At 26.3% G+C, this 72,089-nt stretch overlaps 2 protein-coding genes and 2 long non-coding RNA genes across 6 annotated transcripts in view; 2 read left to right on the top strand and 2 right to left on the bottom strand.

Moving 5' to 3' along the window:
- Window positions 1–24,457: 24,457 nt before the first annotated feature.
- Window positions 24,458–25,176, top strand: LOC135926617 (uncharacterized). Its single transcript, XR_010571932.1, has 3 exons — window positions 24,458–24,760; window positions 24,810–24,892; window positions 24,936–25,176. It is a non-coding gene; the product is annotated as an uncharacterized LOC135926617 (long non-coding RNA).
- A 6,067-nt stretch (window positions 25,177–31,243) lies between these two features.
- LOC135926924 (craniofacial development protein 2-like) lies at window positions 31,244–32,014 on the top strand. The gene has a single exon (XM_065462856.1). It carries the CDS (start codon window positions 31,244–31,246, stop codon window positions 32,012–32,014), a length of 771 nt encoding a protein of 256 aa, XP_065318928.1.
- Window positions 32,015–45,090: 13,076 nt separating this feature from the next.
- Window positions 45,091–48,686, bottom strand: LOC135925669 (THO complex subunit 4-like). Its single transcript, XM_065461103.1, has 6 exons — window positions 48,490–48,686; window positions 48,250–48,444; window positions 48,060–48,207; window positions 47,949–48,015; window positions 47,553–47,763; window positions 45,091–45,675 (listed from the first exon to the last, which is right to left on the bottom strand). The coding sequence occupies exons 1-6, from the start codon at window positions 48,643–48,645 to the stop codon at window positions 45,661–45,663; spliced, it is 792 nt and encodes a 263-aa protein (XP_065317175.1). The 5' UTR covers window positions 48,646–48,686; the 3' UTR covers window positions 45,091–45,660.
- Window positions 48,687–69,821: 21,135 nt separating this feature from the next.
- LOC135926539 (uncharacterized) overlaps window positions 69,822–72,089 on the bottom strand; it is a 2,758-nt gene continuing 490 nt past the window's right edge. Inside the window, exons 4-9 of one of the 3 annotated variants that reach the window (XR_010571908.1) lie at window positions 72,045–72,089; window positions 71,885–71,997; window positions 70,106–70,188; window positions 69,995–70,066; window positions 69,890–69,946; window positions 69,822–69,852 (exon numbers count right to left, since the gene is read on the bottom strand). The exon at window positions 72,045–72,089 is cut by the window's right edge and continues 60 nt beyond it. This is a non-coding gene — a long non-coding RNA (uncharacterized LOC135926539). Of the gene's footprint in view, window positions 69,853–69,889; window positions 69,947–69,994; window positions 70,189–71,884; window positions 71,998–72,044 lie in introns of all 3 variants that reach the window. The other 2 variants (XR_010571907.1, XR_010571909.1) reach the window with 2 other exon arrangements.

Below are 72,089 nucleotides of genomic sequence, written 5' to 3'. Positions count from 1 at the left end.
TTTATATTAATATATTATACTTTATTAAAATTTGCTAACTCTGAACAATTTTTCTGAATTTCATATTTTTTCATTTATTATTATGCATACAAAATAAACTGTAATATAAATAATTAAAACTATACAAGACATTTCTAAAAATAATATTTTTTAATACAAAATCTATTAATTACAGTATAAAATGGGTAATTAATTTTTTTATATGCCTCAATTGATATAATATAATTCTTAGCAACTTACATTGATAAAAGGTCATGAAACTATTATAAGACAATGTTTTATAGAATAGACTAATAAGGAAGATATAGGCCTAACCAAATCAACAATTCTTGAAAGAGATTGTAAACGACCAATATCATAAAACTACATGTCGGTTAGAGCTTCCTCTTAGATGACATGATGGAAGCTAGATGTAATCGAGAAAATTATTGTAAGATATTAAATTTCTAAAAGATTATCTTTCATTTTTAATGATATATAAATGACTACAAGTTGAGCATTATTGCGTATCTAAAATATGCAATCTTATGCTCTCAGTAGTTGTAGTAATAATATTAAATTACATCACACAAATAACAGATGCTTTTTAATTTGCAGTCATAGCCATGACACTCACGAAGTTAACTCATATCAAAATTTATTATGTTAGATAAATTGATAAAACAAGAACACTAAAAATAATTAGAAGAAATTATGCAAATATATTGAAGCCTTGAGTTATTTATACGACAAGGATGCCATGTTAGAAATGCAACATTTTATAACTATAAAATAAGAATCAGAGTGATATGATGAAAACAACTAAGATTTTATATATTATTTTCGCACCACCTTTAGTTAGTATATTATATCTTAAAATAATAGTAGTTTGTAATAATATCAAAAATATACTCGTTAAAAATTTAACTCAAAACTGTTTTCAAAGAAGAAAAAAATAGCTTTCCTAAAAACACGTAAAAAAGAGACGAAAAGATTAGTATTGTTAAAGTAACTAATTACTTTTAAAAATATATATTGCATAAATCTAAATAATATATTCCAGTAATTATTTTATTTTTAAGGTTTTTTTAAAAAAAATGATATAACTATTTATTAAAATTATATAATCAATATTCTAGGTAAAATAATGTATTTAGGTTTGGTCGGCGGGGCTTAATGACCCATGTATATACATTTGGGTCGACAAATTTTGATTTATATTTTTTGTCGTAGGTAGAAGTCTTTTTTGGATCACCTGTGATTAAATGTAACCTTTGCCCTATTGTTTTGAATAATTTTAGGACTTGGGGTCCAAATGATCCACAGGTTTCTGAGACTACCGGAACAAGCAAAAGATTATTAAGGTGGCTTAGTGTTGTTAAAACGCCGCGAGTCGCGACCCCGACCCAAAGCTCGGGTCGTTTTATTCGACTCCGACTCAAAGTTTGGGTCGTTTTTTTCGACTTCGACCCGAGTTCAAGCCGAAAAAAACGACCTCGACCCAAAATATGGGTCGTTTTTTACGACTCCGACTCAAAATTTGGGTCGTATTTTTCGACTCAAATTTGAAATTTGGGTCGTATTTTTCGACTTAAACTTGAAGTTTGGGTCATATTTTTCGACTCAAACTTGAAGTTTGGGTCGTATTTTTCGACTAAAACTTGAAGTTTGGGTCGTATTTTTCGACTAAAACTTGAAGTTTGGGTCGTATTTTTCGACTCAAACTTGAAGTTTGGGTCGTATTTTTCGACTCCAACTCAAGGTTTGGGTCGTTTTTCTGACTCAGACTCAAACATCGGGTCGTTTTATTCAATCCGACTCAAAATATGGATCTTTCTTTTTAAAGACGACTTAAAGTTAGGGTTGCTTTTTTTCACCCTTAACCCAATATCTAGATTATTTTTTTTGACCAAAAGTCAAATAACATTTAGTATATATTAATATTATAGGCGGGAAAGTTACTTAAAGCTTCTTTAAATTATAATGCTCTGGATTAACTATTCATCATAGTTATTTTTTAAAATTTTTAAGTGAAGATGCACCATAGAAAAGAGCCATTTGTTATGATGCTTATTTTTGAACTTTTTTAAATGAAATAGATGAAAATATATATTCTAAACATGTTAAATTTAAAATTTGTGAGGATGTATCATAGATAGGTGACAATTGTCATAATCGTTATTTTTGAACTTTTTTCAAATTTTTAAAGCAAATAGCTAAAAATATATATTCTAAACATGTTAAATTTAAAATTTGTGAGGATGTATCATAGATAGGTGACAATAGTCATAATCGCTATTTTTGAACTTTTTCAAATTTTTTTAAAGGAAATAGCTAAAAATATATATTCTAAACATGTTAAATTAAAAATTCAGTGAGGATGTATCATAGATAGGTGACAATTGTCATAATCGTTATTTTTGAACTTTTTTCAATTTTTTTAAAGGAAATAGCTAAAAATATATATTCTAAACATGTTAAATTAAAAATTCAGTGAGGATGTATCATATATAGGTGACAAGAATTTTTAATTTAACATGTTTAGAATATATATTTTTAGATATTTCCTTTAAAAAAATTTGAAAAAGTTCAAAAATAGCGATTATGACAATTGTCACCTATATATGATGATACATCCTCACTGAATTTTTAATTTAACATGTTTAGAATATATATTTTTAGATATTTCCTTTAAAAAAATTTGAAAAAGTTCAAAAATAGCGATTATGACAATTGTCACCTATATATGATACATCCTCACTGAATTTTTAATTTAACATGTTTAGAATATATATTTTTAGCTATTTCCTTTAAAAAAATTGAAAAAAGTTCAAAAATAACGATTATGACAATTGTCACCTATCTATGATACATCCTCACTGAATTTTTAATTTAACATGTTTAGAATATATATTTTTAGCTATTTCCTTTAAAAAAATTTGAAAAAGTTCAAAAATAGCGATTATGACTATTGTCACCTATCTATGATACATCCTCACAAATTTTAAATTTAACATGTTTAGAATATATATTTTTAGCTATTTGCTTTAAAAATTTGAAAAAAGTTCAAAAATAACGATTATGACAATTGTCACCTATCTATGATACATCCTCACAAATTTTAAATTTAACATGTTTAGAATATATATTTTCATCTATTTCATTTAAAAAAGTTCAAAAATAAGCATCATAACAAATGGCTCTTTTCTATGGTGCATCTTCACTTAAAAATTTTAAAAAATAACTATGATGAATAGTTAATCCAGAGCATTATAATTTAAAGAAGCTTTAAGTAACTTTCCCGCCTATAATATTAATATATACTAAATGTTATTTGACTTTTGGTCAAAAAAAATGATCTAGATATTGGGTTAAGGGTGAAAAAAAGCAACCCTAACTTTAAGTCGTCTTTAAAAAGAAAGATCCATATTTTGAGTCGGATTGAATAAAACGACCCGATGTTTGAGTCTGAGTCAGAAAAACGACCCAAACCTTGAGTTGGAGTCGAAAAATACGACCCAAACTTCAAGTTTGAGTCGAAAAATACGACCCAAACTTCAAGTTTTAGTCGAAAAATACGACCCAAACTTCAAGTTTTAGTCGAAAAATACGACCCAAACTTCAAGTTTGAGTCGAAAAATATGACCCAAACTTCAAGTTTAAGTCGAAAAATACGACCCAAATTTCAAATTTGAGTCGAAAAATACGACCCAAATTTTGAGTCGGAGTCGTAAAAAACGACCCATATTTTGGGTCGAGGTCGTTTTTTTCGGCTTGAACTCGGGTCGAAGTCGAAAAAAACGACCCAAACTTTGAGTCGGAGTCGAATAAAACGACCCGAGCTTTGGGTCGGGGTCGCGACTCGCGGCGTTTTAACAACACTATATATATAGATATAAAAATTATGTATAAAATTTATTATTCATGATATTGATATCCCATGAATTTAAACATAAACACTGTTTAAGTGTTTCGGAGGCCATGCGATTTCTTTTCTTTGTTACGGTGTCCACCCCTCTTGAGAAGACACGCTCGCTCTCAACGGATGTATTGCTGCGACAAAAAATCTTTAGCCATCATGCAAAGGTACGGAAAACGCTCAGAATTACAGTACGACTTAAAAAAACTCGACTTAACACTACATTTATGAAAAATATAGCTCGCCTAAATTATTAAATTATATTTAAAAAAATTCATATTTTAATTGAAAAATGCATCCGGAATCGCAAATACTTATTTAAAAAATTTATTGTTTTATTAGTTTAAAAATTCCATATGGAAGTGAAGTGACTATTTAAATTCTAAAATTATAAAAGATATTTTATTTTACTTTTAGTGGTGCCAGCTAGACGGCAAATTTGTTGAGATTTTTTCTTTTCTTCATTGTTAGGGATAGGGATATGATTAATAATCATTTTTTTTAACTTTCCAAATTTTTTTTTATTATTTTTAGGGGTATAAATCTAAATTTTTTTATTTTATTCATTTTTTGTTTTTAAAATTATAATTTAATATTATTAACATAAATTTTATTAATAAAAGTTGTCCAATTTAAAACATTTCTTAAATATTATTTTTATATAAAACTTTTCTTAGTGTGATGTCACAAAGTTCAAGTTCTACGCCATCAAGGTCAACTCAAGATGATAGAGAAAATCAAGTAAATCAATAACCATAAACCTTTATGATATTATTTCGATTTTATGCAATTATAACCTTTATTTTAATATATTTATAATTTTAGTTGGAGCCTTTTTCGGATTCACTAATAGAACAGGATTTAAATTCTTCTGCGATTAATAGTAGTTTCAATATTAAATCAAATTATAATTATAGTCCAAATAAATCACACAAAAAATGCAATCATTGCGAAAAAATATATCGTTCCACTACCGCTACAAGTTTAATAAATTTTTGTTTTTATATAGTTACATTAAATTAAATTTTCAAATTTAAAAAGAAATTATTCCTTATGATGGCAGTAATGTTTTTTAATATTTAAAAAAACATAAAATATTTCGGGGTTTTTAGGATTTTAATGTTGGTCTAGAATTGTTTTGTTTTCCTCCAGTTTTTAAATATTTTTAAGCTAAAAGTGGATAATAACTTATTTATTTTCAATATATAAAAAAATAAAAACTAAATTAAAAAAATTTTAATTTTTATGACGGTACAGCTCTGTCAATTTTGCGATATTTGCTTATAAAGATTTAATTATTACTTCATAATGGCCTATTTTATCTTATTTAAGTGCTAAATTTACCTATCTTTTTATTTTTTACTCTAATTTTTTATTATTTTAAACCTAATTAAAATATAGAAAATATATTCAATATATAAACCTGGCTATATTTTTCAAAAAAGGTAATAATTTATACTTAATATTAATTATTTAGAATATTAAGTTAGGTTACTATTTTTTTGGAGGGGCTCATTATTATGTTGTTCAAACGTCGCGACCCCGACCCAGAGTTTGGGTCGTTTTTTTGACTCGGACTTCTTTTTATATTGAATTTTTTTGTTATTTTTTTAAATGTTTTTTATGTTATTTTTTTTTGATATATTATTGTTCTTTTGTGATTGGTTAATTTATTTTATTTTTAAAATAATATACATATATTTTTTTATTTAGGATATTTTTAAATAATATTTTTATAAATTTTATATCAATATAAATACAGTTCTATTTATAATAGATTTTTATAGCTAATAATAGGTATTACAAATATTTAATTTACAATATACGGCTAGCCCGGCCCGGATTTTTTTAAAATATATTATATTTATAATAGATTTTTAGCTAATAAAAGCGATTTTAAATATTTAATTTGATATATATGGCCGGTCCTGTTCGGATATTTTTTTATAAATAATTTTAGGCCCAGCCCGGTGGTATATATAAAAAAATTAAAATACGATCTAGCCCTCTGATATATTTTATTTATTAATTTCTGATTGTAACTTAGCTTATTAACAACAAAATAGGTATTAATTCTTAGTATTATTTAATACTTCTTTGTAGGGTCATTGTCAAATCAATCACTTTTCGGCCGACCCCTTTCGATTTCTTAAAAATGGCCAAATTAGGATTTTAGCAAAATAATAAGTAAGCCTCGAGATTTGGTAAAATAAAAACCTATCTGTCATCTATAAAATCTCCATGATTACATAATATTATTCAGGTCTTTTTAAAAATCGATCAAATCGGGCTTAACATTAATGATAGGCAATATATCAGTATTAAAATTTTTATTAGTTAGTGCATTATGCATCAACATTCAAATGTTTGAATAATCGAAAGGAGGCAGGGTTTAGAATATAGTTTCTTTTGATTTATTTAATAATATATATGTCGTATTGGGGAATCATGTGGGATTCGGAATCCCAACGTGGGGATTCAAGATCTTGAATCCCCACGTTTTATTCGGGATCTTTTTTTTTAAATATTTTTAAAAAAAATATTTTAAAAATATTCCGAATCCCCATGCTCTTTTTTGCGGCTGGCACCATATAATTAAAAAACCAAAATAAGGGATTTAATAAGAGAATTTAAAAAAAAAGTAAATAGTATAAAATTAAGAAATATAATGAATGAAAAGGGATGAGGTTAAGGCTTTTTTGTTTTAAAAAATATATTTACAAAAAATCCGAATTATTGCAACATTTAAGCAGGGACCCGAACCGTTATTTATAACGGTTCAGTTTGGTTACGGTTCAGTATATAAAAAATTATAATAGTTACGTTTTGGTTACGGTGCTTGAGAAGGAATTTATATAAAGGTTCCGTTCGGTTCAGCTAATTATAAAGGTTCATTACGGTTAGAAATTTTTTTTTATTGAAGCAACACCATCTTTTAATTTATTTTTATTATAAGCATTTATGAATTATATATAAAAAAATATATAAGATTCAAAATAACTCATTTTTAAATATTTATTTGAACATATAAGCTATATATTTTCAAGTATAAATAGATTCCTTTTTGTTCGTAGTGACGATAACACAAAAAGCCCTTTCTACAGAAATTTGTGTTGCTGGAACCTCCTGGTTCAGATATTTATAACAAAAATAAATTTTTTTTAAAAAAATATTTAAGGGGATTCGGAATCTTTTTTAAAAAAAAACAATTAAATTATATTTTCACCAGAAAATTTTATTTTTTAGAGATAATTAATATTGTATTACTTTTATGCTTTAAATCATTAAATACTCAAAGGCAATATTTTGTTTCACGCCCGAAAATTCACGGTGTTTTTAAATATTTCAAAACTTTAATGCTATAATTTTTTCACTTTATTGAATTTATTTTATTTATTTCTTTAATTCCATAATCCATAATAACAAAAAATAAATACATATTATAAATCCAAATTTTTACTTAGAAAAAGAAGAATGTCTATTTTTTTTATTTCAATTGTGTACGCCTTTCCTCTAATAGGCGATTGGCTACAGAAAAATAGCCTTTCACTAGAAACAGAATTTGCCTGGGCTGACAAAATTTTACTCTCTAATTTTCTCAAAAAAGAAAATAAATTTTCCTGCTTCCAAAACTTCTAAATATTGCCATTGTTATTTGTTTTATTTTTTAAAATTTTATTTTGATAATATTGATATTGTTATAATTTAAAAAAATATGATAAAACACTAAAATATTAAAACTATATAAAAATATGTAAAAAAAAAATATAAAAACTAAATAAAAATATATATTGGTCCTTAGCTTTTTTTAAAAAAAAACATTTTGATAATCTCAACTTAAAATTTGTTCGTTGTTATAAATAATTAAGTTTTAACAATCTCTAAATGAGTCTGACCTTATTTGTCTCAACCTAAAGATACATAGTATTTTTCCTTATTCATATTTGATATTTTAGAACGGCTAACTCAATATTACATCCAGAAAAATAAACCATTATAATTTTTTATATACTGAACCGTTATAAATGTTTGGATCCCTGCTTAAATGTTCAATGAAATGCCATATTGCATTGAATAATTGTTGCAATAATTCGGATTTTTTATAAATATATTTTTTAATATTTTCTAAAACAAAAATGTCTTAACCTCATCCCTTTTCATTCATTATATGCCTTAATTTTATACTATTTACTTTTTTTTAAATTCCCTTTTTAAATCCCTTATTTTGGCCTTTTAATTATGTGGTGCCAGCCGTAAAAAAGAGAAGAAAAAGTAATTATATTATTTTATTTTTTATTCATGGGGATTCGGAATATTTTTTAAATATTTTAATAAAAATATTTAAACAAAAAGATCCCGAATAAAACGTGGGGATTCAAGATCTTGAATCCCAACGTTGGGATTCCGAATCTCACATGATTCCATATCCCAAATACGACATATATAATATATATAATTTATTTAATAATATATATAATTTATTTTAGCCAATTTGCGCAAACATCTTCTAACCAAACATCCTGAAGTAATCAATGATTCGCCACCTTTGCCTGATTCTATTATAGGGGCAAGAAAACTTACAACAGACGATAATTTTCATTTAAATAAATTAATACTCAAATATATCATCAATGAAAATATTTCATTTAGAACGTATGATAGTAAAAATTTTAAAGACATCTTTACATATTTAAACAACACCTCCAAAGTTTGGTGCAGGCAAACTGCTATGAAATATTTAAACAATATATATAACGAGGCTAAAACAAATATTATGAATTCCTTCCATAATTATAAAAATAAGATGGCAATAACAACAGACATATGGACCAGCAATAATTTAATAAGTTATTGCGCCATAACGGTCCATTATATAAATGATAAATGGAATATAACTAATGCCTTATTATCAATTACGGAATTTGCCCACCCTCACACGGGTGAAGATATTAAAGAATTATTATTATCAATAATGACAGAGTACAAAATAATAGATAAAATATCATCCATTACCCATGATAATGGATCGAACATGCTTTCGGCGGGAAAGCTCATAATTCCTTTAATTCGTGAGACATATAACCAAAATTTTAACACAATTAGATGTCTTGCCCACATTATTAATTTGATTGTACAAGAAGGACTGCCAACAATCTCAACAGATTTAGAAAAAGTTGAGATGTTGGTGAAAAAAATTCATAAAAGTCCTTCCTTGATGCAGGATTTTGTTGATATTTGTAATTGCAAAATTCCATTAGATGTGTCAACTAGGTGGAATTCAAAGTATCTCATGCTTAGTAAAATTAATAAGGTATTAATATTAATATTTAATTTTTTTACTGTTTGATTTATAGAATTTAGAAACTATTGTTAAAATGGGGAAAAGATGTATCAATGAAAATTTTTACATTAATACAGATGAGAGTAGAATGTTAAAAGATATAGAGGATTTTTTATATCCTTTTTATAAAATAACGTTCGAGATAAGCACGAATACATCTACAATAGGGATGTATGCACTATATTTAGATACGATTCAAATATTACTGGTAACAAGTATTGAAACCAGTAATAATAATGTTATAGGAGAATCGTCTAGATCTATGTTGGCTAAATGCCAAAAATATATCAATATTATGGACAATTTCGAAATATATGTGTGTAGTTTTCTTGATCCACGTATCAAGAAAACATTCATACCTTTATGGATGAACAAAGAATGTTATTATGAAAAATTGATTGCTTTATATGGTAAATACCGGTGTAATATATCCCCAGAAATATCAGAAAAAGACGATAATTGTGAAATGATGTCAATAACTATCTTAAATAGTCTGAGAAGGTATATATTTAATATTCTATAACTATTTTAAATTTTCTCAAAGTTGATATATTTAATTTTAATAATTTATTTTATATTTTTAGGAAAGCCTCGTTAGTTCCAATGGTGAACGAGATCGCCGAATACCTAGCTGATCCAGTAGTCTCAGCAACGACTACAGTGTTGGATTGGTGGAGCTGTAATTCTGAGCGTTTTCCGTACCTTTGCATGATGGCTAAAGATTTTTTGTCGCAGCAAAGTACATCCGTTGAGAGCGAGCGTGTCTTCTCAAGAGGGGTGGACACCGTAACAAAGAAAAGAAATCGCATGGCCTCCGAAACACTTAAACAGTGTTTATGTTTAAATTCATGGGATATCAATATCATGAATAATAAATTTTATACATAATTTTTATATCTATATATATTGTTAAATTAAATTTTTTGTACATTAATAAATATATATAATTTAAATAAAAATATTTAAACTATAAATGTATCAAATATTTAAGATGTTTTGAGCTTACTATTCTTGTTTCAGGCTGTTGTTTTTTATGAATACTGTAGAATATTAGTGTTTTAATATTATTTGACTTTAAATTGATAACTAAAATAGTTTTTGATATTAAGATTTAGAATTTTAAACACTTGAGAAAAATTACACATTAAAATTGATACTGGGATTAACTTTGAACCATGTTATAAAGCGCTATACTTTTTTTCAGGCGTTAATTATTCACTATTTTATTAAGAAGAATATTATGAGAGCAATTTTTCTCATAGATTATATAAAGGTATAGATATCTATTATCGTAATTTCAGGATTAGTCAATATTTTTCTTGCTAAATAGGCTTAAAACGAGAGATTTTAAATATTAAATGCATATAAAAATTATTAAGATATATTTATAATTAATTCTAAAATCTTAATCCTTTAAATTAATATTTAGAAATCTACACAATCTAGTTTCCAATATAATTTAAAATGTCATCGATAGAGATTGATATAAAAGATATTGGTGCAGATAATTTATACAAAGTTATTTCTCTGTACAATGATATGTAATTTCCTTCATGAGATATCGCATAAAATTTATTCTCGAAAAAAAAACATGGTATAAATATCATTGTAAGATGTGCCAAGTAAATTTTATCCTAACTAGAAACTTCAAAGAGGAAATATTTTAATATCCTTAAACTTAAAAATATAATATGAATAAAACATAGATGAGTTTATGTGATAGTTGATTTTCTGACCCAGTCTATGACAATAACATATTTAAGAATTTTTTTATAAATTAAAATTACAAGAAATATATTAGCATCTCATTTTATCACTCAAAAATTATTATGTACCTTACTACTCGTATATATAATAACATTTTTTGTCCCTTATCTATGATACATCCTCACTGATATTTTAATTTAACATGTTTAGGATATATATCTTTAGTTATTTGCTTTAAAAAAATTGGAAAAAGTTTAAAAATAACGATTATGACAATTGTCACGTATCTATGATACATCCTCACTTAATTTTTAATTTAACATGTTTAGAATATATATTTTTAGCTATTTTCTTTAAAAAATGTTAAAAATAGCGATTATGAAAATTGTCACCTATCTATGATACATCCTAACTTAATTTTTAATTTAACATGTTTAGAATATATATTTTTAGCTATTTTCTTTAAAAAATGTTAAAAATAGCGATTATGAAAATTGTCACCTATCTATGATACATCCTAACTTAATTTTTAATTTAACATGTTTAGAATATATATTTTTAGCTATTTTCTTTAAAAAATGTTAAAAATAGCGATTATGAAAATTGTCACCTATCTATGATACATCCTCTTAAATTTTTAATTTAACATGTTTAGAATATATATTTTTAGCTATTTCCTTTAAAAAAATTTGAAAAAGTTCAAAAATAGCGATTATGACAATTGTCACCTATATGATACATCCTCACTGAATTTTTAATTTAACATGTTTAGAATATATATTTTTAGCTATTTCCTTTAAAAAAATTTGAAAAAATTCAAAAATAGCGATTATGACAATTGTCACCTATCTATGATACATCATCACTGAATTTTTAATTTAACATGTTTAGTATATATATTTTCAGATATTTCCTTTAAAAAAAATTAAAAAAGTTCAAAAATAGCGATTATGACAATTGTCACCTATCTATGATATATCTTCACTGAATTTTTAATTTAACATGTTTAGAATATATATTTTTAGATATTTCCTTTAAAAAAATTTGAAAAAGTTCAAAAATAGCGATTATGACAATTGTCACCTATATATGATACATCCTCACTGAATTTTTAATTTAACATGTTTAGAATATATATTTTTAGCTATTTCCTTTAAAAATATTTGAAAAAATTCAAAAATAGCGATTATGACAATTGTCACCTATCTATGATACATCATCACTGAATTTTTAATTTAACATGTTTAAAATATATAATTTTAGCTATTTCCTTTAAAAAAATTTGAAAAAGTTCAAAAATAGCGATTATGACAATTGTCACATATCTATGATACATCCTCACTGAATTTTTAATTTAACATGTTTAGAATATATATTTTTAGCTATTTCCTTTAAAAAAATTTGAAAAAATTCAAAAATAGCGATTATGACAATTGTCACCTATATATGATACATCATCACTGAATTTTTAATTTAACATGTTTAAAATATATAATTTTAGCTATTTCCTTTAAAAAAATTTGAAAAAGTTCAAAAATAGCGATTATGACAATTGAATTTTTAATTTAACATGTTTAGAATATATATTTTTAGATATTTCCTTTAAAAAAATTTGAAAAATTTCAAAAATAGCGATTATGACAATTGTCACCTATCTATGATACATCATCACTGAATTTTTAATTTAACATGTTTAAAATATATAATTTTAGCTATTTCCTTTAAAAAAATTTGAAAAAGTTCAAAAATAGCGGTTATGACAATTGTCACCTATCTATGATACATCATCACTGGATTTTTAATTTAACATGTTTAGAATATATATTTTTAGATATTTCCTTTAAAAAAATTTGAAAAAGTTCAAAAATAGCGATTATGACAATTGTCACCTATATATGATACATCCTCACTGAATTTTTAATTTAACATGTTTAGAATATATATTTTTAGCTATTTCCTTTAAAAAATTTTGAAAAAGTTCAAAAATAGCGATTATGACAATTGTCACCTATATATGATACATCCTCACTGAATTTTTAATTTAACATGTTTAGAATATATATTTTTAGCTATTTCCTTTAAAAAAATTGAAAAAAGTTCAAAAATAACGATTATGACAATTGTCTATGATACATCCTCACTGAATTTTTAATTCAACATGTTTAGAATATATATTTTTAGCTATTTCCTTTAAAAAAATTTGAAAAAGTTCAAAAATAGCGATATGACAATTGTCACCTATCTATGATACATCCTCACAAATTTTAAATTTAACATGTTTAGAATATATATTTTTAGCTATTTGCTTTAAAAATTTGAAAAAAGTTCAAAAATAACGATTATGACAATTGTCACCTATCTATGATACATCCTCACTGAATTTTTAATTCAACATGTTTAGAATATATATTTTTAGCAATTTGCTTTAAAAAAACTCAAAAAAGTTCAAAAATGGCGATTATGACAATTGTCACTTATCTATGGTACATCTTCACTGAAATTTTGATTTAACATGTCTACAATATATATTTTCATCTATTTCATTTAAAAAAGTTCAAAAATAAGCATCATAACAAATGGCTCTTTTCTATGGTGCATCTTCACTTAAAAATTTTAAAAAATAACTATGATGAATAGTTAATCCAGAGCATTATAATTTAAAGAAGCTTTAAGTAACTTTCCCGCCTATAATATTAATATATACTAAATGTTATTTGACTTTTGGTCAAAAAAAATGATCTAGATATTGGGTTAAGGGTGAAAAAAAGCAACCCTAACTTTAAGTCGTCTTTAAAAAGAAAGATCCATATTTTGAGTCGGATTGAATAAAACGACCCGATGTTTGAGTCTGAGTCAGAAAAACGACCCAAACTTTGAGTTGGAGTCGAAAAATACGACCCAAACTTCAAGTTTGAATCGAAAAATACGACCCAAACTTCAAGTTTGAATCGAAAAATACGACCCAAACTTCAAGTTTTAGTCGAAAAATACGACCCAAACTTCAAGTTTGAGTCGAAAAATATGATCCAAACTTCAAGTTTGAGTCGAAAAATACGACCCAAATTTCAAGTTTGAGTCGAAAAATACAACCCAAATTTTGAGTCGGAGTCGTAAAAAACGACCCATATTTTGGGTCGAGGTCGTTTTTTTCGGCTTGGACTTGGGTCGGAGTAGAAAAAACGACCCATATTTTGGGTCGAAGTCATTTTTTTCGGCTTGAACTCGGGTCGAAGTCGTAAAAAACGACCAAAACTTTGAGTTAGAGTCGAAAAAAACGACCCAAAATTTGGGTGAGCTGCGTTCGAGCTGACTCGGCTAAGCCGATTAACAACACTAAGGTGGCTATATTTATTTGTTTTTGCATTTTTAGCTTTCGTGATAGGTTGAAATAAAAAGATCTGGCAAAACTATCTACACATGTATAATCCCAAGCGAGGGGTATACCTTGGTTCCAAGGGACTAGCGTCATTTCATCAGGGCTGAAGTCAGGGGGTTCCAGTGTAGAAGGAATATTTGCGGATTCCAAGATTCTATTGAAAATCGAATTGATGTCATAGTACCTAAATAATTTGCCTTTTAAAAATATGGGGAAAGGGGGGGGGTCTAAGGCTATCGATATGAGTTTCACAAAGGGCACATGATGTCGTCGTTACGATTTCACAAAACGAAGACCTAGCTCTTCTAAGTTCTTCGTTGCTTAATAAACAAGCCTAAATTAGAACTAGGTATAGTTTCTAACCATTCGTAGCCAAGGTGGCATATGGCTGAACCTGGAATTATTTAATCCAGCAAAAGAGTCGTATTGTTGTCCTTCTGTATACTCGGTGGGTTTAAGGGAAGAAAGAGCGATGGAGATTTTCTTTGAGCAGCTTTGAAGTGTTAGTATTTAACGCAATGCTGTATCATTGGTAAATTCCAGTCTCTTTGTCTTAAATTTGGATATGAGCGGCTTGGAGAATCTTTGCTCCAGAAGTTTAATGCTGCCATATGATGTGGATTCAATAGTATCCAAGTCTCAAGTGTGTATGGAAATTTAGCAACTGAGGAAAGGCTGAAATGCTTAAGGATATGGGGAAATGGATACGTATACCACCTAGCTTTGGTGGAAGGGCAGCTTGCATACTGAAGAGTGAATGGAATTTAATATTTAAAATAGATTCGAGAGTATTTTTATAAAGAACTACAAGGTTATAATATTTCAAGGGACATGAAAATTGTTGATGAACGGAAGGCATGTAAAATTTTAGGAATGAATAAAAAACCTGATGAGCGGGTAAATGTTTTAATATATTTTTTTTCTATTGAATTTGTCAAGAAATTCATCTCTGAAATGAAATATAGCACTTTCACCTCCAATGGGTGAACCTAGGGGGTTAAAGCTAATTTTGTCCACTACAATAAAATTTTCAGCTCGGCCGTCCGATTCAAGGGTGTGATAAATTAATTTTAAAATAAATTTTTTTAAAAAATTTTGTTTAAATGTCTGATTGTGTTCACAAAGGATATGCAACAATAATATAATTTCCGATCCCAATAGATTTTCTTTTCTTAAATTGTTACATTGCTGGGTTTTATTCAATTAATAAACCTATTTTTTAATATTATATTTCTTTACCTATTTAGCACAATATATTCCATATTTTTTACCATCAAGTTGCTGGTAATATTTATGGAATTTCATATAAATGTATTTTTTTTTAAATTTTACTAAATTAGATAATAGAACTTAGTATAAGGAACGTAAAGACGTAGATTATTTTAGAATTAAATAATTTTTGAATAAACTACTAAATTAGTAATCATTACTTACTTAAGAAAAATTTTCAGGCAGCCCGGATTTTTTAAAAATATATTATATTTATTTTTGATTTTTATAGCTAATAATGGCGATTTCAAATATTTAGCTTTAAAATATACGACCTGGCCTGGATATTTTTTTTAAATTTCAGGCCCTGCCTGAGTATATTTAGAAAAATTAATAAGGGCCGAATTCTATTTTCCATATAAATATATTGTATATTTTTCCAAATAATTTATTATAATTATTATGTCCTAATTTTTTTATATTAAATAATGCGTTCAGTAAATAAATAATACGTTTATGAAAGATGCAAAAAGTAACTTATTATAAAACTAGTTTTTGAAATATAACTGTAAATAGTAACTGTAACTATTTATATTAGAAAGTAACTTTTAACAACACTAGAAAAGATATCTATTTATTACATCCATTGTGGGATAAATAATAAGATGTTTAAATTTTAATAATATTTTTTAATAAATTGATGGCGTTAAAGAATTGATTGCAAATTGTTACTTATATTTATTATCAAAAGCATGTAAAATTTATTAAAATATTAACTGTAATATATTATATAGCTGACAAATACGTCTGTAAAAGTGGCATTTTACCCAAATAAAATGAAAATAATCTAGTCAGCAGATATCTCATTATATTTTTTCGATATTAAATATCTTGATATTTTACCTAAATACTGCATTGATGTATAAGTAGCGTAATATAAAAAAGTTTCTCGTCTATTATATTGTATTTTTTCTTTCTTTTGGTAACCTTTTTCGGATTTGGAGTCACTTTATCACGCGACACTTTATCACGCGACACTTTATCATGCGACACAATTTATCACGACGACACTTTATCACGACGACACTTTATCACGACGACACTTTATCACGACGACACTTTATCACGACGACACTTTATCACGACGACACTTTATCACGACGACACTTTATCACGACGACACTTTATCACGACGACACTTTATCACGGCGACACTTTATCACGACGACACTTTACCACTCAGTCATTTGATAACGCGACACTTTATCACGCGACATTTTATCATGATATACTTAAAACTTAATTTTATATATTTGAAAAAATTAAATTTTCATAATATCTCATTTTTTGACTTTTCCGTCTAAATTCCAATATTTAAAAAATTTTAATTAATTTTTTATGTTAACGCGACACTTTATCATGATATACTTAAAACTTAATTTAATATATTTGAAAAAATAATTAAATTTTGATAATATCTCATTTTTTGACTTTTCCGTCTAAATTCCAATATTTAAAAAATTAAAATTAATTTTTTTTATTGGGAAAAACTCATATTTTAATTTACATATATATAATTTTTTTTAACTTAATTATCATCTTATATAGGGAAACAGGAGACAAGCAATAATTTTCTATTTATACTTTTTATTAATAAGTAACTATAAATCAATATATCACGAGTAAAAAATATAAATTATTTATAATATATTTAATTGCACGAAATATGGGCAATAGCTTTTAAAAATATTAAAGAATCCGACAATCCGTAATTTGAAACACAAATCTGAATTCGTCTTTTTATATCTTCATATTTCTTTGATAAGTACGGTGTTGTTCCCATCACGACTTGAAGATATAGAGCTTTATGTTTCTGCATATCTTTTTGTATCCCATCTAAAAATTTCCATAGTGTTGGATGAGAACATTGGTATAGGTATTGAATTCCATAATGCCACCCTTCAACACAATTTGTTGTTCGGGCGACACCTTCTAACGTGGAATTGTGTTTATTCCATAGTCTTAGGCGCTGCAAAGTTATTTCGTTGCCCTATAAATATATAAATTTATAATAAAAAGAATATTTTTTTACTGGGATTTCTACGTCCTCGGATATAGGTCTTCTCAAAGTAGGAAATTAGCTCAGATGAGCCATTCAATTCACCAAATATTTCTGCCAAAGTATCAAATGAGTTTCCAACATCATCCTCTGGGACATATGCAAGAGCCGATAAACACCTACTATACAATCGAAAGTCGTCATTCGACTCATACATCTCTTTTAATCCCAAATCGTTTATTTTTCTATTAACGCTCTGTTTTAGATGAAAATAACATCCAAGGATATCTGCGAGTGGATACCCAGCTCTAAACGCATTTATCGGTGCCTGTTCGAAATCCACCAATATATTCCTCATAATAAAATTTAAATTACATCTTTTAAAATATATAATATTATTACTTTTATCATCCTTGCATATGTATGCGCCGTTTTATTTGGTAATAAGCAATATATACCAACAGGAGTATATCATGATGAAAGTCAAAAAATGAGATATTATCAAAATTTAACTTTTCAAATATATAAAATTAATTTTTAAGTATATCATGATGAAAGTCAAAAAATGAGATATTATCAAAATTTAACTTTTCAATTATAAAAAATTAAGTTTTAAGTATATCATGATAAAATGTCGCGTGATAAAGTGTCGCGTTATCAAATGACTGAGTGATAAAGTGTCGTCGTGATAAAGTGTCGTCGTGATAAAGTGTCGTCATGATAAAGTGTCGTCGTGATAAAGTGTCGTCGTGATAAAGTGTCGTCGTGATAAAGTGTCGCATGATAAAGTGTCGCATGATAAAGTGTCGCATGATAAAGTGTCGCATGATAAAGTGTCGCATGATAAAGTGTCGCATGATAAAGTGTCGCATGATAAAGTGTCGTGTGATAAAATGTCGCTAGGCGCCTTTTTCGTTATCCATATCTTGTTGTATTTGTTTTAATATATCAATAAAAAGATATAAATTAGGATGAGAATAGGTTACATAGAACGATGAAATCCTTCAACATGGTTATTTGTTCTTACTCCTTGAACATCATACATGTTCCACATCTTATATTTAAATTTAGCATTTGGGTTAATCCAAGTATGTAAAGAGATCTCTTATGGGATCTAAATTAAAGGCCTCTTTCATTATATCCAGACAATACCAATGGTATGTTCAGTCCATTTCGGTTAAGAAGGGAATCGCCATTAGTCTGCGATAAAATCTCTTAAAATTAGTATTAACATTAAGACCACTATACGCTGTATTAGCTGGTAATACGTCTTAAAATACATTGACAATAATGAAAGTAGCATCCCTTGACAGAAATGGTTGGAAAAATTTCTTCGATTGCTGTAAGTACTCCCATTTCAAAATCTATAAATGCTTTAGGAGGAGAAAAGAGAATACTTATAGATCGACAATAGTTATTTTAAGATACGTTCCTTTTTTTTTATTTGGAAATTATAGCATATCATTATATGAATAGTCTATATTTGCTTAAATAATAATAAATACGAAAAAAATGATCGTCCATCAAAATTTGGTCAGCACTACAAAGGTTTTCAAGTAGTTCATGTGTAGATAATATTAATAATTCATTATTTTCATTACAAATTAAAAATGTTTTATTATCTAGTGTTAACTTATAATCGCCGTATAATCCGATATCAGAATTTATAAGAGGCAAAGGAGGTCTCATGATTTAATAACACGAATCATAATAATTTTTACAGATAGAAATGTTGGTAGAGCATTAGGATAGAGTTGAACGGGGATCCATTTTCTAATATGCATAACTTAATTATATGTTTTTCGTTTACTTTGATTGGTGTATACTCTAATTTGTTCTTTAAGTTTATTCATAGTTACTAAAATATAATGCTTTTCCTAAGATTCATTATCATATTTAATATAATGTACCGATTCATAATAGTTTTCACAGATAGAAATGTTGTTAGAGCATTAGGATGGAGCTGAACAAAGGAATCCATTTTTCTAATTCGATTGTTCTTCAAATATTTTTATTAAAAAACGTAAAAAATGTTAAATTATAAAAGTTGAAATTATTATTTTTGAGTAAAAGTAAAATTATATGGCAGATTTGATATTTACATTGTGGGGGTATGTTGTTAAATTTGTGAGGAACATCTTTTCTATCCATTTTATAATTATTACTTTATATATATACTAGTAGAAAGCCCGTCAAAAATGACGGGGAATGAGATTTTTATTCATTTTTTACAATAGATGTCATGCCAGGTTCAAGCTCATGATATTAAGAAGCATCCAAGATCTTATAATTTTAAAAAAGTTTATTAGCCCAGCTCAACCCTTAATAATTTGTAAAAGATATTCCCAATCAGGTGCAAGCTAATATTAATTTTGAGGTTCCGAGCCCAGTCCTACCCATTATAATTTTGAGGTTCCAAGCCCAGTCCTACTCATTATAATTTTGAAAATTTTTTCCCGCCTCAGAGATAGTTAAATTTTTAATATCATCACATGAACGGGAAATATCTGATTTACCAATTAGTCTAATATGGAAAAAAAACATGTAAATTCCGTATTAAGGGAAACTGGGAGGCCTGGGCAACCACTTATTAGAGAATCATGACAAATAAAATAAAAATAACCGACTCTTATAATTTTTTGTAATATGATCAATTAAAATTATATCTAAAAAATAAATTGTTGTTTATTATTTAGGGTTATTGTTGTTTTTCAGATAAATTTAATGTATGTCTTGCATTTCTGAAATTATTTGTTAAAGAATTTGATAAATATATATTTTTATGTTATGTAAAAAAAAAATGCTATCTATTTAAATTACAAAAATGCCATTAAACACTAATGAAACTTATATGCAAATTATTTATTATTTTTTAAGATATTTTTTATTGACATATAAATTTTGGATAATTTTTTTAAAAAATAATGAGGATTAATTATGTATTTGATAAAATTAAGAGAAAATCCTTGTTAACATTTTAATTTTTGATGGAAAAAGCGACAAAATAAATCTGGGCGGTCGTCTGGAGAGGAAATAATTAATGTATAATTTTATATCATTTAGGGTTGTAGATGAAAGTAATGACGGATTAACAAAGCAGTGCACAAAACACATTACGTCCTGATAAAGATGATATGCCTATGCCTTGGTATACTGGTAAAAGAAGAACGCAAAACTATATTTCTGTCAATGTCAGCATTGGTATCCCCCTCTAAAATAGAATCATGAATGACAATGTTAACTCAACCATAAAACAGTTGTAAGTATTGTTTTAAAGGCCACGACAGAACTACTGCATATTTTTCCATTAATAAAGTTGATGAAATAGGCCGTACTGTACATTCAAGTTTGAACATTGCTCTAAATATTCATGAAAGTTTCTCAGAGAATCAAATAAAGTAATATTTATATTAACTCCTAGTGAAGTGAATGATAGTACCGAATTAAATGCTTATATTTTTTAAAAAATAGGCGGAGGTGGCATATAGATTGTGGTAGTGGTGATAGAAATATCATTTGGAGAACTGGGTGAAAATAAAATAAACATATATATGAAACATAAGATAAAAAAAACAAAATAAACCTCAAGGTGAGTTCATTTCAAGCGTAGTTCTTTATTATTTTGTCTACCAGTAACTCTAGAACGGGTAAGGCGTTTGTTTAATCGTCATTATTTTCTTTGCCTATCTTTAATAATAGATTCATCATGTTTCGTAGCGAGGGATTAGGGTTAGCCTAGACAAATAAAGAATAAAATAATGTAAACCAGTAGATGGGTCAATATTAAATGCATATTTCTAGTAGTTGGAGGGCTATCATCAAAAATATTTTTTGGGGGACTTATCAAGCCTATTATATTCTAAAGGTTTATTTTGAATTTGTTCATTATTAATGGCTGATATATCAATATTTGAACAATTATAAAGAGGAAATAAGATGGGGATAGTTTTCTAAAAAAAAAATTCTCAAGTTAATTTTATAAGGTAGGATTAAAATAAAATACCATTCGGAGAGACCAATTGGCAAACTTAAAAAAATAGAATCCTTTTGAATAGGTATAGAATAATTTAAATAATATATAAATACCGTAATATGTATTTGTTTTGGAATAAATATAAAATCCTAAAAATAGAAAACTCTATTTAGTATTTTTTATTGAAAGAATAAAAATGAGTATATTGTTAAAAAAGGTAGGATCCTTAAGAATAAATATATAATTTAATTGAATAAAAATAAATTTTGTAATATATATTGATTTTTTGGAATAGATAAAAAATCCTATATAAAATTATTTATAATAAAAATAATGTACTATGTATATTTTTTTGAGCATTACACAAAATATTCAGAAGGGATAATAGAGCAATGGTGGATCCGACAAAATGGTAAGCTTTTAAAAAAGTAGGATCCTTAAAAATTGTATTAATTTAGTTAAATATTAAAAATGTACTTTGTATATTTTTCAGAATATAAATTTATTTAAATTATAAAAAAATAATCGATTTTTTGGAATAGATATAAAATCATATATCAAATTATTTATACTAAAAATAATGTACTATGTATATTTTTTTGTGCGTTATACAAAATAATCAGCAGGGATAATAGAGCAATGGTGGATCCGACAAAATGGTAAGCTTTTAAAAATGTAGGATCCTTAAAAATTGTTATATTAATTTGGTTAAATATTAAAAATGTACTTTGTATATTTTTCAGTTAGTTAGACAAAATATTCATAAGAGATAAAAGAACATATTGTGCAGCCTGACAAAATGGATAGCCTTAAAAATAGGTAGGATGATTAAAATAATATAAATTTAATTAAAAAGTTAAAAAATTGCCTAAATTATTAAGTCTTATCAGGAGATAAAAAGTGATACTTTTGAATTATTCACTATTCATTTACATTTTCCAGAATTATTTTATGTTTATTTATAGATATATTCTTAAATATTATATTATATTTATTTGTGCGCAAAAGTCATGCGAATGAAACAAAATAAGATAAGGGTGATTTATTTTGTGAACATTTATAGAAATGGCCCCAAAAATAAATTTAAATTGGAGGAAAAGGAAGAATAAAACTATTTACATTCCTACGTTACGTTTAAATTTATCTGTTTTTAGAAATAATATTTAAACCTAGATAAGTATTTCCTTATTAAGTTTAGAATTTTCTATTTTAAGATAAGAGGGCACTCGTTATTCATTTCCTCCAGAGATTATATTGGAAGATAAGGTTGAGCAAAAGCAACATTTATTATTTAAATTACTCAGTAGTATAAAAGTCTATGTAGCCGTTATATTAAGATGAATCCATTGTGTTAATTAAAACCATACAGCATCCTAAATTGTATCATTATTACTCATCAATTTATTAATTTTAGTTACACAACAGTTTGGCTTAATTTTAATAATTCATAATCTAATTTATGAGATAGATGAGACATTCAGTCTAATTTAACACAATTTAATAAACTTATTCAAATATTTAAAATTTTCAAACCAGAAAAATGTGATGAGAAATTCAGTTTAATTTAACACAATTTAATAGACTTATTTAAATATTTAAAATTTTCAAAACAGGGAAATGTGATTGAATAAGGCAAATTATATGAAGTAGTTGCATGAAATTTTGTGATATTAAGTGATACTTAGTGAAAGTAAGTGTTAAAGAGTAACCCAGTTTACATTGGTCATAATGTTTTTGAACCACATAAGAACAACCTGCATTCAAATTTTCTATTTTTTAATTAACACTTTCTTGATTAAATTTACACAATGCTTTAACCTAATTAAAGATTCTTATTCTAAATTTATAAAGTAGGTAAAACATTTAGTATAATTAACTTAATTTAATATTCTTATTTAAATATTTAAACTTTAGAAAACAAACAGATATAAGTGAATAAGGCAATTATAAGGATTAGTTGCCTGAAAGGTTTTATGATATTATAATGAAGAGTATGGAGTGAAAAGTGTAAGTGTTATAAGAGTATATATCTTTTCTTTTTTTAAAAAAGAATTTAGCTTAATTTAATAATCTTACTTCTTTTAAACTTATGAAATCAGTGAAAAGGAAACTTTGGTCTTTTGTTGGGTAATCATTTGTATATTAAATTTTTATCATTATTTTAAAAGATATTCCCATATTAAGATTTACAATATACTTATATGATCCATAGCCTTAGCCTGTTTCACATGAAAATCCTAGAGTGCCCTTATTTAGAGAATTTTTTTAAATTTCAGGAATTTAAGGAAAATGATTAACTTGTTGAACCATCGTCCAAGCAGTATTATTTATAAATATCTATCCATTTTTGCAAAATGTTATTAACAAATATGGTTCCCGTTCCAAATTGCTAAAAGTAATAATGGCTAAAAATAATAAAAACTATTATCTATTTAAAAATAAATTAAGACTGTTGTGGGATCATCTGTTTGTATAAAATAAATAAATAAAATCAACAAATAAAAAAAAATACGTAGCGATGACATGACGTAGCTATGACATGACGTAGCTATGACATGGCGTAGCGATGACATGGCGTAGCGATGACATGGCGTAGCGATGACATGGCGTAGCGATGACATGGCGTAGCGATGACATGGCGTAGCGATGACATGGCGTCAGCGATGCCGTAGTAAGGACATCGGAAAATTATAATATAGATAATTAAATATTATTTCTATATTAGTAGTTAAAAATTACATCAATTATCATTTTAATTTGTTTTTAATTATATTAAAACTATTAACAAATTTAAAAATATATTTAAATAATTTAAATAATTAACTATTAGTAGTAAAATATTGTCTAAATTATTATATAAATATTTTATTAATTTATAAAAAATATATGTTAAAAATGTCTAGTTTGTATTCCTCATTTTTCCTAATTTTGTCGCGAAATCAGCTGTGAAAATATTTAGGGCCCGAACTATCTTTTTCACCTGAAATCGATTTTTTCAAAAACTATATTGATGAATACCTTCTTATTTGGTAATAAATACACTGTTAGAAAGCCTCCTCCAAGAAGATCTAAGATATTGTCCCAACATGCAGATATTTATAACAAGTATTTAAATTCAGAAACTCTCCCAGAAAATGATTTCAAAATTAAATTGGGAAATAAAGAATTCATGTTGAGCAATCATAAATGGAAGATTAGTAACAAAAAATAGTGAAAATTTAATATATTTTATATTAAAATAATTAGATAATTTAGAGAATAATAAAGAGGAAGATGAAAATGTCGAAGCTATGAATTTAAAAATTAAAAACGAAATTTTATTAAATATGGTTAGCTAAAATTTTATTTTATTATATATTTATTTATAAACAGCTAACCCAATTATCTGCAGAATTTCAATTTATTGAACAGGAAATTAAAAAAAACTCCAAAAATATTTAAAATGTCAAATTAACTTGAATGATATTCAAATAGATTTTCCATATATATAAATGTTAAATTTTTGAATGCTAGTAATTTTTTAAAATTAACTATTCTTTTTTTTAAATATTTCTATTAACAATAACCTCTATAAAATTCTGAGAAATCACTTATTCAGTATTATTGAACAAGAATAAATACTATAGAATATATTATGTGTGATTGTATTGCATAATTAAGGAGGAATATTGAACAAGAATAAATACTATAGAATAAATTGTGTGTGATTGTATTGCATAATTAAGGAGGAATATTGAACAAGATGTGGTCTTTTTATTTGATAATATGGTTATACAAAAGAAAACAAGTGGTTTTTTTATTTAATAATATAGTTATACAAAAGAAAATAAGTGGTCTTTTTATTTAATAATATATTTATACAAAAGAAAATAAGTGGTATTCTAAATGAAAATAATATCAATATATATATGTTTTATCGCCTTGAGATGTATTTATATACATCTTAATTTCATTGAATAAAAAGATAATATAAGAAGTATACAATGAATTACAACAATTTAAGAGAACATGCAACAAGTATTATATAATACAAGCTAATAACCCATCAAGAATGATGGCGCTGAGGGGTAATTAGTTAGTTTGTGTATATGGTACTATATAAACTTATTAATCTATTTTATGAAAATATTAAAATTTAGGATAAGAAGAGATAAATTTGTTAATCATACCTCTTAACATATTCTTAATTTCTTTCATATATCAAAGGAAGAATATATTAACTAAAAGTAACAGAGCTCCCATTGGTCAGCATTGCTGTTCGCTCCCCACCTTGTGAAGGTGGGAGATGGGTTTTAGGAGCAAAGAGATGAAAAAAAGAATTAATGAATAAAAGAAGGTAGAAATATCAAAGAAAGAGACAAAGATGTGAGAAAAAAAATTATAAAAATTATCTTGATAGTTATTGTTGTAATATGTGTTTTAATATTCAAATCTACTCAAGAAAAATGGGGTGTGACTAAAATACGTGTCCCCGGTCAAAGAGGTTTAATCTATATAATATTACTTAAAAATCTTATTTAGCTTCATAAAATAAGTAAAAAAATGTTTTTTATGATTTAAAAAAAATGATATCTTAGTAAAATTTTTAAAAATTTATTTTTTTAACGCGTCCCCTATCAAGATACAGTTTTTTTTAGAAAATAAAAGCAGATTCATATTTAGCTCATTAAATGGATACAGAAAATATTTTTTTTTAATTTAAAAAAGAAGTGTTAACTTGGTAAAATTTTGAAAAAACACTCATTTTTTGACTAAACTACGCGTCCCCGGTCAAGATTATTTTTATAAATATAAAATCGTGTATAGTTTTTCAAGGAGATTCCGAAAATGGTATTAAGAAATTTTTTTTTAAAAAAAATATTTTTTTGACTAAACTTCGCGTCCCCGGTCAAGATACAATTTTTTTTAAAAATAAAAGCAGATTCATGTTTAGCTCATTAAATAGATACAGAAAATGTTTTTTTTGATTTAAAAAAGAAGTGTTAACTTAGTAAAATTTTGAAAAAACACTTTTTTTTCATTTTTTGACTAAACTACGCGTCCCCGGTCAAGATAGATTATTTTTATAAAAATGAATATAGAATCGTGTATAGTTTTTCAAGGAGATTCTGAAAATGGTATTAATAAAAATATTTAAAAAAAAATAATATATTAATAAAATTTCCAAGCCAGCTTCATACACATAATAATGGTGGTAAAATTTTCTCAAGCCTGCCAAAGACCATAAAATTTTTTTATTAATACCATTTTCGGAATCTCCATAAAAAACTATACCCGATTCTATATTTGTTTTTATAAAAATAATCTATCTTGACAGGGGATGCGTAGTTTAGTCAAAAAAAAAATTTTTGAAAATTAATTTTTTTTAAAAAAAAATTTCTTAATACCATTTTCGGAATCTCCTTGAAAAACTATACACGATTCTATATTTATTTTTATAAAAATAATCTATCTTGACCGGGGACCCGTAGTTTTTCCATGTAAAAAATTAGTTTTTTCAAAATTTTACTAAGTTACCACTTTTTTTTTAAATCAAAAAAAAACATTTTCTTTATCCATTTAATGAGCTAAATATGAATCTGCTTTTATTTTTTTAAAAAAACTGTATCTTGACCGGGGACGCGTAGTTTTTTTTTTTAAAAAATAAATTTTTAAAAATTTTACTAAGTTAACACATTTTTTTTAAATCATAAAAAACATTTTCTATATTCATTTAATGAGCTAAATATGAATCTGCTACTATTTTTTAAAAAAAATTGTATCTTGACCGGGTACGCGTAGTTTAGTCAAAAAAAAATTTTTTGAAAATTAATTTTTTAAAAAAAAAAATTTTTTAATACCATTTTCGGAATCTCCTTGAAAAACTATACACGATTCTATATATATTTTTATAAAAATAATCTATCTTGACCGGAAAAAAATATTTTTTCGAAAATTAATTTTTTTAAAAAAAAAATTTCTTAATACCATTTTCGGAATCTCCTTGAAAAACTAAACACGATTCTATATTTATTTTTATAAAAATAATCTATCTTGACTGGGGACGCGTAGTTTTTTCAAAATTTTACTAAGTTACCACTTTTTTTTAAAATCAAAAAAAACATTTTCTGTATCCATTTAATGAGCTAAATATGAATCTGCTTTTATTTTTTAAAAAAAACTGTATCTTGACCGGAGACGCGTAGGGATGCATAGTTTTTTTTTTTTTAAATTTTACTAAGTTAAAACATTTTTTTTAAATCATAAAAAACATTTTCTGTATCCATTTAATGAGCTAAACATGAATTTGCTTTTATTTTTTTAAAAAAATTGTATCTTGACCGGGGACGCGTAGTTTAGTCAAAAATAAAATTTTTCGAAAATTAATTTTTTTAAAAATAAATTTCTTAATACGATTTTCGGAATCTCCTTGAAAAACTATACACGATTTTTTATTTATTTTTATAAAAATAATCTATCTTGACCGGGGAATGGTAGTTTAGTCAAAAAATGAGTGTTTTTTCAAAATTTTACCAAGTTAACACTTCTTTTTTAAATCAAAAAAAACATTTTCTCTATCCATTTAATAAGCTAAATATGAATCTGCTTTTATTTTCTAAAAAAAACTGTATCTTGATAGGGGACGCGTAGTTTTTTTTTAAAAAAATAAATTTTTAAAAATTTTACTAAGTTAACACATTTTTTTTAAATCATAAAAAACATTTTCTATATTCATTTAATGAGCTAAATATGAATCTGCTTTTATTTTTTAAAAAAAATTGTATCTTGACCGGGGACGCGTAGTTTTTTTTAAAAAAAATAAATTTTTAAAAATTTTACTGTTAACACATTTTTTTTAAATCATAAAAAACATTTTCTATATTCATTTAATGAGCTAAATATGAATCTGCTTTTATTTTTTATAAAAAATTGTATCTTGACCGGGGTCGCGTAGTTTTTTCATGTAAAAAAATAATTTTTTAAAAATTTTATTAAGATATCATTTTTTTTTAATAAAAAATATTTTTTAACTTATTTTATGAAGCTAAATAAGATTTTATATTAATATTATATAAATTAAACCTCTTTGACCGGGGACGCGTAGTTTTCGGAGACGCGTATTTTAGTCATGCCCGAAAAATGAAATTCAAATCTATGTTTAAATAGAAAAACGAGAAAATTTCAAAATATAACAAAACATTACAACTAATGTAAAATTGTTTGCTGTTAATTTTTAAAGTTTTAACATATATAAATTTACACTGATAAATTTCTGCTTTCAAGGCAGATGATGTACAATGGTAAGAAATCAGTACAGATTAAATTCTTGGAAAACATATTAGCATTATCCAACTATATACTAAAAAAATGGCTAAACCAGATAAAGTTGCAAAAAAAACCTTGCATTCTTTAATTTTGCTGCAAGATTTTGATAATATAAGATTTAACTTATGGGCAAAGCAATGAATATAAAGTGCTAAAGGATTGACGTCTCTGATTTTCGCTTGTAGTCCATGTGAATTGCCTGACATAACAGCTGCGCCATCGTAACTTTAACCTATTAATTTTTTTATCATTTAAGAATTTAATGACAAATTTTGATAAAGAATTAGCATCTCGATGCATAGTAACATCAAAGAATTCAATAAATCTTTCATACAATGTCCCGTTATTTAAAAATATCGAAGAACTACAGCCAGTTGAGATTTATTATTGATATCTGTTGTTTCACCTAATATTATTGATATAAATTCCGTTTCTTCTAATTCATTTAATATTTTTTGATGTAAGCCATATGAAATAGAATTTATTAAATCATTTTGAATATCGCTTGATAGTCCAATAAAAACTATATTATTTTCTAAATGATATTTCAAAAGTAAATTTTCTTTCGCCAGCAAATAAATTAATTCAATATAATTTCCTTTATTTACTGAATTAGAAGATTCATCATCACCATGGAATGCGAGCTCCTGAATTCCAAGAAAACATATAGAGTTGATCAATATTTCTCTATTTGATTTGACTTTCGAATTATGCTGTTCAATTGATATTTTGCGCATCGAATCTATCATCTTTTCAATACGATTTTGACCAAATGTTTTTAATTGAATTATCGACTGCAAATGAACGGTTAATTCTTCATGCCGTTCAACTGCATTTGTAAGATTATTCATATCCGAAAATCCTTTATCATTCCAAACATATTTTTCCTTTGGGAATAATAGGTATGACCAACAATATAGAGAATTAGGAAATTCACATCCAGTGAGCCATTCATATTTTCCTAGTGCTGTAAAGTAACGTCAAAAAAGTAACGACGTTACTAACGTCGTTACCTTTTCCTAGAAGTAACGAGTAACAGTAACGAGTTTCTTTTTTTTTTAAATTTTTTCTTAAAAAAATATTAATAAAAAAACATATTTTATTGTGCTATAAAATTACTTTTATTTATTTTTAATATAAATAATAAACCGAGTTTTTAATTCATATCAAAACCACCATTCCTTTCATTCTTATTTAAATTTTCGCTCGTTATTTTCAATCAAATTTTAATCTAACTAATATTCAATCAAAATTCAAAGTATATATTAATATTATTATTCTATATTATAATTTATTTTAAGAATATGTGCCAAACTCTATAATAGTTGATTCTTCTGATGAAGAAAATTTAACCCTTCCATAGCCTCAATTTGAGACATATTTTATTCCAATAAAGAAATTTAAGGGTACAAAATCGACACTTTGTAAATGTAGATTATGTCCTAACACAAATATATCAACCTCGATATCTAGCAGTTCCAATTTAAAAATACATATGAAGGTAAAAAGATGAAATAATATATTATTATTTTTAGATTTTAATAATGATATTAATATAATATATTATTATTTTAAACATATGTGTATTATAAAATAACCATTAAAATAAGTATACTTTCATAATATTTTGAAAAGCTTAATCATGAAATTTAGATATAAAACTATTGAATTATACTATAGTATATAGGGCTGGGAACCAACATTAAAAACTTAAGATTAACAAAATATCTAATGTATTGGGTTTAAACAATATCTTCTATTTCTTGTTTTAGTCTTGCTATTTGTTTAATATCAAATTGTTAATAAATTTAAAGAATAAGATAGTGATTTTAATATATTATTATTTTAAACATATGTTAATTATAAAATAAACATTAAAGAAATTTTCTCTCATAATATTTGAAAAGCTTAATTATGAAATTAAAATATAAGCAATTAAATTATACTATAGTATATAGTGCTGGGAACCTACATTAAAAACTCAAGATTAATAAAATATTGGTATTGGTTCAATATAGTACCTTCAGACTCATCGTAGCGGGGGAGTGGCAACGTCTTTTGGCGGCTAATGGAGGTCTAAAAGGTTTCCTGTGATCTGGGTCTAGAATAGGATCACCGTCTCCTCGACGGGGTGTAAAAACCACTTAAAGAGGTTGATGTCAGGAAGGGCATCCTATTGTAAAAACCTTGCTACAAAATTTCCCTATGGTTACAACAAAGCATGGGCGGGGTACAGCCCAAAGTACCCCGTTAGCCTCCTCATCCGCCTACGACAAAAAGAACACTATTCATGAAAATGAAACTTATGACGGCCATAAACGACCTGATAAAAAGTGGAGAAACCAGTTTATGGGTGATCGAGTTAGGGTCACGACATGGAATGTTGGGATATGACGGGAAGAGCGGGAAAAGTTGTCGATGTATTGCACAGAAGGCATATAGATGCGTGCTGCATACAGGAGACAAGTTGGAAAGGAAATGGGACCAGAATGATTGGCAAGACTAACGAAAAGTATAAATTCTTTTGGCAAGGAGGTAATGATGGTAATCCTGGAGTTGGGGTATTGGTTGCGGAGAATTTGGTAGACAAAGTAGTCGAAGTAAGAAGGTTAGACAACCAGATAATGGTTATCAAGATGATTTTTGGTAGAAAGCTATATAATATTATCTCGGCATATGTTCCTCAGGTTGGAAGAAGTGAAGAAGAGAAAGATATATTTTGGGACAGTCTATTGGGGGTGACATCGAGACTGGCAAATGAAGAGGGGATTATCCTGGCTAATGATCTGAATGGACATGTGGGAGCGAGTAGTGAGGGTTATGAAGGAGTACATGGAGGGTTCAGTTACGGCATGAGAAATTTGGAAGGAGAGAGGATTTTAGATTTTAGTGATGCTATGGATATGATTGTCTGTAATACAATGTTTAAGAAAGAATCAGAGAAGCTGGTGACTTATAAGTCGGGTAGTACCAAAAGTGCAGTGGATTACTTGTTATTAAGGAGATGTGATCGTTATATAGTAAAAAATGTGAAAGTGATACCGGGAGAGGAATGTATAAATCAGCATCGACTAGTTGTAGGAGATCTCACTCTTAAAGGTGCCAGGGTCACTAAAAGAAAGTTTGTCTCAAGGCTGAAGGTTTAGAAATTGAAGGAGGAGAGTGCTAGACGTCAATTCAATATGGCATTGGCGATTAGGGAGGCGAAGGTGGCACAAGCATCTGGGGTGAATGACAAGTGGGAAGCCATGAAGAAAGCCTGGGTAATGACAACTGAGGAGGTATGTGGATGGACAAAAGGGTCGCCTAGACATAAGGAGACTTGGTGGTGGAACCCGGAGGTAGCGAAAGCCGTGGATGAGAAACGGAGATGTTTCAAAGTTAGTAAAATAGCAAAGAAAATAGTGATAATGAAATTTACAAGATGGCTAAAAGAAATGCTAAGAAATTAATAGCGAAGGCTCAAGAAGAAAAAAGACACGAGTTTGCTAAAGAAATGGGATGCGCTGATGGAATTGGAAATATGGTTCCAATGGCAAAACAGATGTCAAAAAAGAGGCAGGATGTGATAGGTATAAAGTGTTTGAAAAATATGGAAGGAAAAATGGCGATTGATGGTAGTGGTATTAAGAACACCTGTAAGATTTACATGAAAGGACTTTTGAATAAAGAAAATGAATGGGATAATAATATTAGTTGTGCAAAGGTAGAAGGTCCAGGGTGTAAATTTGGCAAGGACGAGATAAAGAGAGCAGTGAAAAAGATGAAGAAAGGGAAGGCATCGGGTTTAACGATGGTGGTATCAGAGATGTTTGATGATTTAGGGATTAAATGGTTAATGAATTTAGCAAATCAAATTGTCACCGAAGGTACTATTCCCGAGGACTGGCGAAGAAGTATAATTATCCCAGTATACAAGGGGAAAAGTGATCCTTTAGATTGCGGGTCTTACAGAGCTATTAAACTCTTGGAACATGCAATGAAAGTATTTGAGAGAGTGTTAGAGAAGCGGTTAAGGGAACAAATTAAAATTGATGAAATGCAGTTTGGTTTAACATCGGGAAAAGGCACGACAGATGCAATTTTTGTGGTGAGACAAATTCAGGAGAAGTATCTTGCGAAGGAAAAGAAACTCTATTATGCGTTTGTTGATTTGGAGAAAGCATTTGATAGGGCCGCGTGAGATTACTAGATGGGCCTTGAGAAAATCAGCTTTGAGGTGAAGGTAGGACTTCATCAAGGATCCGTGCTGAGTCCTTTACCTTATTATTTATCTTATGGATGTGGTGGCTAGAGAAATGCGTGAAGGACTTCCCTGGGAGATATTATATGCAGATGACCTTGTATTAATGGCAAACAGTGAGGGAGAATTGAGGGATAAAGTTAGTAAATGGAAGATGACTATGGAAGCAAAGGGCCTGAAAATGAATGCATCAAAAACAAAGGTGATGATTGGTGGGGAAAATCTAAAGATGGAGAAATCCGGTAAGTGGCCTTGTGGTGTATGTGGGAAAGGAGTTGCTAGAAATTCTATCCAATGCACCTGATGCCAGAAATGAGTACATAAAAGATGTAGCGGGAAAAAGGCAGTTTGATATTAGAAAGAATGACCTTTATTTGTAGAACATGCATAAAAGGGATACATAATAATGATAACCTAAAAAATGGTGGTCTGGATATTGGCAATGGGTTAACCCTAGAAAAAGTGTATAAGTTTTGTTATTTAGGTGATATGCTAAACGCATATAATGGTGTAGATTCTGCCGTTGTTGAAGGATCAGACAAGCTTGGAAGAAGTTCAGAGAGATGTCGTCTATTCTTACAAATAAAAAAGTTTCTCTGAAGTTAAAGAGGAAAGTTTACGTAAGCTGTGTGAGGAGTTGTTTAGTTTATGCCGGTGAAACATGGGCAATGAAAGCGACTCACGAAACCAAATTAGAAAGAACAGAGATGAAGATGGTTAGATGGATGTGTGGGGTATCTCTGAGAGAGAGAAACTAGCAAGGAATTGCGAACAAGATTAGATATAGAAATGATTGGTATGGTAATGCGACGAAATAGACTAAGATGGTTTGGGCATGTGGAACGTATGACAAGAGATGACTGGGTAAAGAGATGCACAGTGATGAAAGTAGGAGGATCAAGACCTTAAGGAAGACCCAAGATGAAGTGGACAAATGTGATAGCGGCGGATATGAGAAGCATGAATCTTACAAGTATTGATGCTCAGGACCGTCAAAAATGGAAAAGAAAAATCAGAGGGAAAACTGGCCTACCCGGGTAAACCTGGAAATCGCCATAAAACGGAGAAGAAGATAGTATTGGGTTTAAACAATATCTTCTATTTCTTGTTTTAGTATTGCTATTGGTATAACTTCAAATAGTTAATATGAATTTAAAAAACTTTATTTTATGTATTTTTAAATATATAATGAAACTGAAGCAATATTGTTTTAGAGAACAGAACCTAGATATTTCTCCTGATTCCTTTTTAAATGATAATTCTGAATTATGAAAAAAATAAGAAATTGAAAAACCTTTGGCCATAATATCAATTTTTAATTTTTTAGTGAGGGATTCAAAATACAGTTAAATTTTTAATCTTCAATTATTAAAAAAGCTTAGTTATTTTTAATAAAAAATTCAGTAATAAATAATTATATTTTGTTTAAAATATAGGCTTTACATTCCTCATGTTTGAAAGAAATAAATGAAAACTTAAATAGTAATAAAAGAAAAAAAATTGAAACCAATCAAACCACAATCATTGATATGCAGAATCCATCTACATCAAAGATCAATATAACTCAATCAACTGTTGATGAATTAGTTTTTAATTTTGTAATTGAAGAATTACAACCATTTTCAATTGTAGAAAGCACTGCATTTATTAATATTAGCAAAAAATTGCAGCCATTCAAAAATGTGATATCAAGGCTACCCTTGTATCAAATATTAACAAAGCTGGTGAAACCATGACAAAAAAATTAGTGGATTTATTGCGTATTCCAGAAATTGTTTGTACAACTGTGGATTCTTGGTCAGCTTATCATCGGTATATAAAATATTCTTGTAGATTGATAATATTGCCTTTTAAAAAGTTCTTATTTAGGGATGACTGTACACTGGCTACACCCAGACACACTTGAGATTGTTTCAGCTTGCCTAGCTTGTAAAAGGCTAAATCAAAAACACACATTTGATTACCTAGCAAAAATAATCTTTGAAATTTTTACCACTTATAAGATACAAAATAAAGTGACCAAATGCATTACAGATAATGCAAAAAATTATATAAAAGCTTTCAAGTAAAAAAAAATTATAATATATTTACTAAAAATTTATTAGAGTATATGAACAAAAAGAAGAACCGGATGATGAAATAGTTCATCTGCCATTATGTGATATATTTGAAAATCATAATGATAGTATTGTATACCTACTCAAGCATCATTCCTGTTCAGCACACACTTTAAATCTGATTGCAAGTGTTGACATTGAAAAAGCAAATAACGATGTCCATTTTAAAGCCATTTCAAAAATTACATTTTCTAAATGTAAGCTATTGTGGAATAAACATGGGCAATCTTCAAATTGTGCAACCATTTTTTAGGAAAACATGGGAAGATATCTTATTAAACCGGTTATAACAAGATGAAACTCTTTTTATAACTCCGTGAAATTAATAGATAGTCTTATTAAGGAGAATTGCCAAAAATTTGATGACTCTTGTGATAAATCTGAATTGCAGAGATTTTCAGATAGCGACAAGTCGTTGATGGATGAATTTTGTATGGTTAGTATAAATTAAGAAATATTATATGTATATATATGTTTTATAGGTTATTGACTCAATTTCTACGGCTCTTTCTATTTTAGAGAGCGAAGGAAAAATGTATTTGGGATATCTCACTCCCACAACAACCATTATAATATTAAAACTTAAAAAAATGGCTTTAAATCATTTCAAGTTTTGTAAGCCACTTATTAACTCAATCCTGGAAGGCATAGATAAGAGGTATACATTTCAAATATTGCTTAATTTTGATTTTATTTCAATAGATTCAAACACATCTACAAAGATGAATATATACTATCAGCAATGATTCAACCACTATTTAAATTAGATTGGCCCTGGATAAAATCAGAGATGAATAAAAAAAGAATGCAAGATCTTATTTCCATTTTGAGAAAAGATCTTGATAGAGAAAGAGCAGACCTGATTCCTTTGTCCAAAACAAATACCAAAATATTTTCTGATAAAGATAAAAAAATTTTTGATGAGGAAATTAATGAAAATCCTTGTGAAGAGGTTTTATTAAATTTTTTTCAAAATAAAGATACTTCTTTAAATTTTTTTAATAAATTCCCCGAGTTAAAATTTTTATTTATTAAATATACCACCCTCCCATCCTCTGCTCCAATTGAACGTGTGTTTAGCACGGCAAAGGCTGTGTTGAGCACTAAGCGCTCTTGTTTGTCTGATGAAAATTTTGAAAATCAATTATTGCTAAAAATAAAAAATTATTACAAAAAAATGTTATCTTTATTTTTATAAGATCTCATCATTTTATGCATTATTTTTTATAGTTTTGTCTATATTATATATTGTTAAGAAAAAATAAATATATTTTTGTACATAATATTTAATTTTTTTAAGTAACGAGTAATACGTTACTTTTTTGAAAAGTCAGTAACGTGCGTTCCTTTTTTAAAAGGGTAAGGAGTAAGGGTAACGCGTTTTTTTCCAATGTAACGAGTAACGGTAACGCGTTTCTTTTTTGAGGTAACCATTACATCACTATATTTTTCATATTTATCGATAGAAAAATTACGTATGCAAGTTTTGCTTTCTTTAAATTGGTTTTGGTGTTCCTTTTAAATAATCAATTTTCGCATCAAACTAAATGATAATTTCCATAAATTTTCAATAATACATTTACAATTATTAAACATTAATTAAGGATTTTAAAAACGAAAAAATTTTTTATTTTAAAAATTTAAGGAAAAAAATATTATATAAAAAAATTTCTTTAGCTTTTATTTATTAAAAAAAATAAGCATTAAAAAATATTTTTCAATTACAAAATTTAACAAATTTATATCCATAAGAGGGCGTTAAATGCATAAATATGAAAATATATTCTTAGGAAACCAGAATAAATATTGGATAGCGCTTTTTTGTATTTGGGTGTAAGTAAATACATGTGAAAAACCTAAAAAAAATTTAAAAAATAAAGGTTTCTTTGAAATTTAATTAATGAGTAGGTTTAGAATCGAAAAATAGTAGAAAGTTTGTAAGGAACATATTGCTGGCGTTATTGATCAAAATCTCTTCATTTTTGGTTTATACGTGTATATTTAGGTGTTAAACATTATCCTAAAAATTATTTTTAAAATATTATGATTTGACCGAATGCTGAGCTCAAAACCTACCACTTACTAAATATTCGATCAACCAAATTTGGTATTAATATTATTTGGAAAATGATCATTTTTGGTTTATTTATCTATATATACGTGTAAATCAATATCCCAAAAAATATTTTAAAAATATCGTGATTTGACAGATAACCGATTTGAAACCGGCCTAATGACTAAATACTGCGTTGCTGGCGCTCTCCGTGGAAAATTCTTCAATTTTGGTTTATAAGTGAACAATAAGGTGTTAAGCATTATCCTAAATAATTTTTTGAAAATATTAAGATTTGACCGAATGGCGAGCTCAAAACCGACCACTTACTAAATATTCGATCTACCAAATTTGGTAGTAATGTTATTTGGAAAATGTTCATTTTTGGTTAATTTATCTATAAATACGTGCAAATCATTATTCCAAAAAATATTTTAAAAATATCGTGATTTGACCGACAACCGATTTGAAACCGAAATACTGGGTTGCTGGCGCTCTCCATGGAAAATTCTTCATTTTTGGTTTATGTAATAGATTATCTTCAAGGTATAATAAAAATATAAAATGATATATTATATTTAATTAAATTAATGTATTAAAAAATAAATAAATAAATGTATTTTATATAAAAGGACTTAAAAAACAAGTAAAGATATTATTGGAATAAAATATATTATTAAATAGAATTACTACAGTTAAGTTAACAATAAGGTGTTAAGCATTATTCTAAATAATTTTTTGAAAATATTAAGATTTGACCGAATGGCGAGCTCAAAACCGACCACTTACTAAATATTAGATCGACCAAATTTGGTATTAATATTATTTGGAAAATGATCATTTTTAGTTTATTTATCTAATATATACGTGTAAATCATTATCCCAAAAAATATTTTAAAAATATCGTGATTTGACTGATAACCGATTTGAAACCGAAATACTGCGTTGCTGGCGCTCTACAAGCAAAATTATTCATTTTTGGTTTATAAGTGAACAATAAGGTGTTAAGCATTATCCTAAATAATTTTTTAAAAATATTAAGATTTGACCGAATGGCAAGCTCAAAACCGACCACTTACTAAATATTCGATCGACCAAATTTGGTAGTAATATTATTTGGAAAATGTTCATTTTTGGTTAATTTATCTATAAATACGCGCAAATCATTATCCCAAAAAATATTTTAAAAATATCGTGATTTGACCGATAAGCGATTTGAAACCGAAATACTATTGCTGGCGTTATCCATTGGAAATTCTTCATTTTTGGTTTATACGTGTACATTGACGTGTTAAGCATTATCCCAAAAAATATTATGATTTGACTGAATTCCGAGCTCAAACCCGACCACTTATTTTTTTGATCGACCAAATTTGGTAGTAATTTTAATTGAAAATGTTTATTTTTTTATATATCTATAAATACGTGTAAAACATTATCCCAAAAAATATTTTAAAAATATCATGATTTGACCTATAACAACATTTTATTACCTCGGCCTGTAAATTTGTATATTTTATAACTATGAAAAATTTTCTTTGTATTTTTTATAAATTTTGAAAATATGATCCGAAAAAAATTTAAACCCTCTTATTATATGATTTTCCAATTATTGAATTTATATTTATTAAATCCATTCTTTTAAATTAGCAAAGTCAATGTTTAATTTAATAAGATCTTAGGACAGGGACATTTAACTCAGGACATGGGTATCTTGCATAATATTATAGAAACGATTAATAAATCAAGTAGTTTGAGAAAATTTAAAAAATAAAATATATATCATCAAGTCTATCAAACAATGAGTGAGAGGGTGTGATCGATTTATAAAATATTAAAATTGGTATAAAAATTCTTGTTTTCATCCATAAAGATAACCTTTTCAACTAAATTTTTATTTAAAAGCCTTATGTTTGCAAGAAACTCATGCTTAAGAGGAATTTAAATAGTTTCTGTTCGAAAACAAAGGATGACTATATAACAAATACAAACAATATTATATATATATAAATTATATTTAGTCTCTCTTTAATAAATACTTTTTAGCTTCTCTTATATTTTGGATATAGCTATGTTATTCCTTTCAAGCAAATATATTTTTTATAAAAACATCGTGTTTAATTAGTTAATAAAATATTAAAATCATAAAATATACAAAGATGCTTTCTACAATTTTTATAAAAATAATAAATATTTATATAAATCACTATTTAATTATTGTCATTAAATTTTATAAAGTTTATGGCTAAAGTTAAATGGATTTCATAATAAAAGGACGCTTTGCAATGCTCTGAATCTATAATTACGTAGAGCATATCTTCGAAAAATATATGATTGAGTCTTACATGGATAATCAAATTATTTGAAGATAGACCTTTTTACTAGAGATTAATTAAAATAAAAACGAGCGAAGAAATTGAATATTTCAAGTATCGGGATTCTAATTTACATTTGTTTTGATCATAAGTAACTCGATACTAAGGCATATTGGCTAGAATCTATACCCTCACGAAAAGTTCATAGTGATGGGCTTAAACTGGCCATGCTTACCATTATCATATTCGGTTGCAGTCTCTAGGTTCTAAAGCTTTCAAACTTCACACATAATGTTCATGTAATAGAAAATCTTTAAATAATGCTATTTTTTATAAATATATTCGCAAATATCTAATATTTTATTTTATTGTTTTATATTTCGAGTGTAATAAATTCCTGGAATCTTCATCTATAAATCATTGATAAACTAAATTATATTATATTTTACATAGATTAAATTAAACTCATGGAATTTTAAAAAAAAATTGAATTTTTTTTATTAGAAAGAAAAAAGATTAGAGAAGATATAAAAAGGAAGAGAGAAGAAAAATGCATGAAGAAAGAATCGAGATGAAATAAGATAAAAGAAAATCTAAAGAAGTAAGACAAAAGAAAATATGTGGTCGCCTTTGAACTCGGCATTCAATCAAATCTTAATATTTTCAAAAAATTATTTAGGATAATGCTTAACACCTTATTGTTCACTTATAAACCAAAAATGAAGAATTTTCCATGGAGAGCGCCAGCAACGCTGTATTACGGTTTCAAATCGGTTATCGATCAAACCCTGAATTCATAGTGGCGCGATTGCGATTTAGACGCGATAAATACAAAATACAGTAAATGATATCGCATTCATAGTTACCGATCGCGCGATTTGATTCGCGGAAGCAAATAGCCGCGATTTTTTCAAAACACAAATCATTTTGTGTTTTCGCGAGATTTTGAAATAGTGCTTCGTTAAATACAGATCTTGGTGAATATAGCTCAAAATTTTTGATTTTGTACTTTTAAATTTAGCGCTAATTTTTTATTAATTGAAATGAATTCAAAAACAACCTTTTTTGATGATATAAAACCAAAGGATCAAGTTAAAATTATGATTTAATTTTTTTTAGAAAATAGATAAAATAGCTTTTATTCTTTCTCTTAAAGAGTACGAATGTTTATATAATAAGCATAATCATTTGTATAAAAGTATTATATACAAGAATAAAATTTGGGAATTATTAGCCAAGCAGTATAATATGCTTGGTAATAATTTTGTATACATATTATATTTATAAATTTTTTAGGTTCATCTCTCTGGAAAAATCTGAGAAAGGCAAAAGCTAAAAAGACTGAAAAGTGGGTCAGAGGTCACATCTCATGGCCATTCTATCAGGATATGCTATTCCTGGTAGAAACCTTAACACCTAGATCACAAAAATCCTCTTTAGATATAGAGGAATGTACTACTAAAGATGCAATGATTTAATGAAATAAGAGGGGGTATACATGAATTTAAAATATCGCATTTTAATTGATAAAATATATTTATTATTTAGGTGATCTCATTGATAGTGAGAATATATCAATGATATATTTATTCCCAAAGATTCTGCAGCATTAAATCTTAGTAATGATTCTGGTAATTAATAATGTCTAAAAATTTATATTATCTTTTATATAGAATCTATGTCCTGTGTTGGGTCACCTAGTTTTTATTATAAATGTCCTAAGAGAAAGAACAATGATATGGGTAATTTATATTTTTTGATTTATTGATAAATTTTAAATAGATGACTATAGGAAATTAATGAAAATAGAAGCAGATAAATCATTAATAACCTTGGAAATGCTTAAAAATAAATCAACAGAACATGCAATATGTTTAATCTTAAAAGAAAAATTAGATGATTGTACCAAAGAGGAAAAAAAAGAAATAAAAAATAAAATACTTGAAATTATAAAAGATTATTGATTAAAATTATTTTGTATATATTTTTGTTATTTGAAATATATATTTTGTATATATTTTTGTTATTTGAAATATATATTTTCTATGTATTTATATTATTTGAAATAAACATTTTGTGAAATACATTGAATGATATAATTATTCCCAAAAGTCCTGCATTAATTAAGCTTTGTACTGAGTTTGGTAATTAATAATCTAAATATATATTATTTATAATGAATGATCTTCTTAGAGAAAGTTTAATGATATTGGTAATTTATGTTAACTTGCTTTATAAAAATATTTTCAATAGATGAATTTAGAACAACTATATAGCTTTTTTAGTGACATATTCCTACATATATATTTTATATTAATAATAACTTTATTATAATAATATATATAAAATACAAAACAAGATATTTATAAAAATTAGATGATTGTACCAATCAGGAAAAAAAGAAATAACTAGAATAATTGATATTATAAAAGATTATTGATTAAAATTATTTTGAATATATTTTTGTTATTTGAAACTATATAAATAATAACTTTATTTTTATTATAATATATATAAAATACAAAACAAGATATTTATATAAAATACAAAACAAGATATTTATATAACATACAAAATAAGATATGATTAAATTTATAAAAATTAATAATATAGGATTTTTATATAAATATAAGCATAATCATGGAATGAATCAGAATAGCAGTTGATTTAATACTATATGAACCTTATGTTGCTAAATACCTAAATAAAAAATATAATTAAATAAATTGCTTTATTTTTACTAAACAAACCATAAGCTTTCCTTCAACACTTATAGGATGTTTTATAAAATTGGTACATTTGGTATGTAATAAAGGTTTTACATGTTTGAGTATATAATAAAAGGTTTCCTAAATTAAAATGAATTATAGATAAAATAGAATAAAATTACTTTAGTCATTCTCATATATTTGAAAAATTTAGGCTCATTTTTTAATAGTTTAGGAAAGAGGACATAAAATTTGCCCTCTTTTGTTTTATTTAATATTAAGATGGTTTAATTTTCTCCTCTTCAAGATCATTCTGTAAAAAATAATAATTTTAGGATGGATACCATTTTGAATTAATAACGCTTTGCACTGCACTGAAAATCGCTGCGATCGATCCAGCTGATCGGTCACTGCGAATGAATTCAGGGTAACTATAAATATATAATACTTGAATTTTAAGCTACAAACCTCAATTCATTTACTAATATAATATTAAGTTAAGATTAGTGTGCATATCATATATGTATACACACACATTTCTTTTATGTGGACAAAGCCGCAAGATCAAAATAAAATTTTTTTTTTAAATCTTATACCAAGCTTAACCCTTCAATACTCTGGTGCGGTATATGAAACCCCTGGCATGCTAGAAATGATATTACACAAAAACGGTTAAATATTATGATCTGGATTCTTCAGTATCTTCATCAAATATATCTTAGAATCTAAATTCTAAATTTCATATATTTAGGTCTGTGAAGTTGGTAGAACGACTTGAGGTGCAATTGTCAAAAGTTATGCCATTATTTAGTCTTAATTGCATCTAATTGCACTTCTATCCGTACATCAGCAGAATAAACCGCTTGTGAGTTATGAGCAAAATAAGAAAGTGTTGACACTTTGCTGAAACCGAAAATAAGAAAGATAATGTTCTGAAACTTGCCAATAAAGTAGCATTCAATTTACGCTTCAATAAAAAATTTCTTGTGTTTATTACATAATATAGTTAGGTAAATGTTCTTCACTTAAAAAAACGATTGGTACAATAAAAAAAAGAAATATTGTTATATATCATTTAAACAATTATTTTTATTAGTTTGTTTTTGAACAAAAATTTTAAATTAACCCGCCCGCCCATTGTTTAAATCTCTTAACCCGCCCACCCATAGTTTCAAATTTTTTAACCCACCCGCCTGCCCATTTTCGAAAAACTTTTTACCCACCCATCCGCCCGCCCACTTAGATGGACGTGGGCGGACGGGCCAAAACAATGCCCAATGCAGACCTCTAATATCATCCCCCAAGGACCGAACAACCAAATTGGATTAAGAAAAAATATGATCTTTGCTTTTGCTGGGGTGGGTCTGAACGCCTGGTCTGTACTCAGAGATGGTGGTCAATTTTTTAGACCCAAACCCCGAGTCTGGGTTTTACACAACCAAACAATTAACAACACTACCCCTGGCTTTATGTTTGCTTATTGAGACTGGCTTATATACAAGAATTCTAAGTTCCATCACCAAAAGGGTAAATGAATTATTTTTAAAAAGTAAGAGTTCCTAAATGAAGTGACAATGATATTAGTATTTTAAAATGGTATGCTAGTAATGTTATATTACCCTGAGTGGTATTTGAGTTGATGCCATCAACACCTGTCAGATAGTCAAAGTAAAAATCATGTTTTATAGCATGCGTTAATAGCTATAACCCTAGAAAATAATAATTTTCCATCATCTTAATTTTGCTGAGACAACTATTTGAATAAAATATAGAAAAGAAAGGAAACCCAAGGGTATTTGTCAAAAGATATCAAGAATTTAAAATCACTTATTAATTGATAATAATAAACAATAAATATCTCAAAATCAAGCTCATAAAGCTAAAACACATTTAGCAGTTACAATCCCATTTATCCCTTGTGCTTTAACAGGAAATAGGTTGTTCTTATCAAGAATAAATGTGAAAGCTGTAATATTTTCTAAATTTAAAGTTCCCACAATTACTTTTATTTCATAACTATAAGAATGACATTTTAATAAAAAAAATTATTTTGATGCACCCAGTTTTCCTCAGGTCTGAAGAGAATATACAAATAATTAAATTTGATTAAAGAATTTAATTTATTTATCAAATCCTCAAAAAACAGATTAAATATTGCAAAAATAATTCTTTTCTGATAAAAAATATATAAACATTAAGATAAAAATGGCAGTTCTTATAGTAAAATCAATATGCTGATAGATAAAAAAAAATACTTAAAAATATTAAATACGCATATAAAAGAATAAATCTAATTTAAAAAATTGAAATTTTTATATACAACTATATAATAATAATTGAATGAATTATCAGTTATTGTCAGTTTATGACGTTTACTGAAGTAGGAAATAAAGGTTCATCCACAGGGAACATAATAAATAGTATAGTTTCAAATATTTATGAAACTTCTAGAATAATTTTATATGAATAAATTGACAAAATAGGTATAAAGTTATTTGAGAAATATATTATTTGATTATTGATATAATATCTACTTACAAATAATTAATTTATTTAATTTTAAAAGAGAAATCAATTCAAATATATATACCTTTATTATTATAAATTGGCAACATATATAAATATATTATTATAAAAATTTGGTTCACAATGAATTTTTTCAGCATATAGCTAAAATAGCATTTAATGTTTGATTCACCAACGTTTTACGATTCAATAATTCATAAATTTTTATTTATACAATTTAAAATATAAATTAATTTGAGCATTTTAAATAAAATATTTATATCTTAATACTTGATTGATTATTAAACTTAAATATGTCTTTTAAGGCAAAGGATGATTTATTATATTAATAATTAATTTTGAAACCTAATTCCTGAAAAATTAATTTTGTTAAAATTTATATGAAATTTTTCCAGTTGTAACCATTAACACCATAAATACTTTAATTCTGAATATAAATGCTCTTCTTCCAAACAAGGTCCAATATATTGTTATTATTGCCTATAAGATTCCAGTAAATATTGATTCCAAACGAGTCCCGTAAATTGTTATTATTATCAATAAGATTCCCTTAAACACTGATTGCATTTAACAATATTATTTTATATACAAGTTATTCAAGTACTATTTTTATTTCTCAACTAAAAATTGATACATTGATATTCAATTATTTTATCATAAAGTGTATAATTAATGTTTGAATATTTAAGTCATTGTAATAATTTATATATAACAAGTATGACAGAATTTAAAAAGATATTTATGTGACATGGTAAATCATTAGATCAAATGCTTACATAGTATATTATGTAAAGTATATAAATCATAAATGAATGTTCTCTACAACTTTTTCACATTGTATCCATCTGTAATGAATAATTTTTTTACATATTTTTGGAAGGGTATAAACAACATTTTTTAATGCAATCAGTGTAGTTTAGGAATATGAGTTTGGTTTAGGAATGAAGGGAACATGAAATAAATATTAAAAATATGTCAGTATTAACAAAATATTTTCTTTTAAATTTTGACGTATATAAACAAAGTTTCTGTACAATATTTTAGTAAATTTTAGCCTTATACTTTTAGAGATAACAGGGGGGGAAAGAAAGAAAAATGCCTTTACTTTATGAGATTCAGTTTTTATTTAATTAATAAATTAAAAAATATTATGGGGCATCTTTTGCCCAGTGCAATATATAAAACCTCAATCAGAAAATTAATAACTTTGATTAAAATAAAATAACAAACTATTACAATTTTATGAATATAAAAAATTAGATGGACTTAATGTCAAGGTAAAATCAAAAGAACTTAGCAAAATGTGTATTTTTTATTAACTACTTATATTTTTATTATCAGGTACCGATTGCAGAGCCCAGCTATGTTAAAAAAAATTACTATGGTCTAGCTTGGATTATTCAAGTCTTATTTATATTTTCAGGCTAACCCATATTAAATTACAGCCTAGCCCTGTCCAGATTTATAATAAAAAAATTAAGGCCCTGGTTTTAAAAAAAATCTTAGGCTATAGTTTTAAAAAATAAACTGATTAGGCTGCAATCTACTTTTTTGATATATCAATTATTTTTAAAATTATTTTTCATTTAATTCCAGAAAAAGTAGTTTTATTTAACAAAATGAATTTGATTTGTTATGTTTAATATAAAATATATTAAAGGTTACAAATTATTATTTTACCATACTAAATTTGGTTAAAAAAAGAATCAGGTTATTTATGAATGTTTTTAATAATAATTTATTCATACATGCTTCTTCCTTAATTAAATAAAAATCAAAACTTATAAAAAGGTCATTTTTATGTTTCTACCCCTAATATCCCCAACACATGGCTAAAATCCTATTCAAATATAGGTTATAAAACATTAGGTTTGCATATTAAATTTAATAAAAACAGAAGGGGGTCATTAAAATCATGTATTGACATCAAGATGATTAAGTGAATTCCTAATACATGGCTCAATTTAAGCCATTTTTCTGAAACTGCTAACTCAATTTTATTCCGATATATTACACAAGCGTGAATATTTAGCTCAGAGATGGCACAAAGATTTGGGCATCTACTAGCAAAATCTTGAGGCTTATCTAATATTGTTAGCTAAAATATTGAGTTAGCAGTTTTTTAAATTGGCTCAAATTGAGAAATTTAACATTGGTTGTAAATCAAAACCTTGTTACAGTTAATTGCTTTTTTAATAATACCACTTAGAGATAAATATGCTTAAACTGATCTTGGTTGTGATATGAAGTGTTGTTAAAAGGACAGATTCAGGTTGATTTTTAAACCCTAGATTAACCAAAATATTAGGTAAGCCTCACAATTTTTATCATAGATGGCAGAAAGATTTGGGCTTTTACTTGCCAAATCTTGAGGCTTATACAATATTATTTTGTCTAAAATCTTAATTGGGCTGTTTTTAAAATTAGAACCAAATTGTGGTTTTTAACTAGTAAGTAATCTTAAAAAGGATAACAAGCTTAATTAATAATGTAGTTTTGACTATAAAAAGCAAAATATACCAGATTAATAAGATGTCCAAATTATTTAATTAACAATAACAAAAATTAGCTCTGGCAAGGTTTTATTGGTTGTATATATAGGATAAGTTAAAATTTTAATTAACAATTTTCTATGCAAGATTTTAATATATTTTTTAGGGATACAAATTTGTAAATTTTAATATAACAAAGCCTGAAAATTATAAGTATCAAAAAATGAAACCTGAGAATTATAAGTATCAAGTTCTGCATCCAGTTCTGCAGTAGTATGCTTCATAGCTGGACCACCTCTCCTTCTTCCGCCCCCATATCCAACACCCCTACCCCTTCTCAAAACTCCTCTCATATTTCCACCTCTGGTGCTAAAATTGTTGAGCCGTTTTAGTCTATTATTACCAGGTGAGTTTCCAGTTCTCATCATTATAGAGTTATCACTAAATTTAGTAAAATGTGGATAATTATAATTAAATAGTATTTAAAGTTATATTTTCTTAAATGCAACTATACTATATATTACAAAACTAAGGCCTCATTTATAATAACTTTGAAATACTGCATTGGGAAATGTTGGAGTTTTTTTAGTTGATTTAATATGGTATACAACATATACATTACATACCTTAGATCATTGTCAAGAGAGGTTAGATTAATGTCAGAGGTAGCCATTTGGATGTTCATTGGTCGTCCTTAATAAATAATTTATATGTTATAAAATAAAATTCACTTTTACCATCTAAGGGAACATTGTTGTACTTTTTTATAGCTTGTAAACCATCTAGTTTTCTTTCAAATATAACATCTGCAGTTCCAAGGGACCTACCAGTTCTGTCATAGTGAACAGCAGCACTTAATAGTGGTCCAAATTCACCAAAAAGTTCCTATTTTATAAAAAACTCTAATTGAAAATTATAATTGATTACTTGAATATCAGAATCAGTAACACCAAAATCTAAATTAGAAATCAATAATTTTCCGGGCCCTCCTGACATGGAGGTAAAGGAATTAGCTCCTGCTAATAAAACGTTGTTAGGCCGACTTATATTTCTTTTTGGAGATACATTAGTTGCATTAAACATATCGTGTTGCCATTTACCGTTCATAGAACTGTTAGGTAGCTATAAATATGGATAACTCGTATTTTCATTTAATTGATGTATTACATTTCTTCTAGGGCGTCTATTGTTCTGACTGACGAATCTTCTATTTCCAACTCCACCTCTTGCACCCCTTTGCATTCTACCTCTTCCTCGACCCCTTCCCATGGATCTTTTAGATTTAATAATATCATCTAGAGACATATCTATCTTGTCAGCCATCTTGAGAGAATAAATAAAAATGTAAACCAAAACACTGCGTGTAAATTATTATTTTTAAATTTAAATTCAAAATATTATTATAAATACTTCAAATATTCGTAATTTTTTTTGTATGTATAAAAAAATATATGTTTATTTATATAACTTGATTTTATTTTATCGCGTATTCCAAGCATATAAATTATTTCTTACTATGTTCATTTTTTTAAGTAAATCTACTAATTTATGATATTCAAAACTATTATTACCGTTTGAATATTAAAAAATATATATATAATTGATTAATTTTTTAAATATTAAATTATGATCAGATTTCCTGCATTGTTAGAGTATTATATTTTTTTTGCAATTAATATAATTTTTTGGTTTTTAGGTCCTCAGTTATAAAATTCAAATATTTATGTTTTCTCATTTCAGAATGCGTCTTATTTCTTATATTCAATATTTTACATTTATTTTAATATTTTAGCTAAAAAAAAATTTGAAGAGCTTGATCCAGTGGAAAGACTTGTCCTTGTTACTTCGATTGTCTCAAATAAGTTAAAATTTAAAAAAAATAGGGTGGTTATATTATGCATGTAATTACTAAATTTATTTGATGAGTTATCTAAATACATTGGGATAGGTTGTAAATCGCTAAAACAAAAATTGCTAAAAAATTGAAATTTTTCTTATATCTCCTAGAAAATTTTTAAAGTAAATTTAAAATTAATATTTATAGATTCTAAAGTGTAAACACTTGTATTTAAGTTGAGTTATCAAAAAAATTACTAAAAATGGTGGATATATTATCATTGCTCTCAATTTGATTACTAATTTGGGAATCAAACTGGGAGTTTGGATGATATTTCTTCCACTTTTAGCGATTTTTTTTAATTCTCAACTTAAATAAATGTTTACTTTCCTAGCACCTATTATTATTAATTTCAAATTTAATTTAAAAATTTTATAGAGATATAAGGAGATTCCCAATTTTTAGCTTAGTGATTTAGAACAGGAACCGAAAGCAGTTTCTATTTATCTAGAATTTTAAAATACAACTTGAGTTATTTATTAATTTTAAAATTTAATATCAATTTATGAACAAATTGTTTAAACTATTGGTGGGTTTATTCAAAGAAACTCCATTGAAGCATTGTATACTTTAAAATATAATTTGGAATATTTTCCTGAAATTTGGGTGCACAACTTTATATTTATATTACATAATGTTAAATAATATTAACTTTAAAAAATTATTTTTTTTTATCCTTAAGTCATTTATGGCGTAACTTAAATATTTCAAATGTAATAAAAATTGTTTCTTTCTTTGTTAAAAACAACTTTTTTTATTTTAAATCAATTTGTTTATAAACTAATATTAAATTTTATATTTTATAAATCAATTTACTTAACAAACTAATATTCAATTTTTTATTTTTAACTTTTTAAAAAAAGATCAATTTATGATAAATTACATTGTCAATATATATAGCAAACTATTTTTGAATATGTGATCATTATATTTTTTTAATTTAAATATCAATAAATTCACGTAATATACGTTTATACCATTTATGTTCTGCTTTTGATTTCTGCAACCTTTTCAAAGTCTTTAGTATAGAAAAGAATGTAAAATATAAATAGTTTAAATAAACGATTTTTTATATAAAATAATCTTCAAAAATACTTTATGGATTACACTTATACTTCAAAGATACTTCATGGTGGCAGTTCCGCTACATATTCGAGGAAGTCGTAAATAAATAAATAAATATGAAACAGATTCCCAATAATAATGTTAATATAAATATTGAATTTCCAATATACGCAGGCAATGGCGATCTTTTTTTGAGTAGATTTGAAGACATCTTCAAGGACAATCAGATATCGGACATCGAAAAAGCAGGTTCCTTTACAAGAAGATTACCAGATGAGGTATACATCAAGCTTAAATCGATATGTTCACCTACCGACTCAATCCATCGATATTGATTGAAAAATTCAGGTTATTACACCCGAGGAAATCTACAAGTTCCAACTTATTATTATTTAATGCAGCTGTACAAGGTAAAAACGAAAGTTACATCGATTGGGTAAGTAGATTAATGTTTGCTAAGTGATAGTAGAGTTATTGAAAAAGTAAAAATTTCGTCAATCAGCAAAAATATTAGGCAGAAAATTACATTAAAAGAAAACATTACATTAGAAGAAGTTCTTACTTTAAGAGATGATTTTGAAGAGTTAGAATTGAAAGAAAATATAATTGCTAAAGTTGAAAATATTTCTTTAAACGAAAAAACAGAAAATGATACAACCGTGAAACATGTAGAAAGGCAAAGAGGCAGGAAAACAGAAGAAAATAAACAATTGGTGAGATATGGAGACCATGTTGAACGACAAAATTTACAATCTAATTACGATAACAGACAACGATGGACAGCAAGAGGCCATGACTTTCAAAGAAATATTTATCAAGGAAATAATTATAACCCCAGTTACCAAGGAAATAATTACAACCCTAGATATCAGAATTATAACGCGAATTATTACAACGTCAGAGCAAACTATCCAGGATCGTACAATAATTCTTCGAGATTTGATAATAGAGCTAGTTATATTAAAAATGACTATAATAATAATAGATTTAATAATGATTATAATTACAGATATAACAGACATTATAACGATTCAAGATGTATTCAAAGATATAATGATAATCATAATATTGGGAATCGAGGAACTAATCAAGTATGCAATTATAAATATCATAACAACGACAATAATCAATCACGATATACAAATAAAGTAAACACTGTAAATATAGAAGAGATAAAAGAAGATGATAATGACAAACTAGAAAGAAAAGAATATAATTTATACAATTTAGACAATTTAGACATAAACAATATGGATACCGATAATAATTACACAGCTAACGATGCTTACAAGGTCACGGTATATTTGAATGACATGCCTATTTTGATGCAGATCGACACCGGGTCAAAGTATAGTATTCTACCGATTCATATAGCGAAAAAGATTGGAGTAAAAATCTTAAATAAATCAGATATTAAATTAACTGGTTATGATGGAAACACAATAAATGTTTTAGGAACTACCAAAGTCAAGGCAAAATTCGAAGACAAAAGTCAAATCTTAACTGCTTATGTAGTCCAGAGTGATAAGATTGCACTGTTAGGAAGGACCTGGATAGCAGTCTTTAGAAATATACTAGATAGATTTGTAAACTTAGTCGAAGAAGATTATGACAATACTATTCAAGAACTGATCAAACAATGCGAGTCAAAACTTAGCAAGAAACCAATACTACGCAATTATGTCAAACTACATCTAAAACAAGGTGCTACACCGAAAATCATACCTCCCAGGCGTGTACCTTATTCTAGAATGGAATTGGTTACAAAAGAACTACAGAAGTGGATAAGCGACAAAATAATCGAACCTGTTGAAGAGGTAAGATGGGCCAGTTCTCTCACTCCTGTTGTCAAGAGCGATGGTTCAATTCGGCTATGTGTTGACTTCAAGAATACTATTAATCCTGCGTTAGAGGATTTCAAGTACCCAATTCCACGCATTAATGACCTTATGGCAAAGTTATCGAAAGGCAAGAAATTTACAAAGATCGACTTTAAAAATGCATTTCTTCAAGTTCCAATACACAAAGAATCAAGAGACTTTCTCACTATTTCAACTCATAAAGGCTATTTCAGGTTTACAAGACTTCCGTTTGGATTAAAAACTTCGTCAGCAATATTCCAACAAACCATGGATAATATTTTCGGGAACATGAAAGACGTCGTGTTTTATATTGATGACTTATTGATTACTGGGGAGGATAATGAAGCTCACGTGAACAACATAAAAATGGTATTTGACAAAATATCAAAGTATGGGCTTACACCAAACTTCACAAAGAGTATATTTTTTTAAAAAAAACTACGGTTTCTAGGTCACGATATAGACGACAATGGAATCCATCCGAACGCAGATAAAATAAAGGCTATTTCTAATATGCCGGAACCTAAGACAAAAGAAGAGTTGGCAACTTTTTTGGGGATGGCGAGCTATTATCGAAAATTTCTGTGCAATTTTGCTGACATCGCCGATCCCTTATACAAAATAGTGAATAAAGACAAGTGGTCATGGGATAGTACACATCAAGAAAGCTTTGATTACCTAAAAAAACTCATAAGCACTCCGCCTACGTTAAATTTTTATAACCCGGATCTACCAGTGGGCATTGCAACTGATGCTTCAAAGAAAGGTTTAGGCGCAGTCTTATTTCATATTGAGGGTGATGGCAAAGAAAAACCCATCGCTTTCGCGTCAAGAGCACTATTGAAATCAGAGTTAAATTATACCAATATCGAAAGAGAAGCTTTGTCGGTAATTTACGCGGTTAAAAAATTCCAGGAGTATTTAATAGGCACAAGATTTGTAATAATTACCGACCACAAGCCACTCGTGTATATATTTACGAAGGGACTCAAGGAAAATTCTTCCATATCAATGCGACTCCAAAAATGGAACTTGGCTATGGGAGCGCATGACTTTACGATAGTTCACAAACCCGGGAAACGAAATATTGTACCAGACTGTTTGTCCAGATTACCACTAATGAATACAGAAGAGATGGTACAAAAGTTAGATGACGAAATAATTGATGACAATCTTTGGGACACACCAATAAATTTTAAAAGAATAGTTAAAGAAACTAATATTGATCAAGAACTAATGGAAGTAATTAATGATATAAGGAATCATGAGCAGATAAAGAACAAAACGTATAAAAATATGGTATTGGAATTGAGTTTAATCAAAGGTTGCCTTTTTAAAGAGAATAGGATCATAATACCGAAAGGTATGAGAAAAGAGATTTTGCAAGAGTTGCATAATGGGCATCTCGGTGCTGGAAAAACAAAATCATTAGCAAGAGAGTATCTGTGGTGGCCTGGTTTAAATGCAGACATAGATCAGGAGGTAAAGAATTGCGATGCTTGCAATAAATACGCAGACAATCCTCATAATATTCAAAACCCATGGGAAACAGCAACGAAAGTATTCGAGCGCGTACACATAGACTTTGCAGAGTTCAAAGATAATAATTTTATGGTATGTGTTGACGCCTTCAGCAAATTTCCTATTATTAGGAGAATGAGAAACACAACTACGGAATCAACGATTAAAGAATTGATGAAAATAATAAGTTTATTTGGTATACCTAATAGAATAGTCAGTGATAATGGAACTAACTTTACCAGTAAATTATTTAAGAAATTTTGTGAAGATCACGAAATCGAACACTTGCTCACCGCACCTCACCACCAACAGTCCAATGGCCAATGTGAGCGTATGATTAGATCAATGAAAATGAATATGAAAAGGAATATGGAAAATAATAATAAAATAGACGTAGACATAGCTCTAGAAAAGTTTCTTTTTAATTATCGTAATACACCCAACGCAACGACCAACAAAATACCAAGCGAAGTAATGTTCTCCAGAATGATTAGGACAAAATGGGAGTTGATAAAACCGAGGGATGAAAGAGATCATATACTAAATCACAAGATATCAATAGATAGGGATATAGAAATAGGAGACAGCATATGGTATAAAACTTTTAAAGCTAATAATTGGGAAAAAGGTACAATAATGCGCAAAAACGGAAATTTGTTGTATGATATAGATACTGGGAACAAAATTATAAAAAGACACTTGGACCAAATAAAAAGAAGATCAACTAATGTAGAACTTTCTTCTAATGGTGCAACAGTTTTTAAAGCGAATGTTAATAATAATGCATCACCTTATACATTGAATTTTAGAAGGGGAGGTGATGAACCAAGAAACCAAAACGTACAAGTAAATGATCAGAAAACGTTCAAAGACCAGTTAGAAATAGTGTGTTGCCTAGAAAATTTGAAAATTTTATAATGAATTAAATTTGATAATAAAATTTTTTTTTCTTTTCCTTATATTAAAACAAAATTAGTTTTTTTGTGTGTGGAACTAAATAGATAAAACGTACAAAAGATCAACGAAGGGGTTAACGAACAAGAATGACATACAACTAAATTATAGACAGAGGGCAAATAAAAAAAAAAAAAAAAGTGTGAAATGTTAAATAATATTAACTATAAAAAATTATTTTTTTTTATCCTTAAGTCATTTATGGCGTAACTTAAATATTTCAAATGTAATAAAAATTGTTTCTTTCTTTTTGTTAAAAACAACTTTTTTTATTTTAAATCAATTTGTTTATAAACTAATATTAAATTTTATATTTTATAAATCAATTTACTTAACAAACTAATATTCAATTTTTTATTTTTAACTTTTTAAAAAAAGATCAATTTATGATAAATTACATTGTCAATATATATAGCAAACTATTTTTGAATATGTGATCATTATATTTTTTTAATTTAAATATCAATAAATTCACGTAATATACGTTTACACCATTTATGTTCTGCTTTTGATTTCTGCAACCTTTTCAAAGTCTTTAGTATAAAAAAGAATGTAAAATATAAATAGTTTAAATAAACGATTTTTTATATAAAATAATCTTCAAAAATACTTTATGGATTACACTTATACTTCAAAGATACTTCACATAATAATCATTATATATCAAACTCTAGCTTTATAAAAGGATATCGATTTAAATAATAAGAATTAAAAAAAAAAATTCATAAGTTCGTGAATATTACTAAATTACAGAATAATTGAGTATAACTAGTGGATGAATGTAATAATTGCATCTTAAAGTTATATAAATAAACGTCATATCAAATTACCAATTTTTAAATATATTTTATGGTAATAAATAAATTAATGTATCTTATATTTTATTCTAAAATTTCCAAATACTATATAAAATACTGACTATTTTTTCAACAATAGAGAACTATTCCTTCATTAGAAGTAAAACACGATTGAATGGACTAATCTACTTTATATACATAATAATTTAATCCCCAATATATTAACTTATTGAAAAAGGGACGCAATATCAAAGAAGATTTATTTCCATTCATGAACGATATTTGTTTATCTTTTTAAATCACTTTTATTGTGATTTAAATACTAGCTTACATATTAGCTATAATATTTTTTGCTAATTTTATTTATTCTTAAATATTTATTAGTTTCCAATATTTTATTATTTGTTCTAATTTTCATTTTTTAAAAAATGATTGGTTCAAATTATATATGATGAAAAGTTCTAATAAATTATATACGATGAAAAGTTCTAATAAATTTTTCATTTTCCAAAAATAATTAGTTTAAAATTTAAAGAATTACTCTCTTCTCCCTACCGTAAAAAGCTCATGCTAAGCACCTCCCACGTTAGAAATATAGATTCGTGGAAAAAATTGAAATTTGCTATATAAAAAAAATATTAAAAAAATATCTTTCTTTTATTTCTTTCTATCTTATAATTTTTTCTGCCTATTTTTATTCATTATAAAAAAAATTAACATTATTTTAATTTCGTATATTAATTTTAACATTTTATTACCTAACCTATTTTTTATTTTTCTCTATGTTACAATGATGCATAGCAAATAATTTTCTAACCTCTCTTGGCGCTATTTTCAACTCATGGATTCTAACATTTTTAACTCTTTTCGATTTCATTTTTTAAACTTGTTCAAGCTTAATAAAATAGCCTACATTTTTATTCTCGCCATAAAAAATTAGAGTTTTATGAAAATTAGTTGTTTTTGATTTTTCTAAATATGAATTACAATCAGGGGAATAAACGAAGATATAGTTTAGTTAATTGAATTACCAATTTTGAATTCTTAAAATTTGTTTTCATCGATCGTCTTGTATTACTATTATTATGCTAAGCGGAAAATAATCCCTGAAAATAAAATCCTAGGAGAAAAATTCACCTGGTAGATATTTCCTTTTAATAATAATCCTCCGTAAAAAGATTATCTTGTAAAAAAAAATCTCTCAGAAAAAATTTCGAATAAAATATTCCCCATTTTTTTTATTTAAAAAAATATTAAATGGATAATAATTCCCCGGAAAATAAAGTGAAAAAGAATTCCCTTAATAATTTTTTATAGATATCAAAAATAACCCCATTACCCAAAAAATGAAAATATTTCTTAGAATATTATATCAATGAAGATGTAATAATAAACATATTTGGCCTAAATCAAAAAGACCGAGAAGGTTAACATCTTCTTAATTGTTTCAGTCGAAGCACCAAGGTTCTATTATATTTATTGAGACCCAAAAATATCGATGATATACCTTTGATTAGTATGAAACAAACAAATTTAGTGTGAGGCTAATAGTTTAGGCACGTTTATTTGACAATAAAGAGAAGAAATTGTCTAAGGGCAGGGAACATATATGCTCTAAATAAATAAGATATTATCAATAACTTATGTTACCATATTCGATAAAATGATCATGTACGATCAGGAGGAATGTAATGTGTAATATTGTGGATTTTGTTTAACCCTAATATTGTGGTTAGCATTCAACATAATATGGTAATTATACAGTAACAATAATATTATAGTTTAAAATGTGAGTAACAACTGTGTACTTTGTAAATATAAAAGTAGGTTGTATTAATTTACTTATGATATAATATTGTTGTATAACATGCGTAAGAAAAGTTATAAGTTTATTAAATAACAACTGTATATTTTTTTAGTACAAAAGTAGGTTGTTAATTATCTTATCATATTATATAAAAGTGTTGCTGCAATGGATTAAAAAAAATTATAAGTTTATTATATACATGTAATTACAATTGTGCATTATATACGTCCGTTTGATAAAATTTTGTTGGATTATGGATGATTAAAAACTAGGGCTTTGCCCTAGCCCTGTCTTCGGTCGGGGGAGGGGGTGAATAGCCTGGTAATCACAAATAACACAGAATCAGAAATGAATCACAAATAGTGGTGAGTAATAAATGGCATGGATTACAGATCATGAGATATCATATTATTTTAACTAAAAATATAATATAGGTATGGGGCTCATCAGCAGGAATGAAGGGGAATGATGTTATGAGCGAATAATGGTCAGCTCAATTAAGAATAAGTTAGTTTTTAGATTATATATTGCTTATACACAGTAGGAATTTAATAACATAAATAATTCTAACAACTCATAAACAAAAGGTCAAATAGTTTTATTTAAAAAGAAAATAATAGGTAAATAATGATGATATATTGTCTCAAAATCGGCCTTTTATCTTCTAAAATATAATAAATAATTTTCTAAAATAAATTAAAATAAAAATAGGACTCACCCTGATTATTATAAATTATATTCTAAGTAAAATGCTCGCGCCGTTGTTACACGGCCAATTATTATGCATCAAAATTACTATAATAGAGATAAAATATAAGCAACAAAATAAAAAAAACAACACCAATTATAACATCTCCCAACTTACAATCGACCGAACTGCCCTTGCTGTTGACTGCTGCATTAATTCCCGGCCATACGTTACGTAATAGTAGTTGTTTTCAGTGTATCACTTGATGGTCTTTTGTTCCGCAATATAATCCTTTTTCTTCTTTCGTCTTCTATAAGTTACGGGGTAGTTGGCATTTTACCATGACCATATGATAAGATTCTTCGTCTACAAAATATCTAAAATCATAACATCATAACATAATTAACCCAAACCTCCCTTATCAAATCATTAAAAAAAAAATTTTTTTTTTTAAACAAAAATGAAGAAATTTAACTGTATGACTAAATACTGTCTTGGTAAACTGTCTTGTTAAACTGTCTTGCTAAAAAGCAATTAATCATAATCAATCATAATTTGATGATATAAATCTTTTAAAAAAATTTTTTCAAAAACATTTTTTTTATTTACATAAATCAATTTTTAATTAATTAAAAAATTGATATTAAATATCAAATAATTTAAAATTCTATTTTTACTTAATATTATTGGAAAAAAAATATATTTACTAGCTTATTACAACTTAAATTTTATTTTTCATTACAAAATTTAACAAATTTATATCCATAAGAGTGCGTTAAATACATAAATATGAAAATATATTCTTAGGAAACCAAAATATTGGATAGCGCTTTTTTTGTATTTGGGTGTAAATACATGTGAAAAACCTAAAATAAATTTAAAAAATAGAGGTTTCTTTGAGATTTAATTAATGAGTAGGTTTAGAAGCGAAAAATAGTAGAAAGTTTGTAAGGAACATATTGCTGGCGTTATTGATCAAAATCTCTTCATTTTTGGTTTATACGTGTATATTTAGGTGTTAAACATTAAAAAATATTTTGAAAATATTATGATTTGACCGAATGCCGGGCTTAAAACCGACCAATTACTAAATATTTGATCGACCAAATTTGGTGTTAATATTATTTGGAAAATAACCATTTTTGGTTTATTTATCTATAAATACGTGCAAATCATTATCCCAAAAAATATTTTAAAAATATCGTGATTTGACAGAAAACCGATTTGAAACCGGCCCAATGACTAAATACTGTCTTGCTGGCGTTATACATGGAAAATTCTTTATTTTTGGTTTATACGTGAACAATAACGTGTTAAGCATTATCCTAATTAATTTTTTGAAAATATTATGATTTGACCGAATGGCGAGCTCAAAACCGACCACTTACTAAATATTCGATCTACCAAATTTGGAAGTAATATTATTTGATAAATGTCCATTTTTGGTTAATTTATCTATAAATACGTGCAAATCATCATCCCAAAAAATATTTTGAAAATATCGTGATTTGACCGATAACCGATTTAAAACCGAAATACTGTCTTGCTGGCGTTATACATAGAAAATTCTTCATTTTTGGTTTATACGTGAACAATAACGTGTTAAGCATTATCCTAATTAATTTTTTGAAAATATTATGATTTGACCGAATGGCGAGCTCAAAACCGACTACTTACTAAATATTCGATCTACCAAATTTGGTAGTAATATTATTTGATAAATGTCCATTTTTGGTTAATTTATCTATAAATACGTGCAAATCATTATCCCAAAAAATATTTTGAAAATATCGTGATTTGATCGATAACCGATTTAAAACCGAAATACTGTTTTGCTGGCGTTATACATAGAAAATTCTTCATTTTTGGTTTATACGTGAACAATAACGTGTTAAGCATTATCCTAATTAATTTTTTGAAAACATTATGATTTGACCGAATGGCGAGCTCGAAACCGATCACTTACTAAATATTCGATCTACCAAATTTGGTAGTAATATTATTTGGAAAATGTTCATTTTTGGTTAATTTATCTATAAATACGTGCAAATCATTTTCCAAAAAAATATTTTAAAAATATCGTGATTTGACCGATAACCGATTTTAAACCGAAATACTGTCTTGCTGGCGTTATACATAGAAAATTCTTTATCATAATAAATATTTTATTTTTTATCTATTATATAATATCATATTAATCCAAAAAATAAAATATAATTTTATTAAATTAATGTCGATAAAAGACATTTGATACAATAATTATACCAAAAACAAAAGCGAAAAATAAATATAATTAAACGAGGATCAGATATCCCTAGTATTTTCATCTATATATATCATCATTTCCTCATATATTTTAAAAAATATTTAACAAAATAGAAATTATGAATAATCAATTAAATTATGCGATGTAAAAAAAAAATATTTTAAAAAAATTTGGTATTTGTGATGATATGAATAAAAATTAAAAAAAATTAATATTTGTATGCGATGTCAATAAAAAAAATTAAAAAAAATTTGGTATTTGTGACGATATGAATGAATAAAAGTTACAAAAAATTAATATTTAAAAAATTTGGTATTTATGACGATATGAATAAAAATTAAAAAAAAATTAATATTTGCATGCGATGTGAATAAATTTTTTTTTAAAACTATGATTAGGATGAAGCATTGTTTTGATACAAAAATCTATTGTAAAATTAAAAAATTGATTTGATATATATGAAAAAGAGTACGACGTTTAGGGCCTTATTATTTTTCAATTTTAATTTTTTTTATTGATACTGTTCTATTTTTTTTTAATCTATTTTTTTGACATGGCTTTTTAGAATTTTTAGGCTTTAAAAGTATTAATTCCCCGCATGATGACATGACATTTTCTCTTTCCCGTTTTTTACTTCCTTTTATTAAATTTTCTACTTCTTTTTTTTATCTTCCTCACTAAATTTCTCCCAAATTGATAAATCTATTTGAAATGACTTATACCCCTCAGCCAAATAAAATTCTCCTCTTCCTATCAAAGCTCTTTCGAGATCTTTTTCTTGTATTTGTACTTTATTATATATTATATCAATTAAATTAATTAAATTACTTGATTGCCAATTTGTATAACTTTTAAATACATGATTCATGGACTCACAATTGTTGTTAGTCCATAAATCACTTATAATTTTATTTTTTATTGGGATAAACACATGATTGTACAAATTCTTTTCTAAATAAATGTTAATATATTCTATAAAAAATAGTAGTGATTATTTTCGCAAAATTTTCGTAAATTATTAAGTTTATCAAAAAAAATCTCGAATTGGTAAATATCAAGCCATTGTTACCAAAAATTAAAAATATTATTTTATTTCTTATTACTTCGGGAACCCCCTCTTTATCTCTCAAATAATTTTTAATATTTTCTTTTATATGTCTTGTGCATAATAATTGCACAGAATTCGGAAAATTTTGTTTTATGGAGGTATGTAGAGCTTTTTCATCATCTGTCCCAAAAATTATATTGTTTTTATTAATTAGATTTTTTTAAAAAATTCCCTCTAAATCTGAAAAGAAATTATTATAAGTTTGATAATCTGCATTCCCATGCAAATAAACTGGGCCGAGAAAAATTGGATAGTCATTAGTAGACCCAAGTTTGATAGACTTATGCTTAAAAACTGAAGCCGTAACATATAAATCACTGAGATTAAATGTACGATCGAAACCAAGGATTGATGGATTATTTTCTGCACACATATATTTTATATTTTTAATCATTAAGGGTGTATAAAGAATAATAGAAGTAATTTTATTTTTTTTATGTATTACACTTTGTACAAAAGGGTGCTTTTCAATATTAGAAATTATTTAATATATTATCAGAAAAATTATTTGAGCAAACTATTTTATTTTTTCGATTGATATTATATTTTACATTTCGGAGCTGCTAAATATTATGAGGACTCGTTTTAAAATCATTATTTAAAATTAAATTTTTATATAATTTAGGAATTTTTTCAGTGTTAATACTTTTCTCAATTTCCCTTAAAATAGTTGGATGGGTACGTATATACTCTTTTTCATATTTATCTTCATTTATAACATTTACTGGATAAAAACCTAGATATTCAACTAAATACACGTTTTTTAAATTAAGTTTAGAGGTATTATCAAATTTATTTAAAATACTAATTTTTCTTTTATAGTTTTCATCCCTTTTTAAATAAGTATAATATATATTATATATAAATATGTAACTTTTATCTGGTGATTTAATTATTATGTCATATATAGGTTTATTATTCCTCCTAGTATACTTGCAAAGGCAATTATTATTAAAAACATATGGGCCTAATATATTATTTTTATCTAAGAAATAAATATATTTTTTTAAACTGGATTTGACACTACTCCAAGCACCACAATCATCAACATATGCATTGCGAAATATTTTTTATATTATTAGTATTATTAATTATATAATATTTATTATTTTTGATACCTATTGGTATAGAATTTAAAATATTTTTAGGATCTAGTAAAAGCTGTATTACCTGTGTAGTCTCGATAAATAAATTTTTTAAGATGATATCACTACTATCGCATGGTAAAAAAATTTTATTTTGTGAAGAGTTTGATGATAAAATGTTTTTTATTGAAAAATTAGTGAATTTTTGATTATTAGTATATTTATTATCATTAATTGGGGAAAATTTTATATTATTCAAATTTGATTTTATAGGTGTAAATTCATGCGATTCCTTAAAAGATTTATTATCATAATTACTGCTTATATCATTTATTGGGGAAGAGAATATATAATGTAAATTTGATTTTATAGGTGTAAATTCATGCGATTCTTTAATAGATTTTTTATCATAATTATCATTAATTGGGAAAAATTTTATATTATTTAAATTTGATTTTATAGGTGTAAATTCATGCGATTCTTTAATAGATTTATTATCATAATTATCATTAATTTGAGAAAATTTTATATTATTTAAATTTAATTTTATAGGTATAAATTTAGGCGATTCGTTAATAGATTTTGTATCATAATTATCATTAATTGGGGAAAATTTTATATTATTTGAATTTGATTTTATAGGAGTAAATTCATGCGATATGTTAATAGATTTATTATCATAATTACTGCTGATATCATTAATTGGGGAAGAGTTTATATAATGTAAATTTGATTTTATAGGTATAAATTTAGGCGATTCATTAATAGATTTTTTATCATAATTATCATTAATTGGGAAAAATTTTATATTATTTAAATTTGATTTTATAGTTATAAATTTAGGCGATTCATTAATAGATTTTTTATCATAATTACCGCTGATATCATTAATTGGGGAAGAGTTTATATAATTTAAATTCGATTTTTTAACATTATCCGTAATAGTTATAAAATCATGGAATTAATTAATAGATATAGTATCAAATGAACTGTCAATATTAACTATTTTATCATGTGGGTTGAAATTAAGCTTTTATAAATAAATAAAATGATTTATAGAAATATTTAAAATATCATCGGGTATACTACAAGATGTCCACATTATGTTAATTTTTATATCAGAACATCTGCTAACATCCCGACCATATATATCAAGGGTATAAGGACTTGGGCTTAATAAATTAAATGATAAAGGGGGACAAAAAGATTTAATAGGCGTATTTAAAGCACCACTTAAAACAAAAATAATAATCATGCCCGACCAATCTCCTATTTTAAGTATGTTATTTAAAGTATGATTATAAGAATAAAATAAAATACGTTCTCTCATGGAAACTGGTACAATATAATTAACATTTTGTAAATCATAAAAGTCTCTATTGAGTATAACCTCGATTGCGGCTATAATACGTAAATAAATGTGGTACGTTTCTTCACCAAAAATTGCTAATGACACAGCACGATATAGGCAATTTCCATCCCCAATCGTTTTCCTTGGTGAAAATCTTAATAATATAGTTTGTTTTTAAAAAAATATTCATTATTTTTTAAACAATTAAAAATGATTCAAATAAAAGTTTAATATAGTTCATATTATCTAATCAATATTCATATAAAAGCAGATTTTCCTTTTAAACGGCCTGGCCGAATTTTTTAAAAAAAATACCAACCCGGGTAGAATTTTTATTTTACAAAATTTTTCAGAACGGCCATTGTCTTTTTTATATTTTAAAAAATTAAAACATGGCCTGCTACATATACCCGGGGCCAAGGTTAAAAGTCTCTGATTGTTTTTGTAATATATATATATATATATTTATATTTACTTCAACAATATTGTTGGTTGAATTCTCTCTAATATATGCTTAGTAATTACATCAACATACCCGACTAATCCATTTGAAGAATGATACATCATAGGCACAATATCTTCACTTTTTATCTCTTTAAGAATTTCGAGAGCCACCTCAGGAGATGGCTTCTCAATTAATCTAATATAAAAAAAATTTAATATTTATAATTTTATAGAACTTACCGATTCATATAGGGCAGGAAATCAGGCATTTTATCACAAAAAGAATATTTATAATTATATAATAATGCGTTAGTGAACGAAGTTCGTTTTTTTGAAAAAAGGTGATGAACGGCGTTCCTTTTTTTTGACGAACTTTGAACGTGAACGCGTTCCTTTTCTTTGATGAACGCGTTCAATTTTACGTTCGTTCAATTTTAAAAAACACTTTTTATTTTTATTTATTTGAAAAATTAATATTAATCCGCATTTTTTAACAAAAAATTTTATATTTTTATTTATTTGAAAAATTAACATTTAATCCAATTTTTTAACAAAAAAGTCTTATATTTTTTAATCAGCTGTTTTTACTTTTTCCTCTTTCATATTGCAATTAACGTATCATAACGTGCTACTGCTAGAGAAGATAAGATTAAAGTTTATTAATTTGAATATTTTATATTTTAATTTAATAGATTAGCATTTGCATGGATATAAATATTTCATCATCAGATTCTGAAAATCAAAATTCAATATTAGATGAATTAGAATTACCATGGCCCAAATATCAAAAATATTTCACTGTTTTAAAATCAATTTCGAGATATCTTTTTATTTTGACGAGGAAGAAGAGGGCAGATTGGAGGATGATAACATAGCTCAATTTTTTGAAACAATGGATAAAAACATTAAATGTTTTTAATAAATTCCCCCTTTTAAAAGAATTGTTTATCAAGTATAACACCGCAATCCCTTCATCTGCCCCTGTTGAGCGAGTTTTTTAGTATAGCTAACGCTGTATTAACTGCCAAGCATTCATGCCTATCAGATGAAAATTTTGAAAAGCAATTATAATTAAAAATTAATAAGAAAATTTTTTTATAAATTTATTTTTTTATCGCTCTATTATAATGTATTTATAATTATATTATCAAAATAAAACTATTATTTTTTATCATGGCTAATATATTGTTTTGAAAAATATAAGGCATTTATTTATATTAAATTAAATTTTAAAAAAAATTTATCATAAAATTTTGAACGCATGAACGCGTTCATGAACTTAAACGCGTTCCTTTTTTTGAATTTGAACGTGAACGTGAACGCGTTCGATTTTTGTCAATGAACGTTGAACGCGTTCGATTTTTTTGTTTACAGCACTATATAATAATAATAAATTTTAACGGAAAATATTTAAAATTATTTATTTATTTGTTTATTTATGCACATTAATTTTTATTTTTTTTAGGAATATGCCAAATTATTTTTTTAAAAAATTATAATTTTATATAAATTTTTATTTTTAAAAAAATAACAGGAACCCGAGAATTTATGATGGAGGTGAGGGGAGGGATGATTTTTTATAGAAATTATTTTTTTTTGGAGATTAAAAATTTATTATAATTAAGATTATCTGAGCTCGGTATTCGGTCATATCTTAATATTTTCAAAAAATAATTTAGGATAATGCTTAACCTTATTGTTAACTTATAAACCAAACATGAAGAATTCTACATGTAGAGCGCCAGCAACGCAGTATTTCGGTTTCAAATTAACCAAAAATGAATTTTCCAAATAATATTACTAACAAATTTGGTAGATCGAATATTTAGTAATTGGTCGGTTTTAAGCTCGGCATTCTGTCAAATCATAATATTTTCAAAAAATTTATTAGGATAATGCTTAACACGTTATTGTTCACGTATAAACCAAAAATGAAGAGATTTTCTATGTATAACGCCAGCAAGACAGTATTTCGGTTTCAAATCGGTTATCGGTCAAATCGATATTTTTAAAATATTTTTTGGGATAATGATTTTCACGTCATTACAGATAAATTAACCAAAAATGAATATTTTCCAAATAATATTACTACCAAATTTGGTAGATCGAATATTTAGTAAGTGGTCGGTTTTGAGCTCGCCATTCGGTCAAATCATAATATTTTCAAAAAATTAATTAGGATAATGCTTAAAACGTTATTGTTCACGTATAAACCAAAAATAAAGAATTTTCCATGTATAACGCCAGCAAGACAGTATTTAGTCATTGGGCCGGTTTCAAATAGGTTTTCTGTCAAATCACGATATTTTTAAAATATTTTATGGGGTAATGATTTGCACGTATTTATAGAAAAATAAACCAAAAATGATTATTTTCCAAATAATATTAACACCAAATTTGGTCAATCGAATATTTAGTAATTGGTCGGTTTTAAGCTCGGCATTCGGTCAAATCATAATATTTTCAAAATATTTTTTAGGATAATGTTTACCACCTAAATATACACGTATAAACCAAAAATGAAGAGATTTTCTATGTATAACGCCAGCAAGACAGTATTTCGGTTTCAAATCGGTTATCGGTCAAAACATGATATTTTTAAAATATTTTTTGGGATAATGATTTTCACGTATTTATAGATAAATTAACCAAAAATAAACATTTTCCAAATAATATTAACACCAAATTTGGTCGATCAAATATTTAGTAAGTGGTCGGTTTTGAGCTCGCCATTCGGTCAAATCATAATATTTTCAAAAAATTAATTAGTGTTGCAGTTGGCTGCAAGCTTGAATTGAAATTGTATATAGAAGTTGATTATATTATTATCGATGTTAACTAACACTCGCGATTAGAATTATTATTATTATTGGAATCTAAATAAGAAAGAAATAAATATATATAAATTATGATAACCCAATATATAATATAATCAAGAATAAAAAACTTTACGACTATATTTTATTCGATCAGGAATCCAAATTATATTTTAAAAAATTAATAATTATTTATGTGTCCAATCTCACTTTTAACGCGATATATATATCATAATTGTTTTACAATTAATTTGAATATATGAAAATTTATAAAATAATATTATGTTAAATTTAAGATCATTTACATAACAAAATTACCCAAAAAATATTATCTTCGTCTACAATTTATTTATGAATAATAACTTCCAAAATTAACATTCTAATTTGCATATACAACACCCCCTTCCTTTAGATCTCCCTTGCCCCCGTAGTGTTCGATGATTCTACCATATTTCGCATCGGTAAATTTGTATTATTATTCGCTGTCAACTCTACACTTGGACAATATCATAACTTGTGTCCTCCCCCGCAAGCCCAATTCCAGTCTCCTCGTTATCCCATAAGGTGCTAACCTTCGATCAAAGCTTGTTCTTCTCGGCATTTCTTGTAACCAATCCCCATATCTTTGTTGAGCCTCATTTCTAGCTGCCTCTATCCATCTATTAGATTCCTCCGATCCGTCTACTTCTCTTATCTCCATCTTTATGATCTTATTCCCTACTCTGACGTATGATGCCATCTAAATAAATTACTTTATAAACATATATATATATTCCTCAACTCTTAATTATCTATATTTCATTATATTTTCTCCACTTACCTTTTATTCATTTATTAAATATGAATCTAGGTCTATTATCCATTTTATTTCCTTCTAATTTATGATTCCTTCAATTACATTCATTTATTCCTTCTTTAAATTATGATTCTCCTACTATGTTTATCATCAATTTAATTTCTTTAGAAAATATGATTCTCATAATAGGTCTAACATCAATTTATTTCTTTATAAATTATGATTCTCATAAATATGTTTCATCAGAATTATGATTCTTATAAATATGTCTTTCATCAATTTATTTCTTCTAATTCTTCGTATATTTCTCAAATCTCTTTAATGTCCTAAGCTTCTACGCCTTATTTGTTTCAGGTGTCTTGTATATGTACCTTCTTGTCCTTCAATTTCTACTTCTACTTTTTTTCTTCCTATATTCTTGCTTACTATACCTTTCCCCCATTTAACTGGACCCTCAAACAGAAGAATCCATACCAAACTTCCAACTTTAATTTTATCATCATATGTATTATCTTTTGGCTTTATTTTTTCTTTCAAAAAATCTAATTCCGTTCTTGTTTTTCTACCTAAAAACATCTCTGCTGGCGAATTCCCCTTGCTATTCTTAGTATTATTGTATGCTAATAATAATAACCACCATTTTCCTTCTCCATATTTTTCTTTTTTTAACCAATTTTTAACTATAGCCACCATTCGTTCTGCTTGTCCATTACTTCTTGGATAATATGGTGGAGATAATACATGTTCAATCTTCCACCTATCACAAAACTTATCAAATGCCTTGCCTCTAAATGCTGGACCACCATCCGATACTAATGTCTTCATTAATCCATATTTACTTACAAAATCTTTTAACTTATTCAACGCTACTTTTGAAGATAGGCCAAATACCTGTTGACAATCTATCCATTTTGAACCAGCATCTACCATAATAAAGTACTTTTTCCTTTCGAATTCTAAAAAATCTACGTGTATTCTATCACATGGCACCTTTGTCTCTGGTCATTTATCTTCCTTATCCCTTGCCGGTGTAATGTTTTAAAAATACTCCATTTTTTTATATACTCCAATATTTAGTGATATTGACGTTTATGACTGACGTGCATATATTAAATATTACATTTTTAGTGATATTGACGTTTATGACTGACATATAAATATTAAATATAATAAATTTAGTCAATTGGCATTTATAACTGACGTATGAATAATAAAAATTACCTATGATATTTAAGGCAATTAAAAATACTCCATTTTTTTATATACTCCTATATTTAGTGATATTGACGTTTATGACTGACGTGCATATATTAAATATTACATTTTTAGTGATATTGACGTTTATGACTGACATATAAATATTAAATATAATAAATTTAGTGAATTGGCATTTATAACTGACGTATGAATAATAAATATTATTTTTTCTATGTCCTATGATATTTAAGGCAATTTTGCCTTATTCTCTTTAGAAATTATTAGATTTTTAATATTAAATGTTAAAAATTTATATATTTATTTAAGGTTTAATTCGAAAATATCAAAGATTAACATATAAATCTTGCACTATCTATTATCACGTTACTGCTCAAAGTTAGAAACAATTTTCAGAATAATTTATTAAAATCCTTTATTTAATTTGTATATAAAAAAATCAATTAATAATATATGCGATATAAATAATATATGCTATATGCAATATAAATAATATATGCTATATGCGATATAAATATTAATTAAAATTAATTATGCGATCAATATGTTCGCTATGATTTATTAAATAAATATTTACATTAAATTTTTTAATATTACTTAATTTTTTAATGGGCATATAGTATGCCCATTTATAAATAGTATGTATTAAAATATTTGTCTGGAGCATAGTTGTCATTGCAACTATCTCCACCTCTGTACCATAAACGGCATTTTGAGCTATGCCCTTCCTCTCCGGCGGGGCACCTATTAAATTAAAAAATTGATTTTATCAAATCTTAAAAATGTTACCAAAAGGTCGAATGTCATTATGCTCTAGCATTTTCTTCTATGCTTTTTCTGGTGTCTTAACTCCATCATCTAAAAAAATATGTATATTAGATTTTTTTTATTATACCTTTTTTGTTTATACAATTATAATCCTCTCCAACTATCGAATTTAGTATATTCATAACTAGATATTTTCAAAAAGGATTTAATATTAAATATATGAAAATATTACCCTTCATATGATTTTCTTCCGCATTAAGCTTTAGATTTTTAATAGCTGGTTCTTGAAAATTTTCATCCTCATCTAAAAAAAAAGGAATATTAAATTTTTAAAAGTATTAACATTTTTTCTGTCCTGATTTAATTGTGTCATCTTGATAAATATATAAATAATTTTTTTTTTAACTATACCTTTTCTTGTAACATCTAAAAAATAATATTGAAAAATAAAAAATAACAAAGAAAATATTTAATGAGAATTTGTGTTGTGATGATTTAATGACACATATTGACGATTAAATAAACCCATTCATGTATAATTATATTGCTAGCAGAAATAATTAAAATAACACATTAGTATTTATGTACATTATGTATAGATATTGATAATTATTAATATTAAGATGGGTATTTGCTGTTTTGATAATTGAGTTGCAGAAATAATTAAAATAACACATTAGTATTTATGTACATTATGTATAGATATTGATAATTAATATTAAGATGGGTATTTGCTGTTTTGATAATTGAGTTTGAAATGTTTAACCATGAGTCATTATTGTTGATTTGATTCAAATTATGTAGAAAATTATTTGCTGGGGTTGGTAAATTAAGATTAGAGATATTTTTTAAGGATTATAGGAGTATATTTGTTTGAGGGTTTGAAGTATGTGTGATATTTATTGTTTCTTTGTTTATAAAAAGTTGATTATTTAAAGTAGCAAAACCAATAAGAGAATTAGTGATTTCATTACATAATTTCATGTTAAGGTCTCCTCCAATGATGATGTGATTTTTATTGATATCTATAAAATATAAAAGATTAAATAGGCCTGTTTTCCATTCAAATAAAGATATGGCATTCCATTATTTCTCGGAGATGGCATTTTAAAGGCAAATATTTTAAATGTATCTTGAAGAAAATATATAAAACAATTTAACATCAGCGCCATTTTCCCGCAGACGATTTTTTCATCTGGTACCAAGCATCATGCACATTTTTTTAACACAAAAATATGATTCTGCCTTTACAAGCCATAAAGCGACAATTTGAGATTGTCCATGACTATCTATTACAAGTAGAATAAACAGTGGCATACCTAGATAGTTTAATTTGTAGGTAGCATCAATGAATATCACCTCAGGATAATATTTAAGATAATGGAGCATGCTAGCATCTTGAAAGTAAATGCCCAACAATTCACTATCATTTTCTAGGATTTCCACCACAGCTCCATTATCTTCCCTGAGTTGATTTATTACATCAAGTAATACATTATCAGATGGCTTGTTTAATTTGGCTGAAATATTATGAATATCTCTCAGAGTCATTATCTGACCTGAATTAAGAACATATTCTTGTATTTTCACCTTATTAGCTTTAAAAGTGATAGCTTGCTCCACAATTTGTTTTTTTTATTGGAGAAAGCCTTCTTTGTTTAGAGAGCATCTCATATAGTTTTTTATCTTGATTATATAAATCATGTTAGTTAAAAATCAAATATAAATATGTCTAACCTAGATCATGGTTTTTATGATCTTTTACAATTGTGACAATATCTAAAGAATACACATTTAGTCTATCACACTGAAGAAAGACTGTGAACATAAAAATACATTCCTTGTGAAAACTAGATGAGGATCTTATACCTCTAGACTTATTTTTTTTTCAGTCCATATTTACATATATAATAAACTCGATTATATTTATATTGAGCTATAAATGCTTTGCTATAAGGTTCCTTTAATAAGTCTGATTTATTAATAACTATGTTAAAAAAAAATTCTTTTTCATATATAGATATGGCATCGTTTAATTCATGTATAGAATTAAATTTAGTATTAAGATATAATGACATAATTAAAATAATAAAACTATAGTGTAAAATATATTAATATGAACCTGTTTTTAAATCTTTAGCTTCTTGAATCAATGATAAATCTTTAGCTTCTTGAATCAATAATAAATCTTTAGCTTCTTGAATCAATGATAAATCTTTAGCCTTCTTTTATTTTCTAAAATAAAATAAAATTTATAATGTAAAATATATTAATATATGAACCTGTTTTTAAATCTTTAGCTTCTTGATTCAATGATTAGCTTCTTG

Source organism: Gordionus sp. m RMFG-2023, chromosome 3, assembly GCF_954871325.1.
Source record: "Gordionus sp. m RMFG-2023 chromosome 3, tfGorSpeb1-WG-v2, whole genome shotgun sequence".
NCBI lineage: Eukaryota > Metazoa > Nematomorpha > Gordioida > Chordodea > Parachordodidae > Gordionus > Gordionus sp. m RMFG-2023.
Note: the sequence above shows the minus strand (reverse complement) of the source record. Positions and strands in the feature narration are given on the sequence as shown.

Coding starts and splice junctions, on each gene's coding strand:
- LOC135925669 (XM_065461103.1), bottom strand. CDS start 48,645: ATGGCTGACAAGATAGATATGTCTCTAGATGATATTATTAAATCTAAA. Junction 48,445..48,489: donor ATAGACGCCCTAGAAGAAAT/GTAATACATCAA, acceptor CCATATTTATAG/CTACCTAACAGTTCTATGAA. Junction 48,016..48,059: donor CAACAATGTTCCCTTAGATG/GTAAAAGTGAAT, acceptor TTATTTATTAAG/GACGACCAATGAACATCCAA.
- LOC135926924 (XM_065462856.1), top strand. CDS start 31,244: ATGGAATGTTGGGATATGACGGGAAGAGCGGGAAAAGTTGTCGATGTA.